Source organism: Cynocephalus volans, chromosome 11, assembly GCF_027409185.1.
Source record: "Cynocephalus volans isolate mCynVol1 chromosome 11, mCynVol1.pri, whole genome shotgun sequence".
Classification (NCBI taxonomy): domain Eukaryota; kingdom Metazoa; phylum Chordata; class Mammalia; order Dermoptera; family Cynocephalidae; genus Cynocephalus; species Cynocephalus volans.
Window position 1 is genome coordinate 102,104,933 of NC_084470.1, and position 67,668 is coordinate 102,172,600.

The 67,668-nt window shown below is 38.4% G+C and overlaps 1 protein-coding gene and 2 pseudogenes across 3 annotated transcripts; 1 reads left to right on the forward strand and 2 right to left on the reverse strand.

The window, feature by feature from the left end:
- Nucleotides 1–290: 290 nt before the first annotated feature.
- Nucleotides 291–57,626, reverse strand: LOC134390461 (transport and Golgi organization protein 1 homolog). 3 transcript variants are annotated; one of them, XM_063113872.1, is made up of 28 exons: nucleotides 57,490–57,626; nucleotides 54,625–54,758; nucleotides 51,063–51,149; nucleotides 46,390–49,177; nucleotides 44,776–44,934; nucleotides 41,515–41,657; nucleotides 25,176–25,307; nucleotides 21,839–21,860; nucleotides 21,008–21,096; nucleotides 20,672–20,749; nucleotides 20,475–20,585; nucleotides 19,391–19,462; nucleotides 19,108–19,212; nucleotides 18,296–18,418; nucleotides 18,078–18,189; nucleotides 16,964–17,019; nucleotides 16,783–16,873; nucleotides 16,470–16,608; nucleotides 6,867–6,968; nucleotides 6,144–6,204; nucleotides 6,000–6,035; nucleotides 5,858–5,925; nucleotides 5,634–5,734; nucleotides 5,331–5,468; nucleotides 4,210–4,289; nucleotides 4,017–4,088; nucleotides 2,120–2,273; nucleotides 291–1,104 (listed from the first exon to the last, which is right to left on the reverse strand). In XM_063113872.1, the coding sequence occupies exons 1-28, from the start codon at nucleotides 57,623–57,625 to the stop codon at nucleotides 794–796; spliced, it is 5,700 nt and encodes a 1,899-aa protein (XP_062969942.1). In that variant the 5' UTR covers nucleotide 57,626; the 3' UTR covers nucleotides 291–793. The 3 variants fall into 3 exon arrangements, with proteins under 3 accessions (XP_062969942.1, XP_062969944.1, XP_062969943.1); XM_063113874.1 differs by lacking the exon at nucleotides 57,490–57,626 and adding an exon at nucleotides 55,570–55,651; XM_063113873.1 differs by lacking the exon at nucleotides 4,017–4,088.
- LOC134390867 (Parkinson disease protein 7 homolog) lies at nucleotides 22,129–23,024 on the forward strand (annotated as a pseudogene).
- Nucleotides 26,731–33,341, reverse strand: LOC134390868 (mortality factor 4-like protein 2; annotated as a pseudogene).
- Nucleotides 57,627–67,668: the final 10,042 nt, after the last annotated feature.

A 67,668-nucleotide genomic window follows, 5' to 3' on the forward strand; every position in this document is an offset into this window, starting at 1 on the left:
GGAGGCTGGAGCCCACTTTCCCACACAAGTAGTATTCCTGGCTTCCCTTCATTCTCTCTTCCCAAGGGAAGGAATGAGTCATGTGGCTGGTGAGTTTGCTCGGCCCCATCCCTGTGTTGTGTTTCAGACCTGCCAGAGGGAATTCACAGGTGACTTTTAGGTTGAATCCTTAGCAGTAAGGAACAGGGAGTGTGCTGCCAAGTCACCATCATTAGTTCTGAAGAGATGGATTTACATGTTCCCCAAATGTCACAAGTATCATGATAATCAAATGAAACAGACACTTGGGATATATTAATAAAACAAATTTTTATTAACTATTACTACAGAGAACTTCAGCAAGAGGGGAGATAAAGTTTAGTGATCTTTTAGTAAACGTTTTCAGCGTAACAGTCTTATAAACACCATTGCTATGTATTTATCTAGTGCATACTAAAAACAGGATAATGGAAATACATGTTCTTAAAGAATTTCCACAGGAAATGTTTGTATTTTTCATGACATTCTAAATCATTTAGCAATTACATACATATGCTACGTTAACTAAAACACAGGTATTCTTTATTGCACATTTGAAAATTGTAAGGATGCTCTAGCTTAACAGGTGATTTTTATCTAGGGAGGAAAATCATATTTTTGAATTGTTTGGCTCAAAAAGCACACTGCCAAGGCAGCTTATTTCTAAAACAAAAATGTTAAAGTGAACTTCTGGATTTTGAAGCCAATGAAGTCCTTTACTGTAATGAATAGTGTATAGTCCACTTTCTCCCCAACCAACTGTCAGAGGTTATAGTTACGGGCTCTGCTTTAAAGCCTGTGAACAGTCCTGGCTACTGCTCTGAGAGGCAGGTAAAGGCTCCTCTCTCGAGCCCGAAGGCAGTAAGTCTCTTGCAGCAGGTGGTGGTGGGTAATCCTGGGGGCCATGGGTTGGGGGTGGTAATCGGCTACCAGGAATAAAGTACTCTCTCGGGCCAAGAGAGCCAAAAGGTCTAAATGGTGTGTGTCCTGGTACAAATCCCCGAGGGTCAAAAGGCAGGTCCCGTCTTCCAGGTGGAACGCCTGGTGCATATTCTCTTAAGTCTAGTGGTGGACGCATACCAGGACCTGGAAAACAAACATTCAGTCATGTTAAAATACCTAGGAACCTATCTAAATTAAGATGATTCCAGGTACAATTAACATATTCTCTAATTTCTCACAACCCTAGAACGTCAAGTGCTGGCATCCTGGTTTTATAGATGAGGCAAACTGAGGCTCAGCAATTTTAAGTTACATGCCTTTGGCCAGCCAGCCATGGAGGAGCATAGGCAGGATTTAAACATGGCTCTACCTAGCTCCACACCTGCATTCTTTCCACTACAGTCTCACCACCTTTTTCTCATAAGAGCTCAATTTGTACTTGGACGTACCATTATACCATACCAAAAGTGACAGATTATGAAATAGGGCTTCCCTGCAACAAAGAAATTTTGATAAAGGAAACTCCATTGTCTACTACTGTAAAAATTCATGCAATCGCTCAGCATAGAACTAACATACGCCATCAAAATCAAGGTGCCTGCCCTGCTGGAGAAGATCTTCTGGCTTCATCCAACTAAATTCAGCAACATTCACTGGATAGCTATTACATCCTGCCTTCTCTTTAAAAACTCCTCATCTATTCCCAAGTGAGGAGTGAGGCTTTAACCTTTCCTTCTTTTGTGTTCTGTGACCCATTTCTTATGCTTCTGTTATGGGTGATCACAAGCTTTATGTTGTAGAATCTATGTGTCTGTGACCTACAGGACATCTTGAGTTAAGGGATGTGTCTTAACCACCTTTCTATCCATTGCAGAGCCTGGTACATAGCCATGGGTGTTTAATAAACACCTGCAGAAGTAATATTTCTGTCTATCAATAGATCCTTTCCTTGTCTAGATGAGATAGTTACTGCCATCTCAATACAGAGAGACTGTGTAGCACTCCATGTGTCCTAAGAACTTGAGCCAAAATTGAAATGTACTCAGTCAGCTTTATCCTTGTATTGCAAAGCCCTGCAATAGCAACTGTTTTAGCGAGGAACAGAGAGAAAAGGTGAATATGCTCTACAAGTCAGTTACTACTATTCAAATCATCATACCGAATGGTGGAGGAAATGGCCGAGGCACGAAAGGCCCGCAGAGCTGTGGAGGTGGTCCATATCGAATGGGTGGTGGGATGGGGCCTCCAACCAGGGAGCTCATGGGGGGCACCCCCGGAAAAGGAGGCGGGGGTGCTTTAGGAGCCATATTAACCTGCAGAATAGAAGCAATTCAAGTTTTGAAAATACTTCGGTATGACAGACAAAAGCACCAACACCAGTAAAAGGTAAAACCCAAAGAAGCAGATGTCAGACACCTCTCCAAAGAACGGGATCAGTGCAACAAACTCCTACCCTCCCCCGCTTGTTCTCACTGACAGCTTAGAGAGGTTGTAGGGAAGCCCCACAGGGGTGCACGGTCTCACTGTAAGCGTATGACTGTTTGTGTCTGTGAATGGAAGGGAAAAGCAAGAGGCCTGTGAAAGGCTATCAATGGAGATGACTCCTGATTAATGAAGAAGCCACACCACACACACTGTGATGTCCCTCTAAGGCACCGCTCCCTCTGTTCAGAACAATAGCTCTTTATTTCCACGTTAAGAATGCAGAGGATAAAAAGGAATGAAAAATCCATTCTCTACACACATCCTAATAGCTACTAGTCAGAGTACCTCCAAAAGGGCGTTCGTATATCTTGAATTCTCAGATCTCTAAGTATCTAAGTACGACCATCTTATTTTCATTATGAGAGAACAGAGTTTTAGATAATTTGCTGAAGGTCCCCCAGCATGGAAGAGGCCAAGCTGGAATTCAATACCAGGTTTGCCTCCAAGCCCTCGCTCTTTCCACCTGTGCTTCGCCTCTAACAAAGGGGTCTCCACTCTCTCTAAAGTCTTCTGCCTCAAAGGGCTTTTGGGTCTTACCCAAGCTTCCCTTGGATAAAGAGATCTCTCAAGAGATATGTGTTCCTGGAGTCCTGCCCTGGAACTCGGAAGTATCTTCCAACAGAAACAATGTTATATATACAATTAGGCAGGCACAGCTCTAATACTTACCTTCATTCATTAGAAATACTATATATTATAAGATACTAACTAATCATTTCCTATGGTAAACTGGGTTGGAAACTCTAAATATTTAAACTTACTTTGATTTCAACATAGAGAAGCACTATGAGGTATGATCAGAAGACTTACCAGCTATAAGAGCAACAGAAGTCACAAGAGAATACAGTTATGTGAACATAATTTAAGGCCATTGCTGGGAACGGAATCAACAGGTAATTACAGACTTTCACTACTATTTCACTTCCAGCAAACATTCTTCTGTTATCAATCTGTAATTTCAGATCATTCAAAGTAGGCTTTGCCAGGGCTGGACCGTGGCTCTCTTGGGAGAGTGTGGTGCTGATAACACCAAGGCCGTGGGTTCGGATCCCTATGTAGGGATGGCCGGTTAGCTCACTTGGAGAGCGTGGTGCTGACAACACCAAGTCAAGGGTTAAGATCCTCTTACCGGTCATCTTTAAAAAAAAAAAAAAACCGAAAAACAAAGTAGGCTTTGCCTAGCATATAAGTGGAGAAATTCTTAAATAGCACTCTTCCAAATGAAGACATAATAATGATGGGTTTTGCAACTTAAAATGAATTTACTTTGTCTAAGAGCATTCAACACTGAATCACACAATATAGTTGAAATGATGACTTTTCACATTTTAAAAATTAATTACAATTATAGCAGATGCTCTGAACAGGTTAATTGTCTAACCAAAACAGGCAAGAGGAGAAAAAAACAACTAACCAACTAGTCAGATTTCAGCAACATTCCCAAATCAAGGACAAGAGTGAGATCAGTACTGCAGTGCAATTTAAAGCCAAGTATATTAGTACTTCTCATATCCTTTCCAGAAATACACGAAGTAAAAGCCCAGTCCAGTCCTCGACTTCTATGTACTTACTGCTCCTGGATGCTCAGCCAAAGAAGTAATGCTGGGAACTGAAGGGCCTTCAGGCTCTTGGGGAACAGTTTGCTTTTTAAAAAATAAACAGTAGAACACACAAAGAGCAGATGAGGCAAAGAGAGAGTGCTGTAGGAAAAGCTGAATGTTCCTGAAATACCAAATTGTAATTCACAACAGCTGCAGCATTTACCTTGCCCTCGTCCATCACCTTAGAAGGGGAAGAGCTTCTTGAGTTGCTGTTCATCACGGCAGCTGCACCAGATCCTGGGTCTGTCAAAGGCCAGAGTACTTATTTACACTTATTTTGACATGTACACTGTGAAAAAATCCTCCACTCACCTTCCACCATGACTTTAGACTCTTTGAACACACTTAGGTCCCTTACCAGAGGCAGAGGGTTTCCCAGACACCTCAGAAGACCATTGAGGAGGAGACAGAGGCCCGTCCACTGACCCTTGAGAAAGAGATAACTGAGCCCTTGACTGTATTTTTTCAGAAGAAATAAACCAATTGTGGACAGACCTGGGTTCAACTCTACCTAGAAAGTGGCATTAAAAATGGGTCTCCCAGGCCGAGCCCTCGCACTCGGGAGAGTGCGGCGCTGGGAGCGCAGCGACACTCCCACCGCGGGTTCGGATCCTATATAAGAATGGCCGGTGCACTCACTGGCTGAGTACCGGTCATGAAAAAGGCAAAAAAAAAAAAAAAAAGGGTCTCCCAATACAATTAAGGGAAATCACTTGTAATTTATGCACGGGCTTAAAGAATTAAAATAAGAACGGTTGTGAATTGAAATAACAGCAATAAACCCTGCACATTAGGAGCACTGGTCCTGTACTTCATTTAAGCTTGATATAATTCTATAGGCTGATTTTTTTCACTATATAATCTGACTTCAATATCTTACCTAGCATTATAGACATATTTAGGATTTTTAAAACAAACTTACAGTACTTCAGCTTATAGTGATGATATATAGAAGTATATATCCTGCATAAACTAAAGTTTTAAGGCTACTTTTATAATATTCAGGAGAGGAACCTCACATTTAAAGATAAAGGGTTATAATTCTCAGTAAAAAGTTAAAAGAAACAAAAAACAAGAAAAGGACCTCCACAGAAATAATAAGTAAATGCTTTCTGTTCTAAAGTAGATCTTGCAGTAGACTATCCACCAAGACAAATTAAGAAATTTGCTTCTGTCTACTGGAACGACCCAAATTCTAAAATGTTATTTGCATTAGAAATCTTGAATAAGAGGGAAAGAGCTATCTTGAAACAGTTTATTTCAGGGTCACATGTGAATGCTCACCAAATTCTCTTCTAGGCATATCTCTTCGGTTGAGCGTAGCAGAGAGAGGCCTCCCAGGTGGCTCTGCTGCCAGTGGAGGGGAGCATTCTCCACCACTCACAGGGGATGGGCCAAACGATCCATTGTGGCTCAGAGGACCTGAAGAAGACAGCGTCTTGTTACCACTTTAAGACATTTCTTTTCTTTGGTAAGTTCTTGGAATTATTTCTAGGGCATCATAACTATTACACACAAAATAAAAAGTAATTTATACATGCTTTACACCAAAAAACAGAGTGCTGCTTTTTAAGAAATGTTTCCCACCTCTCCGTGGAGGGTTTTGTGTGTTTGGTCTTCCTGGCATTGGTTTTACAATCACAGGCTCTTCTTGCTGCAGTGCCACCTTTTGAGTTATTTCGAATAATCTTGAATATAGAGAAAGAATGGACTTAAATATGAAATAGAAATCAATTCCCTATTAGAGACCACGTAGTACAGCGTTTAAAAAACAAAACTGCATTAAAAATAGAGATATCAAAATCACTGACTTGTGTCTCAGGTCAGCGGCTTCCCTTTTCTCTTCAGCTATAGCCCTTTCTGCAGCACGAACTTTTAGCTGTTGGAGAAAATATATTTAAATTCAGTTGTGGTAGATTACGCACAAAGTAAAGGAAAGAAAGAAAATCTTACCCAGTTATCATGCACTTTTTTCTCCTGAGCAGCAATCTGAAAAGATACATAAAAAAATGTTTTGGAATTCATTATAATAGCCATTATAACAGTCTGTACTTGATACCAAAGAATTCTGGAACTGTAGGGCAGTATAATTATTACCTGGTCTTTAAATGAGCGCTCTGTTTTCTGCAATTCTTCCTCCATTTCTTTAATTCTCCGCCTATGAATTACACTTGTTTTTACCAGTTAAAGCACAAATGGATAAAAATTCAAAGAATCTGGCCACATTCCCTATATTCTTAACAACTGTACCCTAAAAGACTGCATCCATACATATAAAAACATATTCACATGGTTAAATAAATAGAGTACAACAATGATGAAAACTAATGCTACATAATTTCCTTAAATTTAATGGCTAAAAATTCTGAGTCAATGGAGATTATGAGTTGATAAATCATAGTTTCTTTATATGTTCTTCAATATGTTCCCAAATAATCCTATTAATATCTTCCTTGATAAAGCTTTTTCCCCCCTTTTATCAGAAAACTTCCGAGAGTTATGACTACTGTATCTATCAAATGACACAGTAACTTTAATGGCTTTTGATACACCCTACAACAAATTGGTCCCCTAAAGAATTACTGCCATATAGATTCCCCTCCTCCCAAACTGTTTGCATGAACCAAGTTCCCTTACAGTCTTGCCAGCACTGGGAATAAAATTTAGTTTTTCTCTTGTGTGAACTGAAGGTATTCATGCCCACTGACATTTATGCTTCTGTACAATTATTTTCTTCTACTCAATGTAAAAATGGTTATTAAAAAAAAGCTAACACTAGTTTCATTAGCCATTGACCCCACCTTTGGAAGCTGAACTCACTTGTAAGTTTTTACTTCCTCTGCAGCTAAAACCGCCTTCTCATCAGCAGTTGACAGCTGCTGCTCTCTTTCTTGCCGCTCATACTCTTCTTGACTCAATTTCCTAAGATAAAATGGGTTGTCAAGTGAAAGTGTTTCTCTTTCTTTCCAGCAGTCTAGCTGAAATCTCTATTCAAATGTCACTTCCCATCCTACTCTCAAAAATACACAGACATAAAAAGTCATAGGAAGGAATTGAAACCTGCCATTTAGAGATAAAAATCAAACTATGGCCTGTTTGAGAATCACCTGCATTTTCTAACTCATAATTCTCTGCTCACTAATGAATGAAACAGATGTAAAAACACAGTGGGCAATCTCTTGTGCTGGAGATGAAGTAAGCTCACCTTACTTCAGTGTGGAGACACAGCCGAATCAACTGAGCATAGCTAAGCTTATTAGGGTAGAGCAAGGGAGAATTACTTCTCTTATTTCTACCATGGAGAGACCACTATTTACATTTCTTATTTTGTTATGGATGAACTGTTTCTGAAACCAAGACATGATAAAGGTAGTCAGCCAAAGAGCCTTTGGAACATGTCATGTAACTATGCAATTAACAGTAGAACATTTTCACATGTCAGATGTGGAACTCCTACTACCTACTTTGCTGGAATCATGATTAAGGAAAGAGGCCAATGTGAGTATTGGCAATGTTTATTGAACAGAAAAAGAATCCAAATGGTCCCATAATCAGGGTGTTATCTACTGGAAACTGGTTTTAACCTAATAACCTTCACGTTCATGATGTCAATCTACTATAATATAGATTGTAAAGGGAGCAATATTTAATGGTTTAAAAATGCTATTTTCTAGTAACCCTTGTACTTCTTTACCCATGGTTCTGATTCAAGATACTTAAATTGAAACTTAACTTTCTGTGAATCAGAAGCAAAATTAGAAGAGCTATAGTAAAAAAAGGTTAATAACAACAAAGAAAAAGCTTTATTTATTTTTTTTATAACTGCTCATTCAGTACTTCAGCAAATATTTTACGTGCGGCTATAATGCAGCAGTCACCTGTAAGATGCTAAGATAAAAATATGGGTGAAGTACTATTCCCACACTAAAAAAAAAGGAGGTCACAGTTTAATGTATAAAAGACATATATAAGAACAGAACAATTTCGCCCTAACTCTGGTTTAGTAAGAAATGTGAAAAAAGTGAGACTTGAAGAAAGACCAGAGAGAATTTTGCTTCCAATAGTGGATGAGTTAGTCTGAGAACAATTAGAACATCTAGACAAAAATAGAAAGAATGTGCTAGAAGGCATCAGAGAGGTAATAAGGCAGGAAAGATATATGTGTATGGCCAAGATGCAGTAGGAAAAGGAATCTCAGAATTACAAGTAAGCCTGGCATTTTAAGCCACTTTTCCCCTAGGTTCATCCACACACTGAAGACAATGCAGAGAGATAAGGAGGCTGAACATAGGTTTTAACAGATCTCTGGTTCAGATAAAAAAGAGGTGGAGTTCTACACTGCTGGTGATGGGGGAACTCTAGTAAAAGCCCTGGGCTTTGAATTGAGACTAGAAAGTGCTGCATACGTGGAATATTAAACTGTCAATACAATGTCCTTTGAAGGAACTATGAAAAATTTTTTTTTTTTCGTGACCGGCACTCAGCCAGTGAGTGCACCGGTCATTCCTATATAGGATCCGAACCCGTGGCGGGAGCGTTGCCGCGCTCCCAGCGCAGCACTCTACCGAGTGCGCCACGGGCTCGGCCTGGAACTATGACATTTTGAAAGACCTTAATTGCTGACTGGATTAAGTTATGACCACTTGCTAGAAATAACCTCAAATATTTCCGGTAGGAAGATCACACCATCCTAGGCCTCAAATTTCCTTTTTCATTATCATATGAAATGGTTATCACTCAATCTAAACTGACCAGGCACTCCACAAGACAAGACAATGTGATCAAAATCTAAAATACAAGAGAAATGGACTCAGTGGCTTCACATAATGGAATTATTTTTATACAGATTTTTAAATTATTGTGGCTCACGTTTTCAAGGAAGTGAAAGTCAAGATCAAGCATTTCTTTTCTTTCTTTTTGTTTAAAAGATGACCGGTAAGGGGATCTCAACCATTGACTTGGTGTTGTCAGCACCACGCTCACCCAGTGAGCAACCAGCCATCCCTATATGGGATCCGAACCAGTGGCCTTGGTGTTATCAGCACCACACTCTCCCGAGTGAGCCATGGGCCGGTCCCAAGATCAAGCATTTCAGTAGACGATTAGAAATTATAAAATGAAAAATAGTAACTGAAGTTAAGAACTTAATGACTGACTTTAGCAGCAGATTTGATAACTGAACTGAGATTTTAGTACACTGGAAGACAGGTCAAAAGAAAACATCCAGAATGAAGCAAATTTAGAATGCAGGAGATAGAGGAAATAATTTTTAAAAAGCCTAACATGTTTAATTAGTATCACAGGAGAAGACAAAATGAGGCAAAATTAATACGGAAAAAAAAAAAAAAGACCGCCAAATTCAAGAGGTGTTCATCACCCAAGCAGCATAAATGCAAAAGAGAGACAGCGAAAGGGGAAAAAGGAAAACCCCACACTTAGGCACCTCCCCATAAAACTGCTGAAAACCAAAAAGAAATATGACTGAAGGTGCTAGGACAGGGGTGAAACATTTGAAAGAGGAGAAATAAGAATGATAACAGATTCCTCAAGGAAACTTTAAAACCAGAAAATAATCAATTGGTTATCTTTAAAGTGCTGAAATTAAATAAGTGCGAAAAATTCTACAGCCAGCAGAAAGATCCTTTAAAAATGGAATCAATTCAAACAGAAAAGAAAAACGAGCTGGAGTGGCTATTCTTATATCTGACAAAATAGACTTTAAACTAAAAACCATAAAAAGAGACAATGAGGGACACTACTTAATGATAAAAGGTCTGATCCATCAAGAAGACATAACAATCATAAATATGTATGCACCCAATGTTGGAGCAGCCAGATTTATAAAACAAACTCTATTAGACCTAAAGAAGGAAATAGACACTAATACCATAAAAGCAGGGGACCTGAACACTCCACTGTCAATATTAGACAGATCATCTAGGCAAAGAATCAGTAGAGAAACACAAGATCTAAACAATACTCTAGACCAATTGGAATTGGCAGATATCTACAGAACATTCCACCCAACAACCTCAGAATATTCATTCTTCTCAGCAGCACATGGATCATTCTCCAGGATAGATCACATATTAGGTCACAAATCAAGTCTCAATAAATTCAAAAAAATTGGAATTATCCCATGTATCTTCTCAGACCACAATGGATTAAAACTAGAAATTAATAACAAACGAAACTCTGGAAACTATACAAACACATGGAAATTAAACAGCATTCTACTTAACGACATATGGGTCCAAGAAGAAATCAAGCAGGAAATCAAAAAGTTTATTGAAACTAATGAAAACAATGATACATCATACCAAAACCTGTGGGATACTGCAAAAGCAGTATTGAGGGGAAAATTTATTGCATTAAATGCTCACTTCAGAAGAATGGAAAGATGGCAAGTGAACAACCTAACACTTCACCTTAAAGAACTAGAAAAACAAGAACAATCCAATCCTAAAGTTAGCAGACGGAAAGAAATCATTAAGATCAGAGCAGAACTGAATGAAATTGAAAACCAAAAAACAATTCAAAAGATCAACGAATCAAAAAGTTGGTTTTTTGAAAAGATAAATAAAATTGACAAACCATTAGCATGGCTAACAAAAAAAAGAAGAGAGAAGACTCAAATAACAAAAATTAGAAATGAAAAAGGCGATATTACAACTGATTCATCTGAAATACAAGGAATCATTCGAGACTACTATAAACAACTATACGCCAACAAATTTGAAAATCTGGAGGAAATGGATATATTTCTGGACACACACAAGCTCCCAAAACTGAACCGTGAAGACGTAGAAAATTTGAACAGACCAATAACAATAAAGGAGATTGAAGCTGTTATCAGAAGGCTCCCAACAAAGAAAAGCCCAGGACCAGATGGATTCACAGCAGAATTTTACCAAACATTCAAAGAGGAATTGACACCGATTCTTTACAAACTATTCCAAAAGATTGAAACGGACGCAAATCTCCCAAACTCATTCTATGAAGCAAACATCATCCTGATACCAAAACCAGGTAAAGATATAACCAAAAAAGAAAACTACAGGCCGATATCCTTGATGAATATAGATGCAAAAATCCTCACTAAAATACTAGCAAACAGAATACAGCAACACATACGAAAAATTATTCATTACGATCAAGTGGGATTCATCCCAGGGATGCAAGGTTGGTTCAACATACGCAAATCAATAAATGTGATACACCATATTAATAAACGCAAACACAAGGACCATATGATCATCTCTATAGATGCTGAAAAAGCATTTGATAAAGTTCAGCACTCATTCATGACAAAGACCCTCTATAAGTTAGGTATAGAGGGAAAGTATCTCAACATAATTAAAGCCATATATGCCAAACCCACTGCCAATATCATCCTGAATGGGGAAAAGCTGAAAGCTTTTCCTTTAAGAACAGGCACTAGACAAGGATGCCCACTCTCACCACTCCTATTCAACATAGTGTTGGAAGTACTAGCCAGAGCAATCAGAGAAGAGAAGGAAATAAAGGGCATCCAGATTGGAAAAGATGAAGTCAAACTGTCCCTGTTTGCAGATGACATGATCCTATATATCGAACAGCCTAAAACCTCTACAAAAAAACTGTTGGAATTGATAAATGATTTCAGCACAGTAGCAGGATACAAAATCAACACACAAAAATCAGTAGCATTTCTTTTCTCCAATAGTGAACATGCAGAAGGAGAAATCAAGAAAGCCTGCCCATTTACAATAGCCACCAAAAAAGTAAAATACTTAGGAATTGAGTTAACCAAGGAGGTGAAAAATCTCTATAATGAGAACTACAAACCACTGCTGAGAGAAATTAGAGAGGATACAAGAAGATGGAAAGATATTCCATGCTCTTGGATTGGAAGAATCAACATAGTGAAAATGTCCATACTACCCAAAGTGATATACAAATTCAATGCAATCCCCATCAAAATTCCAAAGACATTTTTCTCAGAAATGGAAAAAACTATTCAGACATTTATATGGAACAATAAAAGACCACGAATAGCCAAAGCAATGCTCAGCAAAAAAAATAAAGCTGGAGGCATAACACTACCTGACTTTAAGCTATACTACAAAGCTATAATAACCAAAACAGTATGGTACTGGCATAAAAACAGACACACTGACCAATGGAATAGAATAGAGAATCCAGAAATCAACCCTCACACTTACTGCCATCTGATCTTTGACAAAGGCACCAAGCCTATTCACTGGGGAAGGGACTGCCTCTTCAGGAAGTGGTGCTGGGATAACTGGATATCGACATGCAGGAGAATGAAACTAGATCCATACCTCTCACCGTATACTAAAATCAACTCAAAATGGATTAAGGATTTAAATATACACCCTGAGACAATAAAACTTCTTAAAGAAAACATAGGGGAAACACTTCAGGAAATAGGACTGGGCACAGACTTCATGAATACGACCCCAAAAGCACGGGCAACCAAAGGAAAAATAAACAAATGGGATTATATCAAACTAAAAAGCTTCTGCACAGCAAAAGAAACAATTAAAAGAGTTAAAAGACAACCAACAGAGTGGGAGAAAATATTTGCAAAATATACATCTGACAAAGGATTAATATCGAGAATATATAAGGAACTCAAACAACTTTACAAGAAGAAAACAAGCAACCCAATTAAAAAATGGGCAAAAGAGCTAAGTAGGCATTTCTCTAAGGAAGATATCCAAATGGCCAACAGACATATGAAAAAATGCTCAACATCACTCAGCATCCGGGAAATGCAAATCAAAACCACATTGAGATACCATCTAACCCCAGTTAGGATGGCTAAAATCCAAAAGACTATGAACGATAAATGCTGGCAAGGCTGCGGAGAAAAAGGAACTCTCATACATTGTTGGTGGGACTGCAAAATGGTGCAGCCTCTATGGAAAATGGTATGGAGGTTCCTTATACAATTGCAAATAGATCTACCATACGACCCAGCCATCCCACTGTTGGGAATATACCCAGAGGAATGGAAATCATCAAGTCGAAGGTATACCTGTTCCCCAATGTTCATCGCAGCACTCTTTACAATAGCCAAGAGTTGGAACCAGCCCAAATGCCCATCATCAGATGAGTGGATACGGAAAATGTGGTACATCTACACAATGGAATACTACTCAGCTATAAAAACGAATGAAATACTGCCATTCGCAACAACATGGATGGACCTTGAGAGAATTATATTAAGTGAAACAAGTCAGGCACAGAAAGAGAAATACCACATGTTCTCACTTATTGGTGGGAGCTAAAAATTAATATATAAATTCACACACACACATACACACATACACACACAAACCGGGGGGGGGGGGGAGAAGATATAACAACCACAATTATTTGAAGTTGATACAACAAACAAACAGAAAGGACATGGTTGGGGGGGAGGGGGGGAGGGAGAAGGGAGGTAGGTTTTGGTGATGGGGAGCATTAATCAGCTACAATGTATATCGACAAAATAAAATTAAAAAAAAAAAAAAATGGAATCAAAATAAAGACATCTGATACAAAGGTAAACTCATCGAATCTGTTACTAAAGGATGTTCCAGTAGAATGGAAGTGATTCCAAATGGAAGACCAAAGATGTAGGTGAATAAAGAACTACAGGGACTATAAATATGTGTGTAAATGGAATGAATATTGGCAGGACAGCACCATATAAGCACCAGTAAAATGTCTTGTGAGGATGGCTAAAATCCAAAAGACTCTGAACGATAAATGCTGGCGAGGTTGCGGAGAAAAAGGAACTCTCATACATTGTTGGTGGGACTGCAAAATGGTGCTGCCTCTATGGAAAATGGTATGGAGGTTCCGCAAACAATTGCAGATAGATCTGCCATATGACCCAGCTATCCCACTGCTGGGAATATACCCAGAGGAATGGAAATCATCAAGTCGAAGGTATACCTGTTCTCCAATGTTCATTGCAGCTCTCTTTACAATAGCCAAGAGTTGGAACCAGCCCAAATGTCCAGCATTGGATGAGTGGATATGGAAAATGTGGTATATCTACACAATGGAATACTACTCAGCTATAAAAACAAATGAAATACTGCCATTTGTAACAACATGGATGGACCTTGAGAGAATTATATTAAGTGAAACAAGTCAGGCACAGAAAGAGAAATACCACATGTTCTCACTTATTGGTGGGAGCTAAAAATAAATAAATTATCACACACACACACACAAAAAAAAAACCGGGGGGGAGGAGATATTACAACAACAACAACAACAACAACAACAACAACAACAACAACAACAAAAGTCTTGTGGAGTTTGAGGTATACAGAACATTAAAATACATTAGCACAAAAGCACCTAAGTCAGGAAGGAGATAAAGCCCAGAAAGAGGTAAATCTATTAATTTATGTCAGACTTTTTGATAAGTCTGGGATATAATTCTTTGGTCTTTTAAGGTGTGGTAACGCGTCAATAAACAGGGATACATTCTGAGAAATGCATTGCTAGGTGATTTCATCACTGTGTGAACACCAGACTGTGTACGTACACAAACCTAAATGCTATAGCCTACTACACATCTATAATCTGTGGGCCTACCATCATACATGTGGTCCATCATTGACCGAAATGTCATTACAAGATGAGCAAGATGACCTGTAACTTACTACCAAGCTTAAACAAAGGAAGAGAATAATTAACAATGTTCAAACAATTCAAAAAGAAGAAGAAAAGAAACACAGTACAAACCAACAAACAGAAAGCAAATACCAATATGTAGATTTAAACTCAAACACATATTTAGCAGTTACATTATAAGAAAAAAATGAGTACTCACCCAGTGTCTATGGCTATTTATGCCACCACTCCCTCCAGAAAAGATTTTAAGGAGCATAAACATATGAGTAAGCAGGAGATTGGCAGGTGGAAATAGTGTTAGAGGACATTTTTGCTACAGAGAAAACCACACACATGACGACTAGGAGGTGTGGAGTGGTATGAAGGGACTGTACTGTGTGTGGCTATAGGCCAGGAAGCATCAGAAAGAGCTACAGGAAAGGACCTGGAGAGGCAGCTTGGGACCATGTAAGGGGAGCAACCTCTATACCTGCTGAGGAGTACAACATGGATACTGAAGAGAATGGTTAATCCTTCACAGAGTTTAAGCACATAATGAAATGGACAGACTTGTATTTTAGAATATTTACTCTTGCAGGTTCAAGAAAATTAATCAGAGTGTGGAGGAAGTTGCATAAGAAAGGGAGACTGAAGACAGGTGATTAGTTACGGGACTGGCAGAAAAGATGACATGTGCCTGAACTAACATCGTGGCTCTGAGAGAGGATAGTAGAATACAAACCAGACGTGGTGACTGAAAGGAGGCTGGAGGAGCTGAATAAAATAGAGCCACAGTGCCTGAGTCCTGAAGAAAAACTGTCACTTACATGATTCACACTATTATCAGGGCAGAGACATGCTTATTCTTAGAAAAGGTAATAAAAAGAGGAATGTTTCTCTCAAGTGGGCCAGGTTGTTAGAGCTGGCCTGAACACAATTTGGAAATCTAAACTGGCTGCTTGATGAGCACAGAATTAGAGAAAAGTTAATGGTGTGGATTCAGTGTTTAATGGCATCAGGCAGTACACGCATTTTTTAAGAAGTTAGCATTATTCAGCAATACAGGCCTTCTCCCAGAGTGAGTAAAGTATAAGAGTAAACACAAATAGCAATGCCACAGACAAGCTATTTTTAGGAATTCAAATATTTTTGTGGAGAAAAACCTCAAAATAGACTACAAAAATACATCTTTCGAGAGATACTTAGCTCCAAATTTGAGATGTATATTTCAAAAGATTAATACCTAAATATACACACCAAACAGATACTTTTGTATTCAAAACTCCTAACATCCTTACCATAATTACATCATGATTAGTCTGAATATTTGATTAGATTAAGTCTTACACTTTCAATAGCTAAATATTCCTTTTGAAGTTATTGTACTAAAAAACATGTCATACAAATAACCTGGAATTTGAAGATACTATATCAAGAGCTAATAAAAGAAATGTTAAGACTAATCAGAATTACATAACTGACCACAAAGAAAGGCAAATGGAGTAAGTGGTGGACTACAGACAGGGTGTGCATCTGCAGAAAAGAAGCACGTGTGCAGCAGCAGCCACTGCTACCAGTAAACCGCGCCCCTCACATGAATTACAGGCAACAATTCCTGACAAATGGTCAGAACAGAAAGAAAAATGCAAGGTATGGGAAACAAAATGAAAAGAAGGAAAGACAACACATACCAATCACAGATGGAAAAAACTGTCAATAATCTTTAAGATAAAATTATCTACATTAGTATACATATTTAGTCATGACAATTGTGTTAACAACTAACAATGAAAATCTTACTTTTGCAGAGCCATCTCCTTCTGCTGGTATAGTTCACTCAAAATCTCCACTTTCTGCCTCAGGGTTTTACATTCATCCTCCAGTCCAGCTTTGGCAGACTGCAGTGAACTACGGTCCTTTTCTAATTCCTTTATTTCATCTGTAAAGAATAAAACAGTTGAGTTCTATGTGTGCGCATAAGGACTTTAGAACGTGGTTGAGAAGACAGTGCCAACAGGAGTGAGAAGAACAAAGCAGAAAGCCATTCCTCATCTTCCCAATGATATTTTGCATCTTTCCAATATGTGGTGGTTTCTTTTCAAGAAACACCTACCTTCCAGGTTACATTTTGTGGACATCGAGGCTCTTAGCTTAAATTGTAAGAGTTTTAGATCCTCTTCAACTACTGATATTGTATTTTGTGTCTAAAAAGTGCAGAAGAGAGAAGTATTCTTAAAAGTGAGGCATTGTAAGAATTCACAAGCACTTATGTGACTCTATAAAAAAGATTATACCTGAGAGACATCCATCATCTGCTTAATTCGAGTTTTCATTTCCTCATTCCGGTTACCTAAAAAACAGAAGGCTTTAACTGCTTTTTCTTCCTTTTTTTTTTTTTTTAAAAAAAAGATGACCGGTAAGGGGATCTTAAGTCTTGACTTGGTGTTGTCAGCACCATGCTCACCCAATGAGCTAACTGGCCGTCCCTATATGGGATCCGAACCTGGCGCCTTGGTGTTATCAGCACCACATTCTCCCGAGTGAGCCACAGGCTGGCCCCCTTGTTTTTTTAACTCTATATTTTCTTGACTTCCCCAAAACTAAACAATTGTCATGTTCAAATACTAAAAGAAAAAAACAAATTAGCCAACAAAACTAACGAGACTAATTGACATTTAAGACAATTAGAAATATAATTTAAAAAGTAAATTCTCAGTATGTACGATAGAAATGTTATCCATGCTGTTTTTGAGCAAGAAGAAATATCTGAGATGAAGCTCTGTCTTCTTTCTCAGATCTCTGCTTGGGTAAGTGTCTTATTTTAGAAAGAGTAACTCCTCTGTTCTCCCCCAGAATCTGTTACAAGGTGTGGTTTAAAACAACCACTAATGCAAGCAATAGCCAACTTGGGAGACTGTGTTTAGGAACATTTTCCTCATCAGTAAACACTGCTACCCTGTAGCCTCCACTCTCACAGCCTAAGTTAGTTTATAGCTCCAACTACCTCAGTACTCTTAAAGCTGGTTGTAAGCCTTTAAACCACACAGCTACAGAGATGAGTATTAAAATCACATGCCATCTCTATGAAGCTGAGAAACAAGTTTCTCCTATTGTGTGTGTTCAATACTTAGAGGTATAAAACATGACTAGTACAGTTCCAGTGCATGTTAACTAGTTCTCAATGGGATGGAAAAAAAAAACTTTAGTGTTCTTTGCATGCCAATTGCTATATCACACCTCAGCAAACCACTTCTGGCCAATGCAAACAGACATATATAGAAATCCAATGATATGTGTCTACCACTCTAAAGCTTAAGAGGAAATTCAGCCAGCTGAAAAGCAGCATCAGTGTACTAAATTAAAGACAGGAAGGAAACAAGGGGTCCAACCTCCCGAGACTGATCTTACCTCCCACTTCTCCATTTGCTAATTCATCTGACTCATTTCCTCCTTTATTTTCATTCTCAGATTCAGACTCATACTCTAACCGATTCAACTGTGTAATGCAATTAGTCAAAGCCTAGAAAAGAAGGAAAAGGGGATCTGTAAGAGCCTCTCAATTTTAATTCAGCAAATTTCATGAGAATTCATGAGAATTAAACATGTATTCAGGAGAATGAACTTACATTAATATTATCATCTTTGTGAGTAAGAGCTACTTCTAAATCCGTCTGAGACTTCTTAAAGGATTTGATTTGCTCACTGAGTTCGGCATATGATTGACTCCAGTCTCTGATTTCCTGCTGCAACTGAAAAGTCAAAACATGTCAATTCACACAGGTTAGGGCTTTTGCACTGAAGACACTAGAACTATGTGAATGAGACTGGGAAGTAAGAAACTAAGCCCCTCCCTGACCTGTCACTATTGGTTAAGACCCTTGCTCAGGGAGAGGGGAGAGTGGTCTTAACGCTCAGAGCTATAGCATGAACACCAGATCTGTCAAGGAAGTTGATCCAGTTCACTGCATCCTTAAGAAAATTGCAGCCAATTCAAATAACTCACTTCCAATAGGAATGGAAGGGCATGTCCTATCGTCTCCCAAGTCCAGACTCCTGATCATGTAACCTTCCTTTGTCCAATTAAGAAGTTAATTACTCGAAGAAGGGTTAAAAATACCTACTTCCTTGGTCTAAAAAGCCAATCTATTACACCTTTGAAGCTAGTCAAGTTAGTAGTTGGTTAATGTTTGATAAGACAAAGACTAAACACTCCAATAGCTACAATAAATTATACAGAAGAACAGGAACTCCGGAACAGATAAGAATGTAGACATGCACTCAGTTTTGGAAGCACAGTTTAAACTTTGTATATCTAAGAACAGAATTCTGCATGCTCATTTCATTACCTTAAAAGCCAATCTGAGAAAAAATATTCATGAGGTAATGGTATTCGGTTATCTAGTTTACATGACCTAGGATATCCATTTATTTTTTTTACCTGTTCTTTCTCCTTCTTAAGCCTAGCATTTTCTTCTTGAACCCGGTGGCATTCAGACTTCACCTTCTCTTCACTAAGCTTAGCTTCATTAAGAGCAACTTGAACCTAATGTGAAAACATTCCTATTAGTGAATGAATTCCAAAGGACAAACACGTTATACTTTCCCAACCAGAAATAATGTAGTTTTCATTTTCTGCATATTTTAGCACACATCGAATTTTTGCTCCTCAACAAAAGTAAAACATAGTATAACTATTCCGTAGGAAGTGTGGTCAGCTTTACCTCTGAAAATTCTGAAGCGTTCATGGAGATAACATTGTTTAACTTCTCTATAGCTTTCCTGTTTTCTAATATCTGCCATGTGGAAACAGAACACAAAACATGTATTAGGATTTTAGTAGAAACACCAGGATATACGCCAAAAAGAAGGAACAATAACAAAACATATCCCACTGCCATCCTGTATGATTCAGGTAAAAGCATGTGAACCAGTTTTGTCACAGGGGAAAAATCAAGAACTTAAAGAGGAAACATAATTGAGGGCACAAATATTTCATGACATCCACAGCCTTCCTGGTTATGAGGTAATGTAGTATATGACCAGACAGAAGGGTGAAAGCAAAGAAAATGAAAAAACTTTCAAGTAAACCAATTAAAATCAGTAATTTTTTTCTAGTGGTAGAGAACAAACAAACAAACCCAAGGACACTTTAAAAATTCTCTTGCCTGAATTAAAAATGGCAGGATTTGATGGAGGAAAGATAAATTTCACATACAGAAGAAATTCCAAACAATTTATGAAGATACTGGCTCTTGAAGGAGGTGGGGCATAACTCTCCCCTCTTGGACTGTGGGCTATGCACAGTAACTTCCTTCCAAAGAGTCCAGTATATAAAAGGTGGGAAAAGAGTAATTTTACAGTGGAAAAACCTGGCAAGACTACCTTTGCTAGGTGGTCAAGCTCAACTGGGTGTATGACATACAGGAACCCTCTCTACTATCTTTGCAACTTTCATGTAATTCTAAAATTAAAATAAAAATTTTACTGCAAAAAACTTACAAAACAAAATATAAGGACTGTTACGGTTATCATAGTTACAGTTTCTTAGTTGCTCTACATGTTTCAGAGGACAGAACCAAGTAATATGAAAATTACCCAGAGCTGAGGACAAAAATACTTCCATAAAACCACTTTAAGTTATATTAGTCCTTAAAATTCCACAAGAATGGACAGAAGCAGGTTCAACTTCTCTGACTCCCACTCTTACTTTAGATAACAGTATAGAAAATATCGTGTTCAACTCATGCAGTATACAAAATATTTCAAAAGCCAAACTACAGTAATGCTTAGCAGCAAAACTCTTACCAAGTCCTGATTCCTGACAGTATGTTCTCGCTCAGATTCTAACGTAACACGAAGTCTTTTAGCTGTGTCATCCAGAATTTCATTAGTTTCTTCAAGTGTCTTGATTTTATCCTACAAAAAAGATATTAAGATTAGTAATAATTACTCATTACTTTTGCTTTCGTTTTCAGAATGTAATCCCAAGAAGGGAATTTTACCTTATATTTAATTGTTTCATCACGAAGAATCATATTTTGTTTCTTGGTTTCTTGAATATACTTCTTTGATTCCTTAATCTGTATAAAATAAAACATTCAGAATTCAAAAATATAAATTATAGTTCTACCAAAACTTATTTCCAAATAAGTGACCCCTTACAGAAGGAAGCGGTGCTTTACACATATGATGACTGGTTAAGATCTGAATGGTTGGTAGGAAATAATAAGAAAATATGATTTAAGAATACTATAATAACTAAATTTATAGCAACTATAAAACAGGCAGAAATTATTCAAGTGGGAACAATGGGAAAAAATCTAAATAAATCATTATACCTTTTGTTCATAATCTGACAACTTCTGTACAAGTTCTCTATTTTCTCTTGAGATGTTTTTCACCTTGTCAGATATTTGCTGTTCAGTGACTAAAAAGGGGGCAAAACTCAATAAGTCACTCAATAAAATTGTTACCCAATGTATTAGCAGCAAAGACATGTTATTGGGCACTATGAGGAAAAAGAACTTCTTTTCAAAACTTTTATGACTTTTTAAAGAGCCATCTGTAGTTAACAGCAATAAGAATATAAAAATATTAAAATTTAAGAAAAATATTCTTATAATAGAATCCTTATTTAATTGAGATTTTAGTTTAAATTTATTTGAACAATGGGAATTATAGTAAAACGTTATAGCTTGATATTCCTCTCTGCATAAAGCACATTTCTTCTTAGAAAATGGGATCCCTTCAAATACATATCATTTACAAAAAGAAAGAGAAAGAAAATGCAAATATATTGATATTCATATTCCTCAAATTATCTAGTTTAATAAATATTTCATGTATTGATTAAATCATTAGCATAGGAACGTTGTTCACCTGTAATAAATCTGCATAGCATCAACATTTGAAGTTAGGCTCCCCCAAATTAAACTAATCATCTTCTCTCTACTCCCACAATTTATTCTTCCTCATCTCCTATCCGTTGGTATCACGACCATCTACTCCATCATCCAACCTAGCAACCCAGGAAAACTAAAACTTTCAGGAGCTAATAAATAAATCAGACATAAGACGTCATTATATCTACTTCTAGCTTATATAAAACTCACAACCACAACCAATATAGAGGAAACAGTACAAAAGACAAAATAAGTCTAAGATTTTACCTTGATAAACTCTACTCTTTACCTAGAAGAAAGAAATAAAATTAAATTTGATGTTAAACATTTTATATATAAAAATATATAGTTCCTAATATAACACTCAAAAATCAAAACCAAGTGAGAACTTAATAATGGCTTGACTCAGCCTAATGAATTCATAGGATTAAAAAAAAGAAAAGCTTAGAAAGAATTTCAAATTTAATTGGTGGCGATACTTCCTAAATAGTCTCAACAGACAAAAGCACTAAGGGAAATATATCTTGGAGCTAAAGAAATGTTTATATATCTATAAGATGAGCACCAATCTTACAAAATGAATACAACTTTAACAACAGAAATGGCTAATATTTCATAATATACTAATGCTTATTTACCTAAAATCATTTATTTAATAGCCCAAAATCACCAAAACAAGGTCTAGAAACAATGATTGTTCTAAAAGACTCTGAGGAAACAAAATTAAAGGCATAATCTTTGTACTAAGATATGCCTCTTTCATTCACCAGAAAACATCTTTGAAATCTTACTCAAAGTTGGCTATTGGCTGAATTTAGAAATACTTCTGGGCATGTGGTCCCTTTCTGTCAGGTTTGGGTCTTTAAAAAATATGACATAAAAATATTACAGGAGCTTCAAAAAGAGCTCTGGTCATCCTGGCTAAGGGAGCAGAGGAAATGGAGACAGTCAACCCTGTAATGTCATGAGATGAGCTAGGATTAAGGTCACCATTGCAGGTCTGGCTGGAAAAGACCCAGTACAGTGTAGCCGTGATGCTGTCATTTCTCCTGATGCCAGTGTTGAAGATGCAAAACAAAAGGGACCATATAATGTGGTGGTTCTCTAGGAGGTAATCTGGGTGCACAGAATTTATCTGAGTCTGCTGCTATGAAAGAGATACTGAAGGAACAAGAAAACAGGAAGGGCCTCATAGCTGCCATCTGTGCAGGTCCTACTGCTCTGTTGGCTCATCAAATAGGTTGTGAAACAGTTACAGCACACCCACTTGCTAAAAACAAAATGATAAATGGAAGTCATTACAGCCATTCAGAATTGTGTGGAAAAGGACGGCCTGATTCTTACAAGCCGAGGTCCTGGGACCTGCTTTGAGTTTATTCTTGCTATTGTTGAGGTGCTGAGCAGCAAGGAGGTGGCTGATCAAGTGAAGGCTCCACTTGTTCTTAAAGATTAAAGCAAAAGAAGTTGATGGTGAGTTAGAGAAATAGGCCTTATAATCCATTCTCACTGTGTTCACTTCAAACAAAAAATGACTGGTTAATGTGCCAAGAAGCTGTCATTACTGCTTTTGTGAAGTGTAGTTGTGAAGTAACAACTCTACAGAGATTTCTCAGCCTACAAATTGTGTCTGTACATTTCTGAACCTTGTCTGCCAAATAAACAGAGCATTTGGAGCAAAAAAAAAAAAAAAAAAAAAAGAAGAAGAAGAAGAAGAAATACTTCTCATGAGTTAGATCGTTTAATTCTCCCAGGCCACTAAAAATAGTGATCATACATCTGAAAGGGAAGGGAAGACTGCTAGAGCAAAATGCACAAGAGACAAGAGAAATAATAGCTAACATCTTTCTAAAAGGGCAAAAACTAAATCACCCCATGAAGACAGCTCTAAATTTACAGGATAATAAAATTTAAGCAGAAATTAATTAAAAAGAAAATACTACTACATTTCTTTAGAACCCCAAATACATTTCCCCTTTCAAATGTGATAAATGGTGATGGGATTTTCAAACCAGTCCACAAAATCATCCATGGTATCTCATTATTACTACAGTATCTAAACACCACTTACAATAATGCTGTTCTAGGGAAATGCATTCAGAAAATTCCAACATGGAAACAAATGAGTATTTCTCTACTGTCACAGCCTAGCTAATGAGAGAGTAAGCTTCCTTTGCTCCCTTTCACCCAAACTAAAAGTCAGGTAGGGACCAGTTTTCCAAAAGGCAAATGCTAAGGCTGAGAAGCAACAGGACAAAGAGACTACATAACCTTGTGCAAATCAAAATACGTGCTAGGATTTTTTAAATGGGAGAAACAAAAGTGGGAAACATAAAATGTTTTCACCTTTTCCCCTTCTGTTCACACTTTTATTCTCCCTTTTTCCTTTTATCTGAGGAAAAACCTCATGAGGCTACAGAATCCAGGCACAAAAAATCCTTCTTTTAGGAGTGATCTTACAATCAATTGGGCAAGGAGAGGAAACTTATTAACAATAATATGTCCAATGTAATATATTTAAGAAACTAATAAAACAATACAGTACTCAGTTTTAGAAAGAATTGCATTCAATGCTTTTGGCCACTTTAACTGTTAAGTTTCAAATGAAAGCTTTTCATTTGCAAAGTTCATTTACACAGAATAATTTCCCCCAATTATGTGTAACAACTGTGAAGCAGATATTCAGTACAATAAAAAGTATGTACAAGTATACACACATATACATACATATATATGTCTGAAAGTCAAATTCTGTACAGAAAAAAAGGATACAAAAGTTTAATAGTATCTGAAAATTATATAGTCTGTATTTCCAAATAAGATATTTTCTGAGCACATGATCAAATCAGAAAATCTTGAAAACACTTGTATATATAAGGGGAAAAAAACTGAAAAATTACTTCCTCTCGTAGATATAACTATTTTTATCGTTCTATTGTATTTCCTTGCAGCATTTTTTCTGTTTGTGCGTGAGTGAACATATGTGTTTTATATAATGCACAGTTTACCTATACTTTAAAGTCTTGGTTTCTGCTTTTATCCACTTCACGTTAAATTGTGAGCACTTTCTGTGCCCCAATGTCTTTGAAATATGTAAAGCCACCTTACATCTCATTATATGGATATACAATAATTTAACAATTCCTCTACCATAGGGATCATTTAGGTTGTGACAAGTTTTCACTCCAATAAGTACTGTTCCACTGAATGCCCTAGTACATGATCTTTAATGTATGACTGGTAATTTCTTTAGGACAGATAATCAGACATGATATTATACTATATAAAAGGATATGACCATTTGTAAGGCTTCTTATACATATCACTAAACTACTTTTCAGAGTGGCTGTATGAATTCCCAATTCTACTAATAGTGCATTTGTGTACCCTCCTCATTCTTAATCTTTAGGTTTTGATATAAGGGATTCATAAATTGAACTTTTCCAGTTGAGTTTATACATGTTATCTTGTTCACTTAAGTCTAAAACACAAAGATTACACTATTTTATAAGGTTAGCTTGAACTATAATCATTAATTTGCATTTATGTGACTGAAAAAGAAACATCCCTTGCATTTATAAGTTAAAGTATAAATTAATTTACTCACAACAAGGACAGTTCTCCAGAAGAATACAACAAATGAAACAATTCCCAAGAAGGCTGTTACAAGTACAGGTTGCCATGGCAGTCCATAGAAATCTGGCCCAGGCTGAACATCATCAGGCAACGTAGCAACAAACTGAAATAGACATATTAGAAATAATGGGAAGCCTTAAAGAAATTTGCAATAATGCAGTCAGAAAGAGTCAGCCATAGAAATTCTATGCCAAACTCCACCAGATAACAAACCCCTCAAAAAGCTTCAATAGCTCTTACTGCTTCAAGAAAGACAGGATGTTGGCAGTCTCATTTCTTGTTTGACCAGTAGTGTTTTTAAGTATTACCAGTCTAAATGTCTTTAAGTTGAGCATAAATTTCCAGTTAGCAGAGACCCTGCCACATCATTTTGTCCAACACATGGCAGGAGTCCCTCTGGATCATACTTTTCTCTTGGTTGTGGTTTTTATTACTTAAAAAAAAAACAAAACACATAGGACCAAAAATTTAAATATAGTAAAAGTAACCAACTTTCATGGCTGCAAATAAAACCAATATGATGGTCATGGATGTGTTATTCCTCTCAAAATTTAAACTTTAATTTTATTCTACTCTTACATAAAAAAGGACAAATGCTAAGTCAGATAGCTGCTGATAACTGGTCTGGATAAATCCTGAATTTTAACTGTCTTCTATAAAACTCGGCACCTTAATTTTAAATGTTTCCTGGGAGATAGTCCATTAAACACCTGCCTGCTCCACACTGTTTTTGCTGCCCTCTACAAGTACCAGAGTTAACTACCATACTGACCCCATCCCCCAACAGTGCCAGGGGTTACTGGGAAAAGACCCACTGACTCTCAGTGTTTGGATAGTGGCTGTAAACATAACACAGTGCCTGCCACTTCTAACTATTCAGTAAGAAATGAGCAAGTGATGAAACTTCAAATACACTCCCAGTAGCCTCTGTAAACAGCACAGCAATGTCCTGCCTGCCTTGGGTCTGACACACTTCATTTCCTTGGCCAGGACAGTCAGTGCACGGACTCCGCTCAGAACTCGTCCACCAGCCTGGCAGAATTGGGGTTCCTCTGTGGGAACGGGATCGTCCCTCCAGCAGCTTGGCAGTGAGGGCTGTGTACAGCATGGACAGGGGTCTCCAAAGCGCCTTGTCCGACATGGTGACAGGAGGCACAATGGCAGGGACTGCCTCCATCGCATATGGACAGGTAGCGGGTGAGACACATCCCCACAGAACGGCACAGGACTCGTTTCCTTCACTGTCTCCTGTAATGGAGAGCATCGGGATCACAGCAAAGGACTCGTCTCCTTCACCGCCTCCTCTCACAGAGACCGTCCGGCTCAAGGCACAGGACTCGTCTCCTTCACCATCTCCTCTCACAGAGACCATCCGGCTCACAGCACAGGACTCATCTCCTTCACCGTCCCCTCACGGAGACCATCTGGATCATGGCAAAGGACTAGTCTCCCTTCACCGTCTGCTCTCATGGACAAAGTCCGGCTCACGGCAGGGGACTCGTCTCCTCTAATGGAGACCGCCTCGCTCACAGAGAAGACTCAACTCCATCTACCCCATGGCGGGTTCTTTGGCTACTGAACACTGAGTACACTGTTACCATGGTGACGATAGTGAACACTGTGAACACCGCGAGGGCGGGGCCTGCGCAGAAGGAACCAACTGCCAAGCGGCGCAGGGATGAGCACAGGCAGCTGAGTGGAAGTATCCGAGCAGGGGGAGGTGATGAATGGCGCTTGCCCACTTTAGGAGCTGAGAGAATGGGCGACACAAGGGGCCAGAGTGAGGCGGCCAGTGGGCTACTGGGAGAGGACGATGGGCTGGGGCCAGGGCCAGGGGACAGGAGGAAGCCAGGCCTCTCCAGCTGCTCTGAGCTGGCTCCTATGTCACGAAGTGCTGAGACCCCCAGCCACCCTCCCATCCGAACAGGAAAGGAGCGGCCCGTGCCCTCTGTCCTATGCTTACTCCTCCCTGCCCAAGCTCCAGCTGCTCACACGGCCTCCCATTCTGGTGACACCCCTTTAAAAAGCCTATTCTGCCACAGTCATGCCATCATCACCCCCATGCCAGTGGTTCCAGTTCTGGGTCCCACATTTTAAGGTTACTTGACTCAAGGAAAAGGACACGGAGAATGAATGGTCTGGAAGTCACTTTCCAAAAGTTGAGGAAACTGGGGACATTTACACTGCAGAAAGAAAAAAAAAGTATTTGTAGATCTTTAAAGAGATGTCTTTGAGTTGAATATAAAGTCAATTCAGAAGAACAATGAAGCATGAGGCAGGGAAAGCCTAAGGAGAAGAACAATGAAGGGCGCAGTGAGAAGGCAGGGCAGGCCCTGTCATTACTCTGTAGGGTACCAGCCCAAGGACACAGATTAACCACAGGATGGGAGAGAAATCCAGAAACAGACCCCACTGCAGTGGACATCTGGGATACAATAAAAGTCAGCTGAAGAAAAACAGACTTTATTTTTTTGACAGGTAAGGGGATCGTGACGCTCCACACCGTGTTGTCGGCACCAAGCTCAGCCAGTGAGCGCACTGGCCATCCCTGTATAGGATCTGAACCCGCGGCCTCGGCGCTACCAGTGCCGCACTCACCCGAGTGAGCCACGGGGCCGGCCCGAAAAACAGACTTTTTAATATGTGGTATTGGCATATTTAGTTAACCATATGGAAAATAATAAAATTGATCTTTTTCTCATTTTTCACAAGGATAAATTCCAAATGGATCAGAAACCAGAATGGAAAAAATGAAAATGAAAAAGTACTGTACTAGAAAAAAATTTCTATGTCTCATGAGTAGGCAAATCCTAATTATGTCTCAAAATCTAGGAGCAACAAGGGAAGAGATTTATAAAATTGATTACTTAATTATAAACAAACTTGCCCAGTTCCCCACCTCACTAAAATTGCAAAATAAGCAAAATTTGACGGTGACAACCTGAGAAAATATACTTGTAACATATTAAAAGGGATTAATATTTCTAAAATATAAAAACCTTCACAAATAGAGAAGAAAGTGGCCAGCAAACCTATGGAAAAATGGGCTGAAAGAATGAACGGATCTGGGAAAAGAAATATAAGTAGCTTGTAGACATATGGAAACACACTCTGCCCTGGTCATAATAAAAGAAATACAAATAAAGCCTACACTGAGTCACCATTTCTCACTTACCTTGGCAATATCCAAATATCTGACAACATATGAGGATACTACAAAAAGTCTGTGGAAAAACAGAATTAAAAGATAATACGAATCTTTCCATAAGCTTTTTGAAGTACCCTGTACTCTGCTGGTGGGAGAATGTGGTGGAAACAGCCACTCTCATGCATTGCTGATCACCATGCAAAATGATACAACTCCTATGAATGAGAATTTTGCAACATCTCCCGAAATTACGTGTGTATTTACCCATTGACTCAACAATCCCATTTCTAAAGCTGTATCTCAAAGATACTGCGGAACAATGAATGTTGAAAATATATATGCACAAAACTATGTTACTCCAGTATTATTTATAGTAACAAGACTGGAAATAAAATGTCCATCAATAAAAGAGACATTGAATAAACCAAAGAATACTGTGCAGCTATAAAAAAGAAACAATATAATTTTACATACTGTTATATATAAAATATAGTTTCCAGAATATTAAAAAACAAAACAAAACCTGGCACTTGGTATAATCAGTCTTTCAAATTTTAGCTATTCTAATAAATGTGTAGTGGTAACTCATTGTGGTTTAAATTGCACGAGTAATGATGTTGAGCATTTAAAAATGTGCTTCTTTGCTACCCACATATCTTCTTTGGTAAAGTGTTTATTTTACTGGGTTATGTTTTTCTGGGCTTTTTTCTTAAATGAGCTTTAAGAGCTCTTTATATATTTTGGATACAAGTCCTTTATTCAACAGATGCTCTGTAGTGAATTTTTCCCAGTCTGTGGTTTGTATTTATCATTTACTTTGAAAAGTGTTTGTTTTGATAAAGTCCAATTTATCAACTTTCACTTTCATGAATCATGCTTCTGATGTCAAATCTAAGAAATCTCTGCCTAACCCAAGTTCAACAGAAAATTTCTCTTGTTTTTCCTACAACTTTTATAGTTTTAGGTTTTACATTAAAGTCTATAACCCATTTTGAATTAGTTTATGAATATGACACGAGGTATGGGTGATTTTTTGCACAGAAATAGCCAATAGTTCCATTTGTTGAAAAGACATTCTTTTCTCCATTTAATTTTCTATCCACCTTTGTCAGAAGTTCATTGCCAGATATATGTGGATCTATTTCTGGATTCTCTATTCTGTTTCAATGATCTGTCAGATGTCCTGATTACTTATAAAGTCTTGAAATTATGTAATGTTTGGTCTACTCTAGGTACTTTCCATTTTCCATAAGAACTGTAGAATCAGCTTCACATTTTCTATTATAAAAAAAAAATCCTGCTGGGATTTTGAATGGGATTATGTTGATTCTAGTGATCAAACTGTTTATAACTGACAGCTTAACAATATATTTAGTCTTCTGAATTATAAACAAGGTATATCTCTCCATAAATTTAGGTCTTCCTCAGTTTCAGCAGTATTTTATATTTTTCAATGTATATGTCTTACACATTTTTTGACATATTTATCTTTAAGTACTGCATTCTTTTTATACTGTTGTACTTGGAAATTTCTTAAAATTTCAATTCCCAATTATTTATTGCTAGTATATAGAAATAAAATTGCTTTAGATGTAAATCCTTTTCTGGCAACTTTACTAAACTCCTTTATTAGCTCTAGTAGCTTTTTTGTAGGTCCCACCAGATTTTACGCATAGATGTTCATATTTTCCGCAAATAAACAATTTTACTTCTTCCTTCCCAATCTGGATGCATTTTATTTCTTTTTCTTACCTTAATGTACTGGCTCTTGCCTTACTGAACCTCAGTATGATGTCTAATAGATGTGATGAGAGTAGACATCCATGTTTTGCTTTCTGATTGTGGGGAAAAGCATTCAATCATTCACTATTAAATATGATATTAGCTGTAAGTTTTTCATAGAGCCTATTTAAGTTCTCTTCTATTCCTAGTTTGTTGACTTTCTTTTTCCAGCAGTAATCCATGTTGGATTATATTTTTCAAATTCTTTTTCTATTGAGCTGTACATATGGATTATCTTTTTTAAGTTTGTCAACATGGTGAATTACACTGATTTTCTTTTTTCTTTCTTTTTTTTCTTCCAGCTGCTTGGTACAGGGCTCTGAACCCTTGACCTCAGTGTTACAACAACATGCTCTAAGCAACTGAGCTAACTGGCTAGCCAGTTTAATTAATTAATTTATTTTTAATTTACACACATTTGTACATATTTATGGAGCACAGTGTGGTGTTTTAATACATGTATAAAATATGTAATATTCAAATTATGGTAATTAGCATCTCAGACATTTATCATTTCTTTGAGGTGAGAGTATTCAAATTCTAGCTATTTTGAAATACATAATATATTACTGTTAACTACAGTCACCCTACTGTGTAATGGAACAGTAGAACTTATTCCTCCTATCTAACCGTAACTTTTCAAGTGTTAGATGAAACTTGCATTCTTGGGATAAACCCTATTTGGTCATAATGTATTTTCCTTTTTATATATTGTTAAATTTGATCTGCTAAAATTTTGTTTAGACTTTTTGTTCCTATGTTCAGGAGAGATACTGGTCTGTGGTTTTTTTCTTGTTTGTCTTGTTTTCATATCAGAACACTGGTTTCACATGAGATAGAAAGTATTTTCTGTTCCTCAATTTTCTAGAAGAGTTTGTGTAGAATTAGCATTATTTCTTCCTTAAAGGTTTAATAGAATTTACCAGTGAAGCCATATGTGCCTGGAGCTTTCTTTGTGGAAAAGTTTTTAAGTATGAATTCTATTTGCTTTATACTTACAAGGTTACTGAGGTCGCCTATTTCTTCTTGAGTGAGCTTTTGCAGTTTGTGTATTAGATGGAATTCCTTCATCTAAATTGTCAAGTTAATTGGCCTAAGTTGTTCATAGCGTTCCCTTGTTATCATTGAATATCAGCAGAACCTACGGTAATGCTCTTCAGTGACTGCTGATATTGGTAATCTGTGTCGCCTCTCCTTTTCCTGATCACTTTGGCTAGAAGTTGATAAATTTTATTACTCTCAAAGAACTAGCTTTTGGTTTCATTGATTTTCTCTATTTTCCTTTTGTTTTCTATTCCATTGACTTATGCTCTTATCTGCATTATTTCTTTTCTTCTCCTTTCTTGGGAATCAGTTTATGCTTTTTTTTCTAGTCTGCTGTCTTGAAAACTGAGGTCACTGATTTGAGACTTTCTTTTTTCCTAATATAGGTAGTGCTATAAATTTCCAAGCAGTGCTTTAGTGGCATTGTACAAATTTGACATGTTGTGTTTTCACTCTCATTCTGTTGAAAATACTAATTTCTCCATTGACTTTAACTCATAAGTTATTTAAAGTGTATCATTTAGTTTCCATATATTTGAGGATTTTCCAGATTTTTCCATTATTGATTTCTAATTTAATTTTGTTATGGTCACAGAACATACTTGGTATGCTTTGAATCCTTTCACATTTATTGAGACCTGTTTTATGGCCAGAATAGGGTTTATTTTGGTAAAAGCTCAATGTACACTAAAAAGAATAAGCATTCCACTCTTCTATAAATGTCAATAATATTAAGATGGTTGATGATGTTCATACCTTCTAGATCCTTACTGATTTTCTATTTATTTGTTCTATTAATTATTGAGAGGTGAGTATTGAAATCTCTAATTATAATTGTAAATTCATTTTTTCCTGGTAGTTGTCAATTTTTACTTCATGTATTTTGGTTTTTTGCTTTGAAACTTAGAAGCAAATTTTATTTAAGATCTGAAATACAATTCCTAAAATATCAGCTTTTCCACAAAACCACGGTTACACAATAATGCATTGCCTCTATCACGTTAGAATGAGCATTAGAATCAAATACAAAAAGCATTAAACAAACCACCATCCTTCAACAACTTAAACAATGATAGTGTACCGAAGAAACAGCATAGATGGACTTACAGACAGGATGGGCTGTTTTACTTCAGGCACCATTTAAAAAAAAACAGGACAAATGCATGGGTTTTCAAGTATATACATTAAGTTGAATCATTTGGCACTAGGAATCAGGGTAGTAACTGGGATTAATCGTGCATTAACTAACATGATTAATCAGGGCATTAAATCAGTAACATTAACACATAGAAAATTGTGTAGTGTCTAAGGGATAGATCCACCAACGTTCGAGCAATGTGGTCAGCTAGGCTAGGCAACAAAATGTTTTACTGAATGTTTATTCTTTGTCGAATTACTGCATACACTGGCAGCAACTTTGAAATGAGAAAAAAAGCTTGCAATCCTTGTGGAATCTTTGCCAGATATTTTTGGAAATCATGCAAAGAGCCCAACAATAACACAAGGCTCTTCTCATCAAGGGTGTATATGCCAACATTGCTCCAATTCCTACAAATAATTTCAGCAGGTGTCGCGCTCTGCAAACCTACGACATTGGTGCAGCAGGGTGAGCTGAGAGGATTGCAGCATACTGGAGCCTCTCAAATTTGTCAAGCAGCTGAGTGCCCAACATCACGTTGAAATATTCTTTTATTCCTGCCACAATTTCATTAACTGCATATTCCTTACTACTGATGTTTCCCTGTGATTTTTTTGCAATTCACATACTCTTCCAGAATGGCATATATGTTTTTCTTAGGAGTTGAAAGAGCTGCTTCTGCCTCGTAACTAAGTCCCAGTCCTCAACAAGCCACAGTTTTAATTCTTCAAGAATCTTCAATTTAACTTCCATCCTGTTCTTAAACACCACTTCACTTTCAACAGTATGGTCCACATGGGCCCTTTTCTTCCAAGGGGGCTGAAGTGCTTTGCTGGCACTGCCACGATCTCCATTTCCAGGAGTCTTCTGTTTGTTTTTTCTTGTCTTCCTCATGGATCCTGAAGGGAGGTTTTGTGCTGAGCGACCCCCCACCATCATCCTGGGAGAGCTGGTTCAAGATTCTTCTGCTGTGGACCAGCTGTCTTCTTTCCTGAACAGGCCCCTCTCATCTTACTTCTCTGAGTGTTGCTTCTAGTTGGTTTTTTGAAGTTGTTTTCTTCCACAAATTGTTGTCCATGAGTTTGAGAACCCTGCTTTCTGGAACTCATTCAACCCTGTTTTTATTCCAACCAACAATTCTCCTTCTTTACCTTCCAAGAATGCCTAGTGATTTCCCAGATGGACTTTTATAGATCTTCTGGGATGGTCTCAAAGGATGAAGCAGGCGACATAACCTAGAAAGGAAAGCAGGTTCTGCAAAGATGATGAAATTTTGCAAAATCATCCAAGATTCTGCAATCAGGGACAGTTCTGCAATCAAGATCCAATCTGATCCTTACTGTACAGCAAACTTAGCTTTTCTGATGGTGACCTGAAATCCAGTTCTTCCCAGCAGCTGATGTGTGATCGCTGCTGTTCCTACAACTGCCATAGCCTGCTTCATGTATTTTGAAGGTCTATTATTAGGAGCACAAACATTTAGAATTATTATATTCTCTTAATTCACTGACTACTTAAAGAAATAACTTTCTTTATCCCTGGTAATATACTTTGCTCTGGAATCTCCTTTGTCTGGTTTAATACAGCCACTCCAGCTTTCAATGGACTAGTATAAGCATGGGATATGTTTTTTTATTTAAAGGGTGATCCTGGTAGACATGTAGTTGGGTCATGCTTCTTTACCCAACCTGACAATCTCTGCCTTTTAATTGGGATATTTAGACAATTTCCACTTACTGTGATTATTGATATGGTTAAGTTTAAACTCAGCATAACCTTTTCTTCCATTTATCCCATCTGTTCTGTGTTCCTTTTTCCCTCTTCTTCTGCCTTCCTTTGGATCATTTGAGTCTTTTTAAAGACTCTAATTTATTTCCTTTGTGGGCTTATTAGCTATAACTTCCTGTATTGTTATTTTGTGGTTGTTTTAGGGTTAATCTTTAACTTAATCATAGTCCACCTTCACTTGACACTGCATGACTTCATGTCTATAATAAGAACTTGATGATAGTTACTACTATTTTTTCCCCTTCTGACCTTTATACTATGGGCATATGTTTTACTTTTGCATATTTTCTAAATCCCATAATACACTGATACTTAAATAATATGAAAACAGTTTTATGTATTTACCCATGTGGTCATCAATTCCAGCATTCTTCACTCCTTTGTGTAGCTCCATAACTTCCATCTGTTGTTATTTTCCTTATGCCTAAAGAACTTCCTTTAACATGTCTTTTTTCTTGGTGACTGCCCCATATATCCTTTAACATTTCTTATGGCAAGTGTGCTACAGAATTCTTTCCGCTCTTAGATGATGGAAAAGTCTTTGTCTCAACTTTGGTTTTGAAAGATATTTCGCTGGGTATGATACTTTAGGTCAATAATATCGTTCTTCAAATATACTAAAGATATTACTCCACTGCATTCTCTCATGCCTTGTTAATGAGGAGAAATCCAAAGTAATCCTTATCTTAGTTCCTCTCTATGTAAAATGTCTTTGTTCTTTGGCTGTTTTTGAGATTGCTCTTTATCACTTGTTTTACACAATTTGATGATGATAAACCTTAATGTAGTTTTCTTCATGCTTCTTGTGCTTGGGTTCCATTGAGCTTCTTAGATCTATGGGTTTCTAGTTTTCATAAATTTTGGAAATCTTTCAGCCACTGTTCCTTCAAATATTTTTCTGAATACCTCTTGTCTCCTCTTCTACAGGGATCCCAGTTACATGTAGGTTGGATTCCATATCTAGCAACGATAGCTTTATAGGTACTGTCTCTACTCTCCAGTTACATTAGGTTACTTAAAAGTGTCCCACGGCTCTGACTTCCAGTAGTTTTGTCATACTCTTCAGCTGATCAGTACTCTGCTGAATGCTAAAAGGGGACCCTTCATAAATCTCCAGAGTTTTCTCGGCATGTAGCTCTCTCCTCCTGGTTCTCCACCCTGTGAATTCCAGCTGACCTGGTGTCCGTGGACTCTCAGCACCCTCTCAGCTCAGGGTGTCCACTGGCTCCACTTGGTTCTTCCCTTCCGTGCCACAGCCTGGGAACTTTCTTAACACTGTAAGCTGGGACAACTGTACTCAAAGCATTTTTTCCTTATCATTCAGAAATTACTGTCCTTTGTTGCCTGATGTCCAGTGTCTTAAACAATGTTATTTTATTTATTTTGCCTCGTTTTTTCTTTTTAGTTGTTTCATTTGGGAGGGAAAAGCCAGTAGTTTTGAAGCTATCATGCCTGGATATGGAAATCATTTGCTTATTTTAAAATTAATTTTAAAAGTTACCTATAGAGAAGGGTAACAACAGAGTGAATGGAACTGGGACAAAAGCTAGAGTTCTCCAAATACACCTTGTTTTACAAATTGACTTTAGATCCTGTAAATGTTAGATAATTATTAAACAAAACAAAACAACAACAACAAAAAACCGTTAAAATCAGGCTCTAAAACTTGAAAGAAAAATGAAACCACCTGTGTATCAAGTTGGTAGCAAGACCACATGAAAAATTATTTTTCAAACTCACCCTAATGGGATATATCTTAAAGACAAAGGAACTGCTACACAGTCTTAAAATATTTTCAATAACATACTGTTTGTGGTAGTGTTGATATGTGTATTTTTAATACTCATATGACTATTGTAAAATAAGGTAAATAATTATATGTTGATGTCATTGAAAACTGGGATTTCTATCATCAGATGAAAAAAATACAAATGTTAGATGAAATACAAATCTCTCTAGCATCCTGAATTTTGATTGGAAGTAACCATATGACATTATGATGAATATTCACATAAAACACCCCACATTATTTCCTAGCTTTGTGATCTGAAAAGGCCTAGAAATGATGGCCAACTCAAAAGCAATAAGCAATCTCAGCACCAGAATGTAGTCTCTAAATACAATTATCCGTTAAAAGGAATAAGGGCTCTTTAGAGAAACAGTTCCTTCAAGATCTTGGTAGGAAATGTACAAGATGAGCTGTGATCATCTTGTCATACTAGGAAGCAAGGAAGGTCACAATGACCAGTAGATGGTGACAAAAAAGGGCCCAGGAGCCAAGCTGAGGAGCCTCCCAGTAGATAAAAAGATGAGAGAAATTGAGCATCAGTAAGAATAATCAATATCCTTGATTGGACTAAAACACAACAAATATTTTAAAATCCATAACATCATAATGAACATAAGAAAAAACAAACAAAAACCACTCTTTGGGCATCACTGGATAATGCTAAGAAGACAACTCATTGTTTTGAAAACAGTTTAAATTAAGAAAAAAGAATAATAGTTACCCTGCCTTAACTATACAAACCAAATCTCAGTGTAAAGAATAGTTGATCATAGTTTCTCTTTGTAGAAGTGTCCCAGGCTTTAAATGAAGAAGCAACAGTACAATGAGACTATCACCATTTTGCAGCTTGTAATATAGTGACAGGTCTAGTCAACATCACCAATGAGGACTGACATCAGAAAAATAAAATAAAATAAAAGAGCAACACCCAGATGTTAAATGTTTCCTGATTCTTGTCAAACAAAACTGAATTTGAATCTGACTACTTTCAATCCTCCCACTGAAAGTGACTGGAAAACTTGAAAAAATAAATGAAAACAACTGTTTTTCAGATAGAGAACAGGCAGCACACACCTGTGATCCCTGAGATAAGGGAAACAAATAGGCAAGCCCTGCGACCACCCAGCTTTCTCCCTGGAGGCACTTTCTAGACCTCAGTGCAGGGAGGGGAAACGCAGGCAGAATACATCAATCCCACTGTGGAGGTGGCAATCAGAGTATGGGGAGACTAAGGTGCCTGAAATACACAGGGAAAGGCACCAGAAAGATGGGACTACAAAGGAAAAGAGTTTCAGACATCTGCAAGGAGGTCTCCTTCAGTTCTGGGCTGAATTTTAAGCAATATCTGTGTAAGGTAATTATTTATATCATTTATATCAATAGGTACATTTTAATTATATGTACTTTATGTCTGATTAAAGTTGAGTTAAGATACATTTCAATCTATTACAACATCTGGACCTCAGAAGGATCCTGATTTGAATAAGAACAATTTTTAAAAGGAGAGCATGAGGGTTACCAATATTATGAATATATTTAATACCACTTAGCTGCACACTTCAAAATGGCTAAGAGAGTAAATTTTATGTTATGCATATTTTACCAAAGTTAAAAAAAAATGGAGGCGGGAATAAAAGGAGGAAAACGGATTTTGAATATGCCAAATATCGGGTGATATTAAGGAATTATTGTTAAGTTGCGTGATCGGCCTATGGCTTCTCTGCTTTAGCATGTTTGAAATGTCCCAGGATGAGATGCTAAAAAAATTAAGACATAACTTCAAATGTTTAAAGGCTCACTATGTAAAAAGGGAATTAGATTCTAAAGAGGAAATCATGTGGAAGAAAATTTGGAGTCAATATAAGAATGAACTAGCCAGCAGAGGAGTGCGTAGCCTTGGAATGTAGGTGGCTCTACCAGGAACTGCTGATGCACAGAACTAAAAATCACTTGTCAGGGCTGGAGTAGAAGAAATAACTGCAACTAGTGAGAAGTTGGACTAGTAGCCTTCTGAGACCTCTTACATAAGGTTTCACTAAATATTGATCAATGAATCTGACCTCTGGTGCAGTTTTCCCAATCACGTCAGCATCCCATTACTCCCTAAGCCCTGTCGAGTAATTATCTACATGGTCTATTTGACATTTAACATCAACTATTTCCCATATTCTTCACATTTCCCAGTTTTCACAGATACTTGATAAGACCTTTTCTTAAGCCTTTCAAAAATCAGAATTATGCTTTATACCTCTTGGAATCTTTTATTACTAGTGCAATGTCTTGTACATATTGGGCCATCAAAATCCTTTTTTGACAATCCCTTTCACATCAGCATCTGTAACACTGAGCCAGCACTTCTATCTTACCATTCATGGCTGTGTCTTTCCTTGTCACCCCCAATCACAGTCATGTCCTACACCACATCGTGTCCCCCAGGCCTACAAGAGGGTGCTGTTCATATCTAGACATACGATAAAAAAGAATGTTCCCCACATATGGAGGTGGTTAACTTTTTCAAGTGATGATGGTTCAGTATGATAATTAAGTTCTGAGTTCTGAGACTGCCTCCATCACTGAAGATTTCATCATGCTAACTGCATGGATCACACACACCTTCATCCAGGCGGCTGCTACCACCACAACCATGGAGAAAATTGAAAAATGGTTTGATTTTTCTCCATCTTTCCCATCTTGGTGGTCTTTCTCCTGAATTCCCCAGGTATTCAATGTTTTTACACTGCCCTCTAGCCCTCCAAGTGGAAATCAGGTAGAGAATGGGATCCTGTGAAATTCCAGGCATTGCACCACATCTAACGTTGTCAAATCATTGAGTTTGCACAACACCTGCAGTAGATAGTATCTACATTTTTCAGATGAGGAAGCTGAGGTTCAAAGTTTCATGATTTGGCCAAACTTCTAAATGATGGCTTTGGGATTGGAAACCAGATCATCCTGCTTCAAAATCCATGCATTTTATAGAACGGTAACAGCAACTACAAAAAACAAAAGCCCTCTTCCCTACACAAATCTTGCAATAATAGAACCTAGAGGAAAATACTGTACTTTTGTTGAAAAGGACACTTTCTCCACAGCCCTAAAGGGAACTTAGCCTTCAACTTCTGAAAGCTTGTACATTTCCATAATTTTCTAAGAAAAATGTCCAATTTCCACAAATACCACAAGGGGGAGCAAAATCCTAAAAAGCTCAGATAAACTTCTAAACCGATTAAATGCCTCACTTGGGTCATGACTCTCTTCAGAAAGATCAATCTCCCATACTACCCAAAGTGATATACAAATTCAATGCAATCCCCATCAAAATTCCAAAGACATTTTTCTCAGAAATGGAAAAAACTATCCAGACATTTATATGGAACAATAAAAGACCACGCATAGCCAAAGCAATGCTGAGCAAAAAAAAGAAAGCTGGAGGCATAACACTACCTGACTTTAAGCTATACTACAAAGCTATAATAACCAAAACAGTATGGTACTGGCATAAAAACAGACACACCGACCAATGCAATAGAATAGAGAATCCAGAAATCAACCCACACACTTACTGCCAGCTGATCTTTGACAAAGGCACCAAGCCTATTCACTGGGGAAGGGACTGCCTCTTCAACAAATGGTGCTGGGATAACTGGATATCCATATGCAGGAGAATGAAACTAGATCCATACCTCTCGCCGTATACTAAAATCAACTCAAAATGGATTAAGGATTTAAATATACACCCTGAAACAATAAAACTGCTTAAAGAAAACATAGGAGAAACACTTCAGGAAATAGGACTGGCACAGACTTCATGAATACGACCCCCAAAGCATGGGCAACCAAAGGAAAAACAAACAAATGGGATTATATCAAACTAAAAAGCTTCTGCACAGCAAAAGAAACAATTAAAAGAGTTAAAAGACAACCAACAGAGTGGGAGAAAATATTTGCAAAATATATATCTGACAAAGGATTAATATCCAGAATATATAAGGAACTCAAACTACTTTACAAGAAGAAAACAAGCAACCCAATTAAAAAATGGGCAAAAGAGCTAAATAGGCATTTCTCTAAGGAAGATATCCAAATGGCCAACAGACATATGAAAAAATGCTCAACATCACTCAGCATCTGGGAAATGCAAATCAAAACCACATTGAGATACCATCTAACCTCAGTTAGGATGGCTAAAATCCAAAAGACTCTGAACGATAAATGCTGGCGAGGCTGTGGAGAAAAAGGATCTCTCATACATTGTTGGTGGGACTGCAAAATGGTGCATGCAGCCTCTATGGAAAATGGTATGGAGGTTCCTGAAACAATTGCAGATAGATCTACCATATGACCCAGCTATCCCACTGTTGGGAATATACCCAGAGGAATGGAAATCATCAAGTCGAAGGTTTACCTGTTTCCCAATGTTTATCGCAGCACTCTTTACAATAGCCAAGAGTTGGAACCAGCCCACATGCCCATCATCGGATGAGTGGATACGGAAAATGTGGTACATCTACACAATGGAATACTACTCAGCTATAAAAATGAATGAAATACTGCCATTTGCAACAACATGGATGGACCTTGAGAGAATTATATTAAGTGAAACAAGTCAGGCACAGAAAGAGAAATACCACATGTTCTCACTTATTGGTGGGAGCTAAAAATTAATATGTAAATTCACACACACACACACACACACACACACACACACACACACAAACTGGGGGGGGAAGAAGATATAACAACCACAATTATTTGAAGTTGATATGACAAGCAAACAGAAAGGACATTGTTGGGGGGGAGGGGGGGAGGGAGAAGGGAGGGAGGTTTTGGTGACGGGGAGCAATAATCAGCCACAATGTATATCGACAAAATAAAATTAAAAAAAAGAAAAGAAAGAAAGATCAATCTGAATAAACATTCTGCCATAAATGACTCTTTCTAAGAAACACATCTGACCAATCCCTTTCCCACTTAAAATGAGTGGCCTAATGCCACTCTTCATGGTACGCACGAGACACCCTGCCTCCCTTCACAGACCATCCCCCTCTGGTTCCATACGCTACCACCACCAACCACCCATGTTCCCCTGGCTTCCCCAAGTAACCTCGTCTTCAGGCCTCCATTTCTCTGAACATGTAATTTCTGGTCTGGCTGAATGCTGCCCCCGTCTCCCTCCCCCAGCCCTTCTATTCAACAACAACAAACTACATGTCAAACTCCCATTTGACTCTTCAAGCCTGTCTCAGCATCGTCCCACCACAATGATCCAATTTATTCAATATACTGTTCTACCTTCAGGTAAATACTTCTTTCTGCCTGTATCATATTATGTTTCAAGTGATTGTCTTTATCTCCCAGCTAGACCGAAAGGTCCATGAGGGGAAGAACCATTTCTTACACGTGTGCCCAACCCTGGCAAGCAGCAAATCCTCCTCTTGTGCTGAACTAGGAACCCATCAAAGCCATACACCTATGGCTCATTTCAGGGGCTATCTTCAAAGGATCAGTAGCATTTTCATAAAGACATTTTAAGGTCTTCAGCTTATGCTCAAAATCAACTTAAAAACTGTAATAATCAACATTCTACTGTTTCTATAAGAAACTGTATGTGTCAAACTTACCATCTTAGTTAAATAAAACATGAATGAAAATACTGAAAGAATTGTCTTTTCCAAAGGTGTAACACTTGCTGGCTCTTCAGCATTTGTCTCTAGTTGCTTTCTTGCATCAACAGCAGTGACAGGACTGCCTTCTACTGTTAGCCCTATAATTGAGGGGAAAAATAAGTATTTTATTTTAAACTTTAGAATAAGAATTCTCTTCAGTTTAAATATTTACTGAGTATGCAGTAAGTATTAGTCACTATGCCTTGAATTAGTGTTTCTCCTAAAGACAATTGCACACAATACTCTGGTTTCTCTTCAGATCGCATAAATCTTTCGCCTTTTACTAAAGATAATTACACAGAGGAAAAAACTTCAGAATCCCCATAAGAGCATTCATACCCTTTAATTATAAAATGAACATACTGCTGTTGGAAAAATATAGGAAAATGGTCAGGGCCCCTCAAATGTTCAGAATCTTGCTGGGCATTTGATGTAAATATGCACGTGCACCAAGGTATTCCTTGGTTATTGTCTAATGTAATTCTGCATGTGCACCCAGGTGTCCTGGGTTATGGACTTAAGGATAAAGGACGAGTGGCTCTGATCCACGGGGACCTCCACCCCCGGAATGCCCCTAAGGGGGCCAGGGGGAGGCCGCTACTGCTGCTGGAGGCTGTTGCTTCCAGTGCCCCTGGGATGCCCTGAGAGGCCACCTCTGCTGCGAGTGTAAGCTGCTGCTGCTACTGCTGAGGACTGAGCTTGTGTTGTTTGCCAACAGCTCTTGGGATCTTTCCCAATTACCTAGAGTGGATCTGCATGTGAGGGGTCTATGACCCAGTCCATACAATGGGTTTGAAGGGTCTGAGCCCTAGCCCTGACAGTACAAATGGAAACTTAGTATAACTAAAATAATGAAATGTTTTGGCTTTAATTAGGAAATGCCTAGCCATACAATTAGTGTGGATATTGCCTTAACACAACAACTGGCATAGTTGTGTAGCTTTACAATCTCCAACCCACTCTACCCCCCACCAGTCCCCCATCACCTCCCTGGCAACACAACCACTATGGGAACAATAGGAGTATTTACTCATGGGAATGGAGAAAAACAAGAATTTTAAGCTTTCTCCATATAGACAGTCACATTCAAAAAACATTTGTTTAGTGCTGGTGAAGCAAATTAGTAAAAACTTCAGAAAAACGAGGAGTGAAAAAGAGTGCTTCCTGGCTTGCAGACTTGTAGGCAGAATGCATCCCTGCTCAGCACAGGGTCTGGCACCCGGCAGGTGTGCAGTAACTGTCCTCTCAGTGAATGAATGGCAGCTGCAGAAAAGAGAAGAGGGTAAATGCCAAGAGAGACCAAAGGGAATTGCTTACAGGGCAGAGAACTGGCTCAGGCCTCTGGGAAAGAGGTAGATATTTACACCTGAAAGTGTCTCCACGTGAGGAGGTGGTGAGGGGGTGGATTTCAGTATGTGTTATATGAGCCTGGGGCATGTTTTACAAACAGTTACGAGTCCAAAATGCTGATCAATTAGTGAGGAATAGGACTAGTTGCCTCTAATGTCCCTCCCAACCTGAAGGTTCCACCCACTATGGATCTATGAAACCTCTGGTGAAGTTTTCCCAATCAAGTCAGCACCTCAGTGCCTGCAATGCACGAAGACACATTTAGGAAGACTTGCCTGTGAAGGTTACTGATGTTATTTTGTGGTAGGACTTAAAAGATAGGGCAAAGAATTTGTTAATTCTGGAAGCAGAATTTTGCCTAATCCTGAAAGTGTCTGAGCAAGAGAGTAACAAGTAGTAATGTGCACAGCTCATCTTCAGCAGCAGAACATTTTGAGTTAAACAAGTTTACAAGTAGAGAGTATTATATATGAATGTAATGTCCTCTGGTACATGGGGGGGCCTCTGTGATGTCATTCCTTTGCAAATTAGCTTTATTCCATTCCCTGCTGTGACCTCCTATACTTTCTTTGTATGCTGGGGGTGGGCAGGTGTCAGCCCAGTGCTGCCAAGCCCTGCAGTGTCACTGGGTAATGCTGCACCTGTGCTCAGCGATCAGAACCTCTCTAAAAACACAAAAAACAGTAACGATGTCATCATGCCACCGTACTGGACAGACAAAATAACACAATCAGCTGTTCTCTGATTCACTGGGTAAATGTGAGCTATGCAAGCATTAGAAAGCAGTTGATACCATTATTGGGTTTAAAAAAAAATTTTTTTTTAATTTCTCATCTCCCACTGGATGTTTACTGTGTGCTGCAATGACAAATGACAGCCTACAGTGGACTGTCACATGCTGCAAAGTTCTGCTTCCTATGAGCACATAGTATACAGATACCTGGACCCTTCCCTGTATTTTAAACTTTGTTCTTTTTTTTTGTTTTTACCATGTCTAGGTAGCAAATCAGAAAAAGAACTGTACTACATTGTATCCTATTTATGGAAAAGGGGGTAAAGTGGGGAAAAAAACACAGAATTCTCGAGTTTTAGAGCAGTGGTTCTCAAACTCTAACTAGCATCAGGCAAGAACTTTCTGAAGGACTTGTTAGACACAGACTGCTGGTTCCCATCCCCAGAGTTTCTGATGCTATTGGTCTGGTTAAAAACTACTATTTGAGAGTATAAGTCCTTTTAAGAATAATACTTTGGATTAAAATGATCTACACAGGCTAGTGATAGCCAAACATTGGTTTGTGGGTTCGTTATGGTCTCCGGCCTCTCCTATTTTTTATTTCCACCTGTTAGACTGAGTCACAGATTCTTCAGACCCATCCTGTGCAGACTGGGTCACAGACCCCTCATAGGCAGGTCGCGAGCTAGGTAACTGGAAAGATCCTGGGAGCCATTGGCAAGGATGACATGCTTTATTCAGATGCAAGCTCAGCCTCCCATGGATCAGACCCATTGTCTTTTATACTAGAGTCAGATAGCCAAGTAACACATGGGTGCGAGTCAGATAGCCAAGGAACACTTTGGCGCACATGTGCAGTTAGCGTATTTACAACAGAAATGCTGTTATGGTCAGCCAGATACGAGGTGAGGGAGCCCGACCAGTCTGTCCCCACTTTCCTCACACCACCTGTTTTAACTTCTGCTTTTCTCTCAATTAGCTCTGGGATCTCTTTTAAAAAACAACAACAACAACAACAAAACCTCATACTTATCTGCCTTATTTTCCTATTTCCCACCTTTGACTACAAATCTCCTAGAAGGTTTTCTCTATGACGTGCCTCTACTTCGTGGAGAAAAATGAGCAGGCTTTACCTGGGTCTAAGTTGTTTTCAGTATCTGGCAACTGTGATACCTCTGAGGCTCCTGTGTCATCAGTTGTGGGCTGATCCAAGTGGCTGAGCGCTGCAGTTCCCTGCATACTAAGGTCTTCCGTACTCTCTTGTGGGAGATCTTCACGTGGTGGTTGCTTCTCTACAGGGAGGGAAGAGGAGAGTGCACCAGGCTAGCACAGCTTGACACCACCTGTGCAGCCAACCTGCACCTCAAGCCCACCCCCATCTCAGCATTCTCCCCCGCACCCCCACCATGCAGGGCCATCCCATGGAGCCAGCTGGGCAGGAAATAGGAGTTTCAATCTCTTTTATTCTGCTTGAAAGATGACTAATCTACATAATACAACTTACAAAGACGACTGTATTCCAAAGTATTTCATAAATAAATAGATTTATCGTAGGGGCTTCAATAATTTAACTCCTCTTGGAAAACCAACATATACCCTCACAAATAAATGTGTAGAAGGGAACTTCAATCAAGAGCAAAAATGTGAAATGCCTCTCCTATACAGAATAACAGGAATTCTTTCATGCATAGTCATACTTGTCTCACAGAGCTAGTACAGAGAAGGGCATTCCACATGAAGCAGGTGGCTGAAGTGTCTTTCAAATATTCTCAAAGTATCTCAAGGAGCCAAAAGAGTACACCCATCCCTTTCTCTACGACACTCAAAGCATGGTCCAATGGGATCCACAGCAGACAAATTTCTTTGCAGCCTCACATTTTACCCTGAAAACTCATTTGAATTCTTTATTCCCATCCAAAATATATCTGCTTTGATTAAATGCAAAAACATTTTCCTCCCCTAATTCTCAGGAATAACTGGCATCCTGGGGAGATATGTTTTTCCGAGGCTTTATGTCCCCCTGTTACTCTACCTTATATCTTCAGTTCAAATACCTCCATTTGAAAAGCCTGGGTACAAAGAATAGCGCACAGAACCAGGAATCAGAAAGTTTATATCAGGATACTGGCTTGGGATCAATTCAGCAAATATTTACTGAATGACTTCTACGTGTCAGGGGCTGTGTTAGGAGGCTCCTCATACTGGTTCCACCCTTGATTAATCTGATGCAGGAGCCCTAGTTTAACTAGAGAAAGTGACTGCTGCCAAGAAGCATGAAAGAACATGACATCCAGAAAAGACGAGCTTTGGGGGAAATGCAGGAACCCAGGCAAGGCTCGGTTAGAGTGCAGGTAACTCGAATAAGAAATTGTATTCAGAGAAGCCCTTTCAGAATTTTATATGATATCTGTACTTTGTTAACATGTGCAACTGTTACATCATTTTCTTAATTATATCTTTCTTTTTAGCTTCTATAAAGTTTCATTTTGAAATGCTCATCTATAAAGTTTCATTTTGAAATGCTAATCAGTCTCAACTGTCCAGGAAAAGTAAGAAATTCTTCTCCACACTCCAGCCTAAACAAAAGAAGGAGGAAGGAACATGTGATCCCTTGTGTGGTCTCTGTCCTTCATGCACCCTGGATATGTGAACAGAGCTTTATGGAGAAGGTATGAGGCACTTCAGCGACCCCTTTCCCCACCTTCTTCTCCAGGCCTGCTCTATGAGGCCACAGGCAGGTACTTTACCTTCCATGGGTCTGCGCCAGCCCTCCTCTAGGCGTGGTGCCATTACCAGTGGGGCAGTCTCATCCACTGTAGAGTGCTGGTACCTGACAAAATAGATCAGGTCTTGAATGTCATCTAGCACTGCAGCCTCTTCAAATATATTATCTCCCTTCATTGCCAGATCTCTGTTCTTGGACACACGTGTATCAAGCATGTTCTCTGCTACGTTCAGAATTTGTGACTCAGAAGCACGGAAGACTTTATCAAGGATTTTTTCCACATTGTAGGGCAGGCTCTCCTGCTGTGCTGACTTCAGCTTTAATGACATTTCTTGTAGCATGGCTTCCAGCTCATGGACATCGAAGTACTTCTGGAACCGCTGCAAAGACTGCTCTTCTTTAAAGAAGCTGCTTATTATACGCAAGTCCTCCCTATGGTCACTGTGCTGATGTATGTGTACATCTACAGGTGTATGTGGAGTCCAGTGGGACAGGTCATCTTCAAGTTCTTCCGAAACAGACCCCTGGTATTCTGTGTCCATGATTTTCTCTATATCCTCGTGGTCCTCTTTTAAGAGTTCTCCCCCAGGCTTCTCTGCAACCACGAGGGGTTCCTCTGGGTTCTCTTTCTTCAGATCATCTTTATTCTGAAATGCTTCGCCTAGCTCTGGAGTCCTAGTTTTCTCCTTGTCCGGGAAGTAACTTATGTCAGACGGTTTCTGTGCTTTCTTATCTACCAGAGGGCTCCCTTCTTTTTCCACCACCAAACTGACTGGGTCCCTGCCTATTGTGTCTACTCCTTCAGCCGCGGTTTCACTTTTTCTTTTAGTATCCAAAATCATACTGGTTTCTTGTTCGTTTTCTTCAGTTTCCAGATCAGGGTTCATGGTTCTGAAAATTGCTCTATTGGTGACTTGCACATTTACGTCTGCCTGCCTGTCTTGAGTCCCAGGGCTCTTCTCTCTAGACTGTTTTGCAATGACAGCATTTTCATCTTCCAGTAGCTCTTCAGGGGGATAGTCATCCTCTTCTGCTTCTGGATTTTCCGCATGGAAACCTGGCCCTCGTGCGCTGTCAGTCTGGTCTGCCTCCCGCGTGCCGGAGGAGTCCTCGCTGACCTCTGCCGCAGCGGGCCTCGTCTTCTCACTCACACGCTTGCTGCCTGCAGTGGCCACAGCTCTTCCTCGTTGCTCGGAAAGATTTCTTCCTGGAGAGGGAGCCTCTGCTTTCTGTTCTCTCAGCAAACCGATTTTATGTGGAGAGGAGAATCTAGGCTGATTTTGAGTTTTAAGAAATACTTCCTCTTTAAATTCCTCATGTTGATGCTCCATTGAAGGCATGTGTGGTTCTGGTTCACTTACCAAAACATTCACTTCTGCCACACTGTCTCTGGATGCATTATGTGGACTATCTCCCAAAAGTGGCACAATGTCCAAGGATTCCCGTTTAATCTTTCCTTCATTCATTTGATTCCCTGCAGCATTATGTACAGATCGACTCTCTGAGCCACCTTCCAAAATCTGCTCCCCAGGCTTTTCTCCGTGGAGTGTACCTTCTGAGACATGAATAGCTGCTCCATTTTGGTCATTTTCTCTGTCTCCAGAGGCAGATTTTAATATGTCTTTACCATTTTCAGCAGCTAATAAAGAGTCAAGGTTACTGTCTGGAGTAGAGCTGTGCACAGCCATCTCCTCCTGCCTCTCACCGTCTAATTCACTCTCACTTTGTACCAGGCCCCTCTCAGGTTCTTGAACTTCCCTCCTTTTGCCTCTAATGTGAAGTTCTGTGTCCACTTCTGGGTCTTTCCCATTATTTCTTTCAGGGACTTCTACACTCAAAAGACCGTCTTCTACATTTTCAGGGCCAGTATAATCTATGGCTGATCTTGGTGTCTCCGGTTTGCTATCTGGGATGAATGAATCATCATCTTCCTTTTCTTCCTCTGAAGAAGGACTCTCTAAATCCATCACACCTGTTTTCTCTTCACCTCCCGTGACAATAGAGAAGATAGTATCCCCCCAAGTTGTTAGTATAGTTTTATCACCCTTTTTGATGGCAGGAGGCAGAGTTATCTCAACCTTATCCTCTCCATTTGAATTCTGCTCTTTATCTGTTGAATATTTCTCAACTCCAGACTTCACTGGAGTTTTCATATCTTCTTCACTTGTAAAGATTAGTAATGGTAGCTCGTCAAAGTTTTCTTTATTCTCCTCTTCTTTTTCAAATGTGTAATACTCAGCATCCAATTCCTCAGCAAAATTATCTTCTAAAGAAGTAACAAGTCTGGTTGTCTCATCGTCAGATACAAGTGCATCAGCAGTTGAGCCAAATTTGGTTTTCAAGTCCAGAGTCATGTCCTTTTGCAAACGTTTATAAGCATCAATCTTCTCCTGTTCACTCAAAACCTGAGAACTATTGCTGGTTTTGTTGTTTTCACTTTCTGGCACTTTTAATTGATCTTGCAGCATTTCTTCAAGAGGTTCAAACAAAAACTGCTCTCCCTTAGCATCACCCATTTGACTGTTTGCATGGTTCTTCTCAGCTATAAACCGTTCCTTGAGATCATTAGTGTTTTCTAGAAACACACTTTTGTTTTCCTCTGAGCTGGCTTCTTCTGGTTCAGGTTCAGGTTCATTTTCCTTAGATACTTCAGGAGTTTTTTCCACATGCACATGCAGAGAAGTTTTTTCTACAGCTTTCCCAGAATCTCCAGTTGCAGAATTGTATAATTCCAAAAACCCTAAAAGTTCTTCTACATTATAATTATCAAAATTGTCTCTTCCACCATCAAAACAAACAAAATCTGTCTCCTGTAAGGGAAAGAAAAACATTGATGTGTCACTAACCAAGTGGCACAAGAGCAAACTCTTACCATGCTACTGACAGAGACAACCCCAAGTTCATTTTGGCTCTAGAGGGGCTCCTGTGTCAACCTTGGGTGATGACTACTCTCAGGCAGTGGGAGGACAGGAGGCTGGAGCCCACTTTCCCACCCAAGTAGTACTCCTGGCTTCGCTTCATTCTCTCTTCCCCAGGGAAGGAATGATTCATGTGGCTGGGGAGTTTGCTCAGCCCCATCCCTGTGTTGTGTTTTGCACCTGCCAGAGGGAAAATATATGTATTCTGTTCCTCCATGCTGTCAGTTTTGTAGGGACAATCATGTTGGGGAGGTACCCCATTGGCTAGTATAGTCTGTTGCTGGATAAGTCTGTTTTAGTCTAGAATGCAATGTTAGAAAGCCCATTATTTCTTGGGTCATTTTCTCCCAAAAATTTTACCCAGAAATAATGGCAACATTTTGGTGTCCATTTGCCTGACTCCTGGTTCTGAGCAGAAATGGGGAAAATTGGGGTGTCATTTATTGGGTTCCTCAACTCCCAATATCTATGCTTGATGTTCCAGGAATTCACCTCATAGTAATCTGTCCAGGAGAAGCCAGAAGACCACCCAGCTTCTCTACCACTGTGCCCTCTGCACTGTACCTCTCTGCTTACTCAGCTAGGAGGAGGAAGAATCACCTTGCTGTCAGGCTCTAAGTCTATATGGATTTTTGGCTTATATTTTCCTTGGATTAGGAAAGATAAATAAGCTTAAGAAATACCTTACTGAGATATAGGTGCATGGGAGGTAACAATTTAAAGGGACAAAGAATGACATCAAGGGGGCTGGCCACTTTATCACTGCCATAAATACAGCTTGAAAACAAGATTCAGTGAAGTAATACCTTACTGTAAATCAAGGTCCTAGGCAGTCTCTTCATCGAGGGGAAGCCAAATAGGGAGAACGGCTAATTTTACGTACCCTGGTATTATCATTAAATTTTGAGAATAGCAATAGCTCTGTGACTTCATCCATTCTTCCAATCTCATCTAAGAATTGCCCTCGCCCCTCAGTTTGCATGCTGTGCAGCAAACCCAAAGAGTCATTCACAGATTTTTGAACGAAGGTGGGCATCAATTATTATAAATTTTACCTTCCAGAAAATAGTCAGCTGGAATGAGGATTCCAGAACACAAAATCCTTTTAATCACAAAACGATTTTATCCCAGTGCACCACAGATGAACACTTAACAGAATGTGCAGTCAGTGCCTTATAGATGTGAGACTAGTCATCACCTGAAACTCTCAGGTTCCTTTTCCACATCTATAACATAGCTATAATCCCTTAAATCATTAAAATCTCAATATTAAGAAAACTCTTCTAAGTTTGCATTTCTGGCCCAGTAGGTAATTTAGGGTTTGATTAATTCATCCTGATTTCTACATACTTAAAATGTCTAATAGCTGCTCAATCAGCAGTTTTCAAATTGGGACACCTCCTTTTGCTTGTAAAATGAAATTATTTATCTATTAAATTTAATAACTAACTACAGACATATTGAATTCTTAATTTTCACACATGAAGCTGCAAAAAAAAACCCCTTGTATAAGAGTAAACAGCCTTGTATAAGAACATCTGTTTGAATATATTGTATAACCATCAGATTATGATACAGGGTCTCCTTTATATTCTTTTCAAACTTTTTTTTTAAGAGGTAGTCTGATTCCAAATTAAAATCTGATACACACAGGCTAGCTTGTTTTTTTCCTTGACCAAAAGACATTCAACGACTTTCAAAAATAGTTAATTGAATGTAACTGATAAATTTATAAGCCAATTCATAAGTGAGGACAAAAAAGAAATGCACAACTTACATCTGTTGGAACTTGTAGCTCTTCTTTAGTATATTCATGGACTACTTTGATTAAATCCTTTGGAAAATATCCAAAAATACGTCCAATCTATATGAAAGAATGGGCAAAAGGGAAAAGTGTTCATCAAATTCTGTACAAGAAATATAAATGAGTGACTGAGAGACTTCTTAGTAATGACAGGAAATAATACAGATAGATAGGTAGACATAATCAAAAGAGATAGATAGTTAATATTATAATTACAGTGAGATTATTATTCTAATAAAAATTAAGTACAGAATACTGTTAAACCAACGTTTCTAAAATCACTGAAGTTTTCTTTTTATGTTCAGCTTAATTCTAAACACAAGGCACATATAGTTAGATTTTAGTAGATAAAAGATCTGCATATGAGATTATTCTTTTTATGATTAAAACTATGCAAATCAAAGCTGGTTAGAAACGCAATTCCAAATAATCTCTAGCAAGAATTTACCTGCACATTTCACAGCATTACTCATATACCAGTACTTAGGTCTTTACCAAACCAATAAACAACAGCCATGAAAAATTATAAGTAAAGGAATACAAAATTTCTGAAATGTATGACCATTACACAAAAGGCAAATATTTATTGATATTATGCAGTATATTAGCTGTTTTCAAAAACTACATTTATAGGTATTTTAGGAGAAAATAAAATTATAATGTAATACATACAAATCTACACAACCAAGGATCAGTTTTATGCAAACTAAACCTCTACAGAAAATAATCCCATTAATTTTCAGCACTAACAGCTAAAGTATGTAAAGTATGTCCTTTTGATAAACACGTTTTATTAGCTGATGTCTGAAAGGGAGAGGTAGATCTCTCATCAGTCATTAAAGGAGACTGATAGGCAAATCAAATGCACAAAAAGAAAAAATAAGGTCATCTTATCACTACTTCCTAAAATAGCCCCATTCAGGGTGTGCTCTTATTATATTTGGAAAACATCTGAAAGCCAGAATTAGCAGCAGGATACTGCTGTGACTATAAGACAGGGCAATTACAAGCTGCATTATTGGCAGATAAAGTCTAGGACTCTAGGAAATCGAAAAGACTGCAGAATACAACTAACAAACAGAAACAAGAATCATTTTGAAAACTAAGAAGAGAAAGTTATTAATTTCCTAAGTAGAAGCATCATGAAGTGAGAGGGAAGACTGAGGGAAAATACACCTTTTCCTTCTGAGGAAAATTTTATTAGGGGAGACTCTGGAAAAGGGAAAGGAAGAGACATATGGAGAAAGGAAATACATTGATTGATGGAGTTTGGATGTGTTGTCCCCTCCAAAATTCATGTGGAAATTTGATCTCCGATGTGGCAGTGTTGGAAACCGATTGATTCATGGGGGCGGATCCCTCATGAATGAATTAATGCTCTCCCTGGGGAGGTGGATTAATGAGTGAGTTCTCGCTCTATTAGTTCCCACCAGAGCTTGATGCTTAAAGACCCTGGCACCTCTCTCTCTCTTGCTTCTCTCTCTTGGTTCCTCTCGCCATGTGATCTGCTTGTACCTGCTGGCTCCCTGCCACTTTTCTGCCATGAGTAGAAGCAGCCTGAGGCCCGTACCAGATGCAGCTGTCCCAGAATCGTAAGCCAAGTAAACCTCTCTTCTTTAAAAATTACCGAGTCTCAGGTAATTCTGTTACAGCAACACAAAACGGACTAAAACATTGATCTCTGCCCAATCTTTATCAATTGAGACCACATGTCATGTAAAACTCTATATTTATATATTGGGTGGTATCTTGTTTCTTAAGATCTGACAAAAAAGTTGCAGAACCATGGGTGCTTATGACTGGAAGTAATCTTATGTCTAATTTTGTTTCCATGTATCATCCCTGCCAAGGTACTGTTGATTTGAGTAGGGGGGGAAAATGGCATATTACCTCAGGAGGACAAATTCTACATAAACTACTATCAGGACACATGAAAATAGGAGCCACTGCCCTGTGAGGAAATACTTAAAAGGAAGGTGGACAAGACACGGGCCCTCCTATTACAGTTTTTACTTTTTTTTCTTTATCTTTGCTACTGACCAGCATGGGAATCTGAACTCCTGACCTTGGTGTTACAAGGCTATGTGCTAACCAACTAGCTAACCAGCCAGCCCTAGTTTTCTACTTTAAAGTGAGCTAGGACAGCACACAAAGTAACTGCAATGCAAAGCAGGAAAACGAGGGCTAAGTGAGCAGTGTGGAGCACGGCTGAACAGTTATCAGACAGCAAGACCCTCCTGGCTGGGTGCTGAAGACAGTGTTCCCTATGGGGCAGGATGAGAGCTGGGACCCAAAAGACTGGTAGGATTTCTAGAGATGAATATATTCACAAGCAAAACTGTGCAAGGAAGAAAATGTAAGTCAAGTTCATTTATCGACTCATTTATGCTCAAAGACCAGGAGGGAAAGAGAACTTAACTGCTACAGGAAAAATGCACCCTAGGTACATGGAAAAACATTTCCAAGTGTGAAGATTATCAAGAAATCTCATTGGGTAGACTTGAAAGAAACGGAATAGGTTCTTTGTTTCCACTGGGATTCTGTCTAAATATGAGGGTTGTACCTGACCAGTCTGCATTTCAAGATTCCTCCCTAGCAATCTGGAATGCCAACATAATGATTCTACTTTTCCTATGGGGATTTCCCAAGCCTTATTCTCTGTTGTTTGTTTGTTTGGCATTTCATTGAGAGTGAAAACTTTCACATTTAGGACTAGGTCTTTTTCTAAGTTTGGACAATGGACAATGCTAAGGACATAAAGGAGCCTTACTATATTAAGTAAATAAATGGCATCATACTTCTTAAAAAGGAAAGGACAATAACTCTTAAGCCTCTCAATCAGGTCCCTCCTTGTGAATCTCCTCATTAAAAAGATCAAAGCATAATGCAGTCATTGACTGCCATGTCTGATATGAGGGCACCCATAAAAATGGCTGGGCAAAGATCCCCTGGGGGAACCTCCAGGCACAAGTGTCTGAAAAGCCGGAAAAGGATGACCTGGAAGTTGCAAACAAAAAAACAAACAGGAAAGCACAAAGTGATACTTGTGAACACACATTTTGCTTTTTTAACAGACTAATAATAGCAGATGATTAGGTAACTGTTCCCAGGACTGCCACTTTCCCACAAATAGTAACAATATGGAAAAAAGAAATACACAGAAAATCAACTTTAAACTTGCATGCCTGAAACACTATGTTGCACACAGTTTACGGGATTAAGTCTAATCAGGAGTCCTTTCTTTTTGAAGCAATGATGTCAGATTTTCACCATTTCAACCTTTAATATGCATGGAGCATCCTAGAACCTGATGCTGAGGGGCAACAGCCAGAATCGGTTCAGTTGTTTCAGAAACCTCTGCTGAGTTCATAACTGTGCCAGGCCTGAGGCCTGCTAGGGAAACAGGGCCATTTTTTTCACAGTCTAGGGCAGGTTAACGCCATCAAAAACCCCAAGAAAACATAGTCATTTACATCTAGAGTACTAAACGAGCCAGTAAAAAGTAAGCAGATAAAGTATGTCAATTTTTACTTACACTTCCAGCCCAAACTTCAGGTGGTCTCCCTGCCAGTTTATAGTAGACATATACAGGGTCACCTTTTTTAAAATTCACAAAACGACAATCTGGGCCTGTGAAATCTTCTAGAGCCTCACCCCGGTACATTAACACTATATACAAAGAGAGAAAAAAATAACCAGATATCAAGATTCAACTTTCACAGTCCATACAGATTTATCAGGAAATAGAAGATCCCACTGTAAACAAACAAGTTTTTCTAGTACTCTCTGAATCACTTTCAATTCATAAGCTGAAAGTAACTAAAATTCTTAGAGCTTTATTGCTATATATCTTGACATCTCCTGCAAGCAGACAGGGGAAAAGAAAACCTTCCCTATTTTTCTCTATGGATAATGCTGAGAAACAAAAGCAACGCGGCCACCGCCATGCATGGCTGTTCTCAAGTGAGACTCCTGCTCCCTCTCTAACTTCCTAGTCCTCAGTCTTTGTTTCTGTTTCATAATCATAAGAAGCTTCATTTCACAATTGGGTAAATTCAAGTGCAGGTGCTGGCCGGCTTAATTAAACATGGCTACATGCAGAGCTAATAGGGAACTGGGCACAGTATCCAGAAACCCCCAAGGGGTCAATTAACTTGAACTAACCACTAAAAGGAACTACCTTGAAGTGGCTGTAACTGCTATTATGCAGCAGCAAACACTGTCAATTTCACCTGCAGTCAAGTTGTTCTCTCTGTACAGTATGTGGATAAATAAATGGGAAAGGGTATCACGCCCTATTATGGATCGCATTACACGGCAATACTTTCCAAAAGTAAATAAAGTTGACTGTATCCAACATTAAGAGGATTTCAAAACAAAGGGAAAATACCCTTATTTATATTTTTCTATAAACAAGTCAAAAGTGGACATCTCATTTGGCAGAGACCAAAGAAAACTACGAGAATAGATCGGTAGTTACCTTCATGCTTAAAATGCAGGACTTAAATCACTCTTGATCTAGAAACTGGTAGAATCAGTACTTTTCTTTTTGTTGACCAAATACAGTTTCTGATGTAAGATGAAATGGACAATAAATGCATTTAATAGCAGAGACAAAGAAGGATGAAATGGAAATAAGACTTTTTCTAAAAACTAGCAATAAAACACATAAAAACGTATCTTTATACGTATTCGAGGGTCAAACATATAGATTTGGAGGGGGTTATTTGTTTTAGGAAGCTAAAATATGATTATTTTCAGCTTCCTAATTCAGATATAATTGGGTGAGAGGCCAGGTTGATGGTGATGAGCAATTTAATGTTGGAAATTCTTTGAGAATTGGAAATAGCAATGTTTTTCTTGCTCTCCCTTAGAATGAATCATCGAAGATTTATAATATTTCAGATGACAACATAATGTACATGGTGGAACAGCTATTGGCAAAGCTCACAAGGACAACTTACTAAATACCTCGCACAACACAACGCAGTCCCAGGACCTTGCTCCTGATGTTTCCTATTCAATCACATCTGTTGGACAAACACCATTTCCCAAGTTATGTTACAATTGTGAGCCCTTCTACAACTGTGTCTCAGTATGGAGGAAGCACCAGTGATGTGATTCTCCGGGTAATTTGTTTTGAGGAACCCAGGTACGGCAGTGCTTGAAAGCAAGGAATAGCAAACATTTCGCCATATCCAATAGCAAATGAATAACAGCCTGGTTTTGCGCCAAGAAAACTGGAGGGAAAAATCGTGGCAGTTGTTAGGTTTTTGCAGTGTTTATTTACATCAGCCATAGGGTTACCTCTAGGAATGACTTAATACAAATTAGAGATCATCTCCTTTTCTTTAATGGTGCTGTGTTGATACTAACACTTCAAATTACAAAATTTGTTAACCCCAATATTAATATAAATAGCTAAGCTGTAGGCTTCTTGGCCTTTGTTGAATGAATAGAACCACCTTTGTGCAGCGTTGTCAGTAGTTACAAGGCTATTTACATGAATGATTCTGGTCCGGCTGGCAAACACACAGGAAGAGGTTCCAACAACACAAGGGACTGGTTTGGCTTCCTAGTATTTATTATCATTGTAATAACCCTCTTCATCTGCGTCTGAAGATCTGTGCCCTCCCTACCACCCACCTCCAAACAGAGACTAGGGAGCAATGCCGCTCCCTGCGCACAGAAGAGGAGGTTTCCGGTCCCAGGGGACCGCCGCACATCTAGGCCTATTTCAAGAGCGAAAGATTTCGGCCTTCCTGCTGCCCTGCCTAGCAGTCTGCAAGGAGGCTTCCATGCACAGAAATGACAGGATTGAGGCACGGTCAGCGTGGAGACCTCGGAACAGACTGCGTGTCTGGACTCCAGGCTCGTCCCCAATCTAAAATCCAATGCCTGTTCAAAGGGCGGTCCACTGAAGCAGAAGGGCGAAGGGGCAGCCCCAGTGCGCCTCTCCTGAGGAGCCCAACCATCGACCTGCCGCGGGGAGCGCGCCCTCCGAGCCCTCCGCGCACCCGCCTGGTACTGCACTCCGCGACGTCCCGCGGCGGCGCTCGGCTGCGGCGTGGGGAGCCGGGGCGCGCGGCGTGCAACCCCATCCACCCTCGAAGCCCGGGAGAATCGGGGGTGAGGGGGACAGTGTCAGCTGTCTCTGGGAAAACCGGGAGCCACCCCAACCCCTCCCCGCAGTCAGCAGAGGAAAAACCAAACGCTGGCAACAAGTGGGGGGCGCAGTCCCCCACGGTCAGGGCCGGAGGGGACAGACGCCGGCTCCCGGGACTCGCCCACCCGCGCGCTCGGCCCGCCAGGTCCGCGACCCCCCAGGCCGGCGGGGCTGCCGAGCTCCGGCCCCCGCGGAGCCCGGGCGGCGCCGCGACGGGGACCCGGGATCACTCACTGCTGCAGTCGTGGTCCGCGCAGAGTTTGTGCTCCGAGAAGCGCCGGCCCGCGCTCGCGTGGGGCTGCGCCGGCACCCGCTGGGGCGGCAGGAGCGCCAACAGCCAGAGAAGCAGCACAGCCGGCGCCGCAGCCATGTTGTGGTCACCGGTGACGCGAGAAGCGGCCGGGCGTGCGCCGGCGCGGCCGTGGGCGGAGCGGCCCGGCCGACACGTCAGCCGGCGCTCTGGGGCTGAACCTCCCTCCGGAACCCCTCCCTCGGCGCTGCCGGGCATCTGTGTCTCCTCCGTGGCCAACCGCCCGCCTTGGCCCCTGTCCCTGCGCAGAGCACCCTCCACGTGGCTACAGTCGGTGCTCAGCCCTCTGGCGCCCTCGGGTCCCCATACCCAGCGCCATCCCGGCAGGCCCTTCCTGGCGCCTTCTTGCAGCTCCTGACTTCCGGTCCGTCCGAACCAGCCCACCCCCTCACACGTTCCCCCATTCTAGATGTGCTACTTCCTTTTAAGAATTACCAAATCCCACCCATAGCCTGTGTCAGTCTCCGGTTCTAGGCTCCCTCCCCTTCAGGCTCCCGGGGGTTGGTTAGGAAAGGGGAGATGAGGGGAATGGGAGGTGAGGATGTAGATGAAAGCCGGTGGCCTGATCGGGCCTTGGGAGGAGAGGGGGGACTCGGGTGGACAACGGTCCTCTGGCTGAGATCCTGAGATTCCTATGTCTTTATCCATAGGGGAAGAAGTAATTTAATTCAGCGGAAACGTTAAGCTTCTGCTTTATGCTACCATTCATGGCAGACACTGGACAAGCACTAGGGTGCTGTGGGAGAGGATGGAAGTCAGAGACAGTAGGTCGTCTGGCCCTTGTCTAAAGAAGTCCACCACTTAGTGGAAACCAACTGATGTAAAAACAAAGACTAAATGTGAGAGTAGGGAGAGCTACTAATAGCTGTCAACATTTATTGTGTGTTAAATGTGAGAGTAGGGAGAGCTACTAATAGCTGTCAACATTTATTGTGTGTTCTTTGTGTCCTGTTGTTATTCTAAGATCTTCATGTGTATCAATTCATTTAATCTTCACAACAATAGTACTTTACAGTAGTAGGTCTGTATTAGTCTGTTTTCTGTTGCTTATAACAGAATACCTAAGACTGGGTAGTTCATAGGAAAATGAAATTTATTTCTTAACAGTGTTGGAGGCTGGGAGGTCCAAGGTCCAGGGGATGCATCTGGTGAGAGGGCCTTCTACAGAATCCCACGGGAGAAGAATGGGGGGACAATCGTTGGAGGGGAAAACAATTTGTGATACCACCAGCCAGAGTGGAAAGATCTGTAATGAACAGGGCATCAGGCGGAGTATTCGGTAAAGGGGAACAATTAGTCAAAGATTACAGACTATTCTGCTCCTGCCTAACAATGCTTAAAAGAAAGTCTTAAACAGATCAAAATGTTTCCAAGTTAATTAACTGCATTTCAGAACAAAGCTCAAGAATATTTAAAAGAATAGAAAATATCCAGCACAATCTTACATATATGTGTACAAACATAAAATACTTTTCTATTTAAAATATATAAGAATTTTTATTTAAAAAACCTCTTCAATAGCAAATTTAATAACTTAAAGCCAAAATAATAATATATTCTGAGATTTATAAAATGTACACTAGTACCCTAAAATGTATGACAACAAAAGTATAAAAGCAGGAGAGGAGAAATGAAAATATACCATCGTAAAGACAAACTGCAAGTGAAGTGATAAAGTATCCCTTGAAAGTATAGTGTAATAAGTTAATATGTATATTATAAACCCTAAAGCAACACAACAACACAAAACCACAAAGAGTAATAGCTAGTAGGCCAACAAAGGAGATTACAAGTACTCAATTCAAAAGAAGACAGAAAAACAGGGAAAGGGAAACAAAGAACAGATAAACAGAAAGCAAATAACAAGACCATAGATTTAAACCAAATCATATCAATAATCACTTTAAGAGTAAATGTTCTAAACACTCCTATCAAAATGCAGGATTGTCAGATTCAATAAAAAAGCAAGACCCAACTATATGCTGCCTACAAGAAAATACACTTTAAATGTAAAGATGCAGATAGGCTAAATGTAAAAAAAGATAAACCTAGCTAACACTGATCAAAAGGATAGCCATACTTGTATTAATATCACACAAAGTAGATTTCAGAGCAAAGAATATTATCAAAGAAAGTCACTTCATAATGTAAAAGACATCAACTCCTCAAGAGGATATAACAATTTTAAATGGCTGTATGCCTAATAACAGAGCTTCAAAATACATGAAGCAAAAACTGATAGAACTGAAGAAAGAATCACACATATTCACAATTATTGTTGGAGATTTCAACACACCCCAGTATAAGTACACAGAAAATCAGTAAGGATTTAGAAGACTTAGACAACACCATCAATTAACTTGACCTAATTGGTATTTATAGAATACTCTACCCAACAAGAGCAGGATACACATTCTTTTCTAGTGTTTGTGGACCACAGAACAACATGTTTTAAAACATTCAGATCATGCAAATATGTTTCTTGACAACATGGAATTAAATTAGAAATCAATAATAAAAGTATATCTGCAGTATCTCCAAGTTTTAGAAACTTAATAACAAACTTCTAAATAACCCATGAGTCCAAGAATAAATCAAATGGGAAATAAGCAAGTATTCACAGTAATTGAAAATGGAAACAACATATAAAAATCTGTGGGATACCACTCAAATACTGCTTAGAGGGAAACTTATGCCTTACCGCCTACATTAGAAAACCAGAAAGGTCTCAAATCAATAACCTCAGCTTCCACCTTAAGTAAGTAGAAAAAGAAGAGCAAATTAAAACCCAAGTAAGCAGGAGAAAGGAAATAATAATGATGAGATTTAAAAAATTGATTAAAAAAAAAGAAGTAAATAGAGAAAATCAATGAAACCAAGAGTTGAGTCCTTAAGACTATGAGTAAAATGTATAAACCGCTAGTCAGATTGATTGGGGGGAAAAAAGAGAGAAAACACCAATTACCAATATCAGAAATGAGAGACAACATCACTACAAATTCAATAGATGTAGAGGAATATAACTGGAGGGTTATGAGCTACTTTATGCCAGAAAATCAGACAACTTAAATGAAATGGACAAAGCCTTTGAAAGACACAGACTACCAAAGCTCATTAATTAAGAAAAGAAATCTGAATAGCCCTATATTTATTAGAGAAACTAATTGGTGGCTAGAAAAGCAAAAAACAAAAAAACAAAAAAATCCACAACCTTCCAACAAAGAAAACTTCAGACCCAGACGGCTTCTACGAGGATTTCCACTGAACATCAAAAAAGAAATAATATCAACTGTACACAAACTCTTTCAGAAAGTTGAAGAGAATAAATATGTCTAAATGCACTATATGAGGACAGCTTTACTGTGATACCCAAACTAGAAAATGACCTTGTAATGACAATGACATTACAAAAGCCTTCAGGAACACAGGTGCACTAACTGTTAACAAAATTTTTGCAAACTGAACCCATCAGTATATGAAGATAATAATGCATAACCACCAAGTAAGTTTTATCACAGGAATGCAATGTTGTTTTTTTAATTGAAAACAACCAATGTAACATCATATTAACAGATTAAAAAATAAAAGCCTTATGATCATCGTGGTAGATGCCACCAAACATTTGACAAAGTCCCATATTTATTCCTGATAAAAACTCCCAACACACTGAGAATGAAAGAAAACTTTCTCAAATCAATCAAGGGCTTTTACAAAAACAACCTACAGTTAGTGTCCGTGTTATTGATAAAAGACAGAAAGCATTCTCTTAAAGATCAGGAAAAAGTCAAGGAGGTCTGCTCTTACCACTTCTACTTAACAATGTACTGGAGATTACAGCCAGTGAAATAAGGCAAGAAAAATACACAAATCCTAGAGATTGGAAAGGAAATCGCAAATTTTGCTGACGACATGACTAGTGATGTAGAATATACTACGGAATCCAAAAAATCCAAAAAACAAAAACAACAACAACAACAAAAAACGGCCACTAGAATTAATAAGTGAGTTTAGCAAGGTTGCAGGATATAAGATTAACATTCAAAAATTAGTTGTGTTGCTATACTTTAGCAATGAACTATTAGAATTTGAAATTAAAAGGCTAATACTATTTATAATAGCATCATAAAATGAAATACATTGGGATAAATCTGACAAAATATGTGAAAAAATCCTGAACACTGAGGAGTAAAAATTATTGCTGCTAAAAATTAAAGAAGAGTGAAATAAATGAAGACATATACCATCTTCACAAATTTGAAGACTTTAATGTGTAATGATGTCCATTTTTCCTAAATTGATCGATAAATTTGATGCAATTCCAATTAAAATACCAGCAAGCTTCTTTGTAGAAATTACAAGCTAATTTTATATGGAAATCTTATAAAAAGAACATAGAATAGCCAAAACATCTTTGAAAAAGAACAACAAAGTTGGAGGACTTACACTACCTTTTAAAGACATATTATAAAGTTATTTTAAATACAAAAGGGTGGTATTAGTGTAAACAGAGACATATAGGTCAATGGAATAGAATAAAGAGCCTAGAAATAGACCCAAACATATGAGTACGCGTATACAAGCAATTGATTTTCAACAAGCATGCCAACTTCAGCGGGAAAAAGTTAATCTTTACAATAAATGGTGCTGGAACAATTGAATATTAACCTCTATTCTTGTCACACAGCATATAACAAATTGACTCTAAAAGGTCATAGACATAAATGTAAGAACTAAAGCTATAAAACTTCGAGAAAAAAACAGATTTTAAGAAAATACACACAAAAAGCACAAACTTCAAGTAAATGAACTTAATCAAAATAAAAACTTTTACTCTCACTTCTACATTGTTATGAAAATGGAAAGGTAAACCACAGACTAGAAGAAAGTATTTGCAAAATATATATCCAGCATGAAATTGTATCTAGAATATATATATAATTCTCACAACTTATTAATAAGAAAAACAACACAAGTTGAAAAGTAGGCAAAAGATAAGACACTTGACCAAAGTAAATCCAGGGCTGACTGGTTATCTCACCTGGTTAGAGCACTGCTGATGATCCCATTACCAGCCAGCCACCCCAAACAAGAACAACAACATAAATCCGCATATGGCAAACATGTACAAGAAAAGATACTTAACATCAGTAGTCATTAGCAAGATGTGAACCAAAACCACAATATTATCACACATCCACTAGAATGGCTGAAATTGAAGACTGATTATAACAAGTGTTCACAAGGATGAGGACAGTTGATCTAATAACACTGCTGGCTATAATTTAAAATGGTGCAATCACCATTTTAAATTATAAACTGTTTGAAAAACAGTTTGGCAATTTCTTTAAAAATTAAACCACATCTGTGATACAAACCTGGTCTTTCCACTCATAGGTATTTACCACAGAAAAATAAAAGTATATATATTCACACTTGGACTTGTACACAAGTGTTCATAGTGGCTTCAGTTGTAACAGTCAAAAAACTCATCAGCAGGTAAATAGATAAAAAATGTGGGAAAACTACTTAGTAATTATAAGGAACTATTGGTACTAGCAACAACAGGGAGATTCCGAGTGAATTAAACCCGACAATAATAATACATGCTGTATAATTTCTTTTATATATAATATTAGAAAAGTCAAACTAATCTATAATGATAGAACACAGATCAGTGGTTGTCTAGTGACAGGGCAGGGGGGTAAGGTAAGGAAAGGATGGGCACAAAGAAATTTGGGGGCAATGGGTATGTTCCTTCTTTTGATTGTGGGTGATGGTATCCGTTGTGTATGCATGTGTCAAAAGTCATGAAACTGTACAACTGAAATACTTAAATATCATTTATACCTAAATAGAATTGTCAACTTATATGAAAAAAACTAATCTGTGATAGAGAGAGAGACAAGATTTGGCTATTCTTAAATATAACTGAAGAGTTATAAACCAGGTAAATCCTAGTACAGAAAGGTCTTAGTAAAAACAAAAACACTATGATTGGATACAATATGAGTCAGAAAAATGAGAACAAACGCACATTTAAAAAAAAATTTGTCAGTTCAGCCTGCAAAGTATTGTTTCCTGCTGGGTATCCTGAGGTCTCCTTCCTTTCTTCTTTCTTTCTAAAGTCTTGGCTTTTTCTGTATAGAGTCATCCTTTGTGGCCAGTGTCTAGGAGACAGGTCCACCTTTTACACCTGTGTCCATGGAGCCCCAGTCTTGGCTCCACCCTTGAGGGTGGAGGATAACCCTAGATCCTCATTATATTCTGCAGAGTGGGAACTCCTAAAAGAGAGACAAACATGTCTTCCTAACTCATTACCTCTCTTAGTAAAAATGAGGGTGGGGGGTTGGGGTGGGGGACAAAGAACCCTGTCCTGCCACATTATGAGTAATAAAATGTGTTTTGGTACAAAGCCTAAGCACTGAAGACTTAAAAGCAGGTAGAAAGTAAATGATGGTGGTGGGATCTGAACTAGGCCTCGGTGAACACATAGGACTTATGTTCTGAAAGGAGAGGAATGAGCAAGTGAAGAAAACGGCATAAGAAAAGACACAGTATAAAGTAAGGTGTTTAAAGGATAGTGAGGAGACACACTCTTACCAGAGTTAAAGGATTTTATTAGAATGGTGGGTGGCTAGGATGGGTCAGATTATAAAAGCCCTTGAAAATCAAGCACATAATTTAGACTTGATACAATAACATGTAGAAAGCTATTGAACTTTAAGTAAAGGGATCATATAAATGAAGTGGAATGCAAGCAAATATCCGGTTCTGAAAGCCAGGGAGAATCGAAATTGTGTTGGGCCTAGCCAATAGTTAAATCCTTCCCCACAATTAAAATGTCATATCAAAGGGCATGTTCTACTGGGCATGAGTCACATACAACGCAAGGTAGATCTTCCATCAGCATGTACTATTTGTCTAGCCCTGACAAATATTATCCCAATGTCTATTGCACAAAGAAAGAAACTCAAACATTTCAAATTGCCATGAATAAATAGGCGTATATAGAAGTTCCTGTTTCTGGTTTTGCCCAATTGACCTTGGTTCTATTTTCACAAAAGTCAAATATTTGGTGCTTTTAAACAAATGAAGAACCGATTCCAGGGTATGGCCTGTACAACTCAATTTCCGCAGTGTACACTGTTTGGGTTTGTCCATTTATGCTTCAGATATGAATTACTTCCTTAACAGGACAACAGTCAAGGCAGAGAATGTAGTCAAAAGTATTGAAAAGTATGACTACAGGCAATCTACTAACTTTTTGTACAGGATTAGGTGTGTTCAGGGTGGTATGGCCGTAGACCCATTAACTTTTCTGAGTCTTAGACTCCTCATTTATAGAATTGGGGTTAAGGTTAAAATTTCACAGTGTTTCTCTTAAGAAGCAAATGAAATAATATATAAAAAAGACTGCCCATTTATGTTCTTTGAATAATTAAACAGCAAAATCCCAGGCTGTTACAGCCAACAGAGATGGTCGACGGTGCCATCAAGAGTCTCAGCAAATCAATGACTTATTCACAAAGGACACATTTTTAGATAGTACCTATGCTGGAAATTGGTCTCTTCTCACTGAGACAGCAAAGCGGGTAATAGCCTCCCAGACCGTGTTTGGAAGATCCAAAGCACCTCCTGGAGGACACACTAAGAGTTGAGAAGGAAAAAATTTGTTCTTGAGGATAACATACAATCACAGCCTACCTGTGACAAGTCATACACAAAGACAAATCAAACCTCCTGAATCTCCAGCATTTTAATTGATACGAGCAGTATAAAATTAGAAACAGAAACATGTATACCATTATGAAGACTGTACTCAAACATGGACACTGAGCAATTTCATATAGAAAAAATGAGTTCTCTGCAATTAGTATGAAAGCTCATTTCTATCTAAATCCACTTGGGATGTAAAATAATATGAAATACATGACAGGATCAATGGGTGACATCAGAAAAGAATGATTAAAGAGAGAATCTAAACATGAATTGCTATTTCCCTTATTTCTCACTGATTCCCTAGAACAATGTTGTCCGATAGAAATATGCCAAATACTTATGTAATTTAAATTTTCTAGAAGTCAGGTTTAAAAAGGTAAAACAAAACAGGGGAACTTAATTTCAATACTGCATTTTATTTAATCTGACATACATATAAAATATTATTTAACTTCTAATTAATATAAAATTAATGAAATATTTTACATTCTTAATTTCATTTAAAATTTTTGAAATCTGATATGTATTTTACACTTACAGCTCATCAAGGTTCAGACTATGCCCATTTAAAAACAGCACAGCTCTACAAAGTAGGGATTGAAAATTAACACCAGATGAAACGGTACATTTGTACGTTTTTGTACATTATTTTGTATATATTTACTTTCAGCAAAACTAATAATTGCGTTTTAGGGTTTAAAATATTTTTGGTCGGCCTCTTTTGGAACTTCTGCAGAAGAGAGAAAGAATAATGGTGGTGGCTATCTCAAAGACTTAAATTTTTTGTTTGTTTGCAGTCAGAGGTTGACATTTTTGTTGGGATATCTGAGAATTTAATTGCCATTTCAGATGAATCTGAAGTCTTTAGAAAGTATAAACTATAAAAAAGAAAGAAAGAAGTATAAGCTATAAGTCATCATTAAGCACTACACTAGTCATGCTTTTATTAATTCTTATAATGTACTAAACACATTTGCTATTTTTGACAAAGAAATGAAGAATTACATTTAAATGGATAATAAAACAACCTGACTGCATGAAAACCTTTGTCCCTTTAGACAGAACCATAGGAAGACAAACACTGCCAGTCAAGCATTTCTTATCCTGAAAAATAATCCTGCAAAATTGAAGGCAAAATAGTCATTTTCAGACAAATAAAAACAGAAAATTCAACACCAACAGACCTTTACTACAAGCAAAGAAATTAATACAGGATGAAATTAACCTTTCAGGATGAAAGACACACCAGATGGAAACTGAGATCTATTTTACTTATCTTTACTATGTAACAACTGTTGTTGTTTAAAATACTTATAATTTATTATTTCTTCCTATTCTATAGGTTGACTAAACTTAACTGAGTGGTTCTTGTGCCCTGGGCATTATTGGCTGGGGCCACTCATGTGTTGCATTTAGCTGGGAGCTTGGCCAAGGCTGGAACTTTCAAAATAGCTTCATTCACATGTCAGGTAGCTCGGCTGTAGTGACTGAAATGGTTGGGATAGGCTTACCTCTCTCAATGTTTTTCATAATTCGTTAATGTAGCCTAAACTTTAGGAATCCTCTGGATTCCTAGAGGATAAAATTGGAAAGAATAAAGCTTCTTAAGGCCCTGGCCTAAAAACTGGCCTGGCATCACTTCTGCCATATTTTGTTCATCAAAACAAGTGAAAAGACCAGCCCAAATTCAGGGTTGGAAAAATAAACCCCACTTTTTAATGAGAGGCAACATGCATGTACAGTAATGGGAAGAATTTTTGAAAGTGATTTTTGAAGATAATCGACCACAAACAGGAAGAAATGAAAAGCATTGGATATAGTAAAATGTAGAAAAATCTAAAAGGCAATATATATTTTTATCTCCTAAGTTCTTAGAAATACATATGACTAAAGCAAAATAATAATGTATGTAAATGTTATATACATGACAACAAAGCACAAAGGACATGGAGAAGTGAAACTGTATTACTGCAGGGCTATTTTACGTGAAGAATCACAATTTTAACTCTAAGTACACTGTCATAAGTTGTGCACGTATACCATAATTCCTAGAAACACTGCTAAAACAATAGTGCAAAGAGATACAGCTCAAAACCAACAGGGGAACTGAAATACTAAAACATTAGTTACCCCAAAAAAGGGCAGGAAGTGAAGAACATAGGAACACAAAACCAATGGGACAAAATTAAAAAACAAATAACAAAATGAAAGACCTAAACTCAACAATATCAATTGTTATAATTAATACAAATGGATTAAACATATCAATTAAACAGATCAGATTTAAAATAACAGCCCCAATTATCTGTTCTATACAAGGCAAGCACATAAAAAATACAGGTAAGTTAAAAGTAGGAAGACAGATAAAGATATTATACCATGAA

Coding starts and splice junctions, on each gene's coding strand:
- LOC134390461 (XM_063113872.1), bottom strand. CDS start 57,625: ATGGCTGCGGCGCCGGCTGTGCTGCTTCTCTGGCTGTTGGCGCTCCTG. Junction 49,178..51,062: donor AGCTACAAGTTCCAACAGAT/GTAAGTTGTGCA, acceptor TTTCCCTTACAG/GAGACAGATTTTGTTTGTTT. Junction 25,308..41,514: donor TGTTTTATTTAACTAAGATG/GTAAGTTTGACA, acceptor TGTCTATTTCAG/TTTGTTGCTACGTTGCCTGA.